The sequence below is a fragment of the Melozone crissalis genome, unplaced genomic scaffold, assembly GCF_028551555.1.
Source record: "Melozone crissalis strain CALT ecotype California unplaced genomic scaffold, PUWL_Pcris_2 ptg000014l_1, whole genome shotgun sequence".
Taxonomy (NCBI): domain Eukaryota; kingdom Metazoa; phylum Chordata; class Aves; order Passeriformes; family Passerellidae; genus Melozone; species Melozone crissalis.
The window spans coordinates 17182674-17245172 of record NW_026535792.1 but is presented as its reverse complement, the minus strand read 5'-3'; the positions used below and the strand labels follow the sequence as shown (position 1 = coordinate 17245172).

General features: G+C 55.4%; 3 protein-coding genes across 3 annotated transcripts; 2 read left to right on the top strand and 1 right to left on the bottom strand.

The window, feature by feature from the left end:
- The first annotated feature begins 2777 nt into the window (after window positions 1-2777).
- On the top strand, window positions 2778-5763 carry LOC128934647 (immunoglobulin superfamily containing leucine-rich repeat protein 2-like). Its single transcript, XM_054272384.1, has 2 exons — window positions 2778-2897; window positions 3574-5763. Exon 2 carries the CDS (start codon window positions 3580-3582, stop codon window positions 5674-5676), a length of 2097 nt encoding a protein of 698 aa, XP_054128359.1. The 5' UTR covers window positions 2778-2897; window positions 3574-3579; the 3' UTR covers window positions 5677-5763.
- A 6149-nt stretch (window positions 5764-11912) lies between these two features.
- ISLR (immunoglobulin superfamily containing leucine rich repeat) lies at window positions 11913-14790 on the top strand. Its single transcript, XM_054272386.1, has one exon. The coding sequence runs from the start codon at window positions 12361-12363 to the stop codon at window positions 13879-13881; it is 1521 nt and encodes a 506-aa protein (XP_054128361.1). The 5' UTR covers window positions 11913-12360; the 3' UTR covers window positions 13882-14790.
- A 2123-nt stretch (window positions 14791-16913) lies between these two features.
- On the bottom strand, window positions 16914-31153 carry STRA6 (signaling receptor and transporter of retinol STRA6). The gene is made up of 17 exons (XM_054272385.1): window positions 31032-31153; window positions 30315-30393; window positions 29668-29753; window positions 28647-28774; window positions 27315-27493; window positions 26401-26523; window positions 25545-25612; window positions 25376-25452; window positions 24632-24693; window positions 23799-23979; window positions 22031-22106; window positions 21309-21442; window positions 20195-20312; window positions 19472-19573; window positions 18548-18711; window positions 17693-17830; window positions 16914-17092 (listed from the first exon to the last, which is right to left on the bottom strand). The coding sequence occupies exons 1-17, from the start codon at window positions 31151-31153 to the stop codon at window positions 16914-16916; spliced, it is 2016 nt and encodes a 671-aa protein (XP_054128360.1).
- Between the last annotated feature and the right edge of the window lie 31346 nt (window positions 31154-62499).

The following is a 62499-nucleotide window of genomic DNA, read 5'->3' as shown; positions in this document are numbered from 1 at the left end:
ACTGACATGGTGACACTGGGGACGCTGACCAGTGACACTGACCCTGACCCTGTGACACTGACACTTGACACTGGTGACACTGACGTGGTGATACTGGTGACACTGACATGTGTGACACTGGCCCTGTGACACTCACACATGTGACGTTGGTGACACTGGGGACACTGACAACTGTGACACTGACACTGAAACGCGTTACATTGGCGATGCTGACCCTGTGACACTGGGGACACCGACATGGGGACACTGACACTGTGACACTGACATGGTGACCCTGTGACACTGATATGGTGATCCTGTAACACTGATATGTGTGACACTGACCCTGTGACTCTGTGAAACTGACACGTGTGGCACTGACACGGTGACACTGACACTGACCCTGTGATGCTGTGACACTGATATGGTGACACTGGTGACACCAACATGGTGATACTGCTGACACTGCCATGTGTGGCACTGGCCCTGTGACACTCACACATGTGACATTGGTGACACTGGAGACACTGACAACGGTGACACTGTGACACTGACACACGTGACACTGGTGACACTGACCCTGTGAGACTGGGGACACTGACACATGTGACACTGACACATCTGACACTGACATGGTGACACTGGTGACACTGACAAGGGGACACAAACACTGTGACACTGACACAGTGACCCTGTGACAGAGATATGCGTGACACTGACATGGTGACACTGGCCCTGTGACACTCACACATGTTGACATTGGTGATACTGGTGACACTGACAACTATGACACTGTAACACTGAAATGCGTGACATTGGCAACACTGACCGTGTGACACTGGGGACACCGACACGGGAACACCAACACTGTGACACTGACACGGTGACCCTGTGACACAGATATGGTGACCCTGTGACACTGATAAGTGTGACACTGACCCTGTGACGCTGACACTGTGACACTGTGACCCTGTGGCACTGTGACACATTGACACTGGGGACACGGACACGGTGTCACTGCCATTGTCACACCGCCATTGGTCACGTGCCCACCCGGCCCCTCTGCGTGTCCCCCAAATGTCCCTCAGCCACCCGCGGGTGGTGGCACTGCAGGGCCGGGGGGAGGGGAGGGAGGGGACGGGAGAGGGGACGGAAAAGAGGGAGAAGGGTGGGAGGGGGAGCGATCCCAAAGGATCCGGGACATGGCTCCCAATCCCACAGCAGTGATCCCAAAGGATCCACGACATGATTCCAAATCCCACAGCAGCAATCCCAAAGGATCCAGGGCGTTATTCCCAATCCCACAGTAGCGATCCTAAGGGATCAGGACCTTATTCCCAATCCCATAGCAGTGATCCCAAAGGACCAGGACGTTATTCCCAATCCCACAGCAGCAATCCCAAAGGATTCAGGGCACGATTCCCAGTCCCAAAGCAGCAATCCCAAAGGATCAGGACATTATTCCCAATCCAGCAGTGATCCCAAAGGATCCAGGATGTTATTCCCACACTCCCAGGCTGTGGGATCAGGATGAGCTTTTCCCTGCCCCGATCCTGCCCCAAAGCTCATCCATCCCAAAAAACGGGGCTGGTGCTTCCAGGAGGGCAGAACAGCTCCCAAAAACCCCAACTCCTGGAAAAATGTGTCTAAAAATACCACAAAAATCCCACTGTCCCAAATTTCCCTTCCATACCAGGAAAATCCCATTTTCCAGGTATTTTTAGGGCTGTGAATGGCTCTGCTGGAATGACATTGATGATCCTGATGGGATGTGATCAATAATTCCTGGACCCATCAATAAATTCCCAAATGAACACTGGGAAAAGGGAGTGAGGAGAGTTGGAAAGGGGATAGGAAAATAATGGGATAAATCTGGTGTGGGGATGGGAACGGATCTGTGCCCTGCATGGATCCATGGATCCATGAATTCATGAATCCATCCATGGATCCATCCATGGATCCATCCATCCATCCATCCATCCATCCATCCATCCATCCGTCCATCATCCATCCATCCATCCCTGGGAATGGGAGCTGTTGCCGGCAGACACAGCCCGTGGCGGGGCCGCTCTCTGTCGCGACTCAGCCGTGTCGGCGACACCGGGAGGAGCCGCTCGCTCCCCCAGCCCCCCGGCCCTGCCCTGGTCTCTCTCCGCGGGGCGGGCACGGCGGGCTCGGGCTCGGCGGGATCGATCCCTGCCCGATCGATGTTTCCCGCCCGGGGCTCGGGGCACCCCGCGCTCCCCGATCCCGCTTTCCCGCGGAGGGGAACACTCCGGGGCCGGGATGAGGGAGCAGCGTCCCCCCCGCTCCCGTCCCCGTCCTCCCTGCGGGCTCCAGGCGCTCTGAGCGCCCGCACGGGCCGGCACCGCCGCTGGAATTCCCGCATGGATCGGGAATAGCGGCACGGCAGGCTCCCACCTGCTTTTCCTCCATCCTCCCAGGGATGCGCGGGCGGGACGGAGGGAGCCGCGCCCCGACGGCATCGCCGCCGCTCCGGGAGAACCGCTAAACAGCGGCCGAGCGGCGGAGAAGGCCCGCGGGCCGAGCAGCACCGGCGCCCCCGCTTTTTTGGGGGATATTTCTGTGATTTCGGGGCTACCGGCGGTGCGGGAGCGGCCGCGGGCGGCGCCGGCCGGGTGGGTGGGTGGGTGAGTGGGTGGTGGGCTGGGAGAAGGAAGGGGGTGGCGGGCGGGCGGGCGGAGGGGGAGGCTGGCAGAAATGCAAATCGCTGCCTCTCGCTGTGCCTCGGCAGCTCAGAGCCCGCTCGGCCCCGGCGCCGCTCGCAGCTCAGCCCCGGCAGGCGCGGGGGCAGCGGGCGGGGTCCCCCCGGTCCCCCCGCCCCTCGGCCGGCTGGCAGCGGGAGGATGAGGAGCGCCGGGAAGGGCTGAGGGTGGCGGAGAGGCTCCTAGGAGAGGGTGAGTGGCGGGGGACAGGCGGACAGGAGAGGGGGAATAGGGCGGGGATGAAGTAGGGAGAGACGGCGGAGAGAGGGAGGGGAGAGGGGAGCGAAAGGAATAATTGGGGATGGAGAGATGAAAGCAGAGGATAAAGAAAATGGAGGTTAATTAGTTGGTTATTGCGGGGGCGTGTGAGTGGGGGGAGGAAAAGCCTGAGAGAGCCGGGAAAAAAGAAAGTGAGAAGGGTGGGAAGGGACGGCTGGGAAAGGGAGAAGGAAAAACCGGATCGAGCCGAGAAATAGAGAGTGAGAAGGGTGGGAAGAACCGGCCAGGGGAGAGAGAAGGAAAACCTGACTGAGCCGGGAAATAGAGAGTGAGAAGGGTGGGAAGGGAGAAGGAAAAACCTGATTGAGCCTGGAAACAGAGAGTGAGAAGGGTGGGAAGAGCCGGCCAGGGAAGGGGAGAAGGAAAAACCTGACTGAGCCGAGAAAAAGAGAGCGAGGAGGGTGGGAAGAGCCGACGGGAAGGGGAGGAAAGCGGGGGCGAGGGCGCGGAGGGGATGCGCGGGAGGCAGCGGGCGGCAGCCGGGGGGAGCCGGGCACAGACAATGGGGCGCGGCCCCGCCGCCTCCACCTCCCGCCGGCGGGCGGGGCCGGGGCGCGCTGGCGCTGAGCCCCGCGCTGTGCCCTGCCAGGGGGACATGGCCCCGCTGCTGGCGCTGCTGCTGGCGGCCCTGCTGGGCTCGGGCCGGGCGTGCCCGGAGCCCTGCGCTTGCGTGGACAAGTACGCGCACCAGTTCGCCGACTGCGCCTACAAGGAGCTGCAGGCCGTGCCCGCGGGGCTGCCCTCCAACGTGACCACGCTGAGCCTGTCGGCCAACAAGATCAGCTCGCTGCCCCGCGGCGCCTTCGCCGAGGTGACCCAGGTGAGCTCGCTGTGGCTGGCTCACAACGAGATCGCCACCATCGAGCCCGGCGCGCTGGCCGTGCTGGCGCAGCTCAAGAACCTGGACATCAGCCACAACCAGATCGTGGAGTTCCCCTGGCGGGACCTGCGCAACCTGAGCGCGCTGCAGCTGCTCAAGATGAACAACAACCGCATGGCGCTGGTGCCGCCCGACGCCTTCCGCACGCTCAAGGACCTGCGCTCGCTGCGCATCAACAACAACCGCTTCGCCACGCTGGCCGAGGGCATCTTCGACTCGCTGGGCTCGCTGTCGCACCTGCAGATCTACAACAACCCCTTCGAGTGCTCCTGCGCGCTGCAGTGGCTGAAGCGCTGGATGGAGAGCACGCTCATCTCCATCCCCGAGAAGGACTCCATCGCCTGCGCGCTGCCCGAGCGCCTCCGCGGCGTGCCGCTGGCCAAGCTGCCCGAGCTGCGCTGCGCCGCGCCCGCCGTCACCATCGGCTCCTCGCCCGAGCTGGACGCGGCCGGGCTGCCCGACGGGCTCACGCTGAGCCTGCACTGCGCCGCCAGCGGCTCGCCGCCGCCCGAGCTGCGCTGGAAGATCCGCACGGCCGGCCAGAGCCTGGAGCTGGGCGGGAGCGGCCCGGAGAGCGCGGCCAAGGAGGAGCCGCGGCCCGAGCCCGAGCGCTTCGTGGCCTTCAAGAACGGCACCTTGGTGATCCCGCAGCTGAGCAAGCGCGAGGAGGGCACCTACACCTGCGTGGCCACCAACGAGGTGGGCAGCAACCACTCCTCGGTCAGCGTGGCAGTGGCGGGCCCGCAGAAATACCCGCCGGTGCCCGGCGCGGACCCGCTGGGCGGAAAGGGGCAGGCGGGCGACAAGAAACCCGGCACCGAGGCGGCCAAGAACAGCGTGCTGACCCCGGAGGAGAGGGGCAAAGCGCTGGGCCCCACCCGGCAGAGCCGGCCCGGCTCGGCGGCGGGGCCGGAGCCTGAGGGCCGGGGCCGGGTCCCCTTGGAGCCGCCGGGGCTGGAGAAGAAGTGCGGGGCCTCGGCGGGCGGCTCCAAGTACATCTCCAACCACGCCTTCAACCAGAGCGGCGACTTCAAGCGGCACAGCTTCGAGCTGGGCGTCATCGCCCTGGACGTGGCCGAGCGCGACGCCCGAGTGCAGCTGACGCCCACCCAACCCGGCGGGGGCCACCTGGGCGTGCTGTACCTGTGCCAGCAGGGCCGCCAGGGCCACGCCCTGCTGCAGTGGTCGCAGATCGAGGCCGGCGTGAACTCGTACTGGTTCCAGGGCCTGAGCCCCGGCACCAACTACTCGGTGTGCCTGAGCTCGCCGGGCGAGGAGTGCCGCGTGCAGGTGGTGTTCACCACCAAGAAGGAGATCCCGTCGCTCATCATCATCGTGGTGGTCAGCATCTTCCTGCTGCTGCTGGCCACGCTGCCGCTGCTGGGCGCCACGTGGTGCCACCTGCTCGCCAAGCTGCAGGCCAAGCCCTACAAGCTCATCATGAAGGCGCAGAACCCCGACCAGATGGAGAAGCGCATGGCCGCCGACTTCGATCCCCGCGCCTCCTACCTGGAGTCCGAGAAGAACTTCGGTGCCGGCGAGGCCGAGGCCGAGGAGGAGGAGGAAGAGGAGGAGGAGGAGGCGGGGGATGAGGAAGGAGCGCGGTGGCGGCGCGGGAGGGAGGGGGAAGGCGCGGCCGAGCTGGAGCGGGAGGAGAGCGTGGCCGCCAGCTCCATGGCGGAGTCGCAGTCCAAGGGCGGCGCCGAGGAGTTCGAGGTGCGCTCCGAGTACAGCGACAAGCTGCCGCTGGGCGCCGAGGCCGTCACCATCTCCCCGGAGATCAACGGCAACTACCGGCAGCGGCCCCGCTGAGCCCCCCAAATCCCCTTGTCCCCGCTCCCACCCCCCGCTCCGCCTGGGGAAAATCCTCCGGGAACGAGCGGAGCCATCCCCGCCTCTCCTTCCCCTCCTCCTTCTCCTCTTCCCCTTCTTCTCCTTCTCGCCCGGTGCCCCCGGGATGAGCCTCCCACGATTTCGTTTCCATTTCGGGCACCGGCTGTGCTCGCTGCCGGCTCGGCGGCAACAACGATTCCCTCTCCCCCCTCTCCCTCCGCCGCCCGCCAGCCCCGCGTTCGCTTTCCCCTCCGAGGAAAAAAACGAAAAAACCCCGAGAAAACGGCTAAAAGCAAAAAGGCCGATAGCCCCAAATTCTCTTTGCTGGAATCGGTTCAGTCCCCGCCGCTCCTCGGTGCCCGGTGAGTCCCCTCTGCTCTCCGGTTCTCTCCTGTCGAGCCCGGAGCTGTCCCCCCCGCTCCCCGGTGTGTCCCGATTTTCCCCGGCAGTGCCGACATTCCCGGTCCCCGCCACTCCTGGGCGGTTTTCCCGCTTCCCGACGGATCCCGGGGCTCCTCAGTCCCCGGTACTCCCGGGCGATGCTCCCCGCGCCCCGCTGGGTGCCGGCATTCCCGGTCCCCGCCGCTCCCGGGCGGTTCTCTCCAGCCCCCGATGGATATTGGTGCTCTCCGGTCCCACCATTCCCGTTCCCGGTGGGTCCCGGTTCTCCCCAGTCCCCTCCACTCCCGGGAGCTGATCCCCGGTCCCCGCTGTTCCCGTTCTTGGTGGGTCCCGATGCTCCCCAGTCCTCGCCATACCCGTTCCCGGTGGGTCCCGGTTCTCCCCGGTCCCCGCCACTCCCAGGAGCTGATTCCCGGTCCCCACCACTCCCGTTCCCGGTGGGTCCCGGTTCTCCCCAGTCCCCGCCCTCCCATTCCCGGCAGCTGATTCCCGGTCCCCAGCATTCCCATTCCCGGTGGGTCCCGGTTCTCCCCGGTCCCGCCATTCCCGGCAGCTGATTCCCGGTCCCCGCCACTCTCGTTCCCGGTGGGTCCCAGTTCTCCCCGGTCCCCACCATTCCCGTTGCCGCTGGGTCTCGGTGATCCCCGCTCCCACCACTCCCATTCCCGGTGGGTCCCGGTTCTCCCCGGTCCCCGCCCTTCCATTCCCGGTGGGTCCCGCTCTCCCCAATTCAGCACCGGGCTCTCCGGGACAGCTCCGCGCCCCGAGGCTCCGGGGGCTCCCCGATCCCCCATCTCCAATCCCCGATCCCCAATCCCCAGTCCCCGGTCCCCAATCCCCGGTTCCCGGCCCCGTCCCCTCCCCTCGGTGTGTTTTGGGTAGAGTAGCCTTGTAGCCAAGTGTGTGAGCCGCAGACGCGCCCGGAGCCTGCGGCCGAGGTCGCCGCGGTGGCCGCGGTGTCCGCCAGCCCCGGTGCCGGCCCCGGTGCCGCGGAGAGCCGCGGGCGCCTTCTCTGCGCGCTTCTGTCCGTGACGAGTCAATAAAAGGGATTGAAAGTGGAGCCGCCTCCGTGCTTGGGGGAAAAAACCGGGATTCTGTCCCCAGGGCGGGGAGGGGACAGCCAGGAGGTGGCACCGCCACGGCCGCCTCCTTTTATGTGTTTGACACGTTTTTTAATATCGTAAAAACATCAATTCATTTTTTTCCGGCCATAAAATCGCGTTTGCGTGCGAACGGAATCGCCAAAATCCATTAAATCTTCCCTATAAATTCACCCCGGAGAGGAAAAAAAAAGGAATTCCATTTTCCCCCGGTGAGCATCGGAATCCGCTGGAGCAAGGAAACATCCCACGGATGTGTTTTCCATCGTTTTATGGATCATTTTCTGTCGTTTTCTAGATCATTCTCTACCATCTTAATCATAATTTCTATCATTTTTACATCATTTTAGATACGCTTTCTATTATTTTAGATATGTTTTTGTCATTTTAGATATGATTTCTGTCATTTTAGATATCTTTTATTTATCATTTTATCTGTAGTGTATTTAATTTTTGATGGAATTTCTACAATTCCTATCTCTCTTTTTTTTTTTTTTGTTAAAAATCACACCCCAAACCTCGCTTTTTTTGCCTTTTTTTCTCCCCAAACTCCTCTCCCAGATGGCGTCACCTTGATCCCCAAGTGCTCCCAGCACTCATCCCAAAATTCCCGCTGGATTTCTGCTCCCAATCCCATCCCACCAATGAAATCCCCCCGGCAATCCAACATTCCTTTCTCCAGGGCAAAAATCCCCCAAATCCCCCCACAAATTCCCCCAAAATCCCCCAAATCCCGAGAGTCTGAGGCTGCTCCAGGTGTTCGGATCTGCCTGGCAGAGCCTGGATATTCCCATCTTTGTTGACATTCCCATAATTGTTGCTATTCCCATAATTATTTGTGGATATTGCCACAATTGTTGCCGTTCCCATAATTAGTTATGGATATTTCCATAATTGTGGACATTTCCATAATTGTGAATACTTCCATAATTGCGAATATTCCCATAATTGTTGATATTCCCATAATTGAGCGTGGTGCTTGGGAGTCACGGCGGGAATGGAAAAGAACAATCATTCCAGCTGCCTTTAATTAGGGAACTGTGGATTCCCGGGAATCCGGGATGAGGCCAGGATTTGCTGCTCTCCAGGAGGCCACGGATAAATGGCGGTGGGGATTTGCCTTTTTCTTGGAAAAAATTCTTGCTGGGAATGGTTAAAGCATCCATGGAGTGCTCAGAATTCCCCAAAATCCTCAATCCCCACAGAGAATTCCAGCCCTGCAGCGGGAATTTCCCAGTTTGACCAGTTGGGAATGTCCCAGTTTGTCAAGTTGGAATGTCCCAGTTTGACCAGGTGAGAATTTGCCAGTTTGAGCAGTCAGGAATTCCCAGTTTGACCAGTTAGGAATGTCCCAATTTAACCAGTTGGGAATTCTCAGTTTGGCCAGTCAGGAATTCCCAGTTTGACCAGTCGGGAATGTCCCAGTTGGAGCAGTCAGGAATTCCCAGTTTGACCAGTAGGGAATTCTTAGTTTGAGCTGTTGGAATGTGCCAGTTTCACCAGTAGGGAATTTCCAGTTTGACCAGTCAGGAATTCCCAATTTAACCAGCTGGGAATTCTGAGTTTGACCAGTCAGGAATTCCCAGTTTGACCAGTTGGGAATGTCTCAGTTTGACCAGTCAGGAATTCCCAGTTTGACCACTTGGGAATGTCCCAGTTTGACCAGTAGGGAATTTCCAGTTTCACCAGTAGGGAATTCCCCGTTTGACCAGTCAGAACTTCTTGGTTTGACCAGTTGGGAATGTCCTAGTTGGAGCAGTTGGGAATGTCCCAGTTTCACCAGGCAGGAATTCCCAGTTTGAGCAGTCAGGAATTCCCAGTTTGACCAGTAGGGAATTCTTAGTTTGAGCAGTTGGGAATGTCTCAGTTTGAGCAGTTGGGAATGTCCCAGTTTGACCAGTTGGGAATTTCCAGTTTCACCAGTAGGGAATTCCCCGTTTGACCAGTCAGAACTTCTTGGTTTGACCAGTTGGGAATGTCCTAGTTGGAGCAGTTGGGAATGTCCCAGTTTCACCAGGCAGGAATTCCCAGTTTGAGCAGTCAGGAATTCCCAGTTTGACCAGTAGGGAATTCTTAGTTTGAGCAGTTGGGAATGTCCCAGTTTGAGCAGTCAGGAATTCCCAGTTTGACCAGTAGGGAATTCTTAGTTTGAGCAGTTGGGAATGTCCCAGTTTGAGCAGTCAGGAATTCCCCGTTTGACCAGTCAGAACTTCTTGGTTTGACCAGTTGGGAATGTCCTAGTTGGAGCAGTTGGGAATGTCCCAGTTTCACCAGGCAGGAATTCCCAGTTTGAGCAGTCAGGAATTCCCAGTTTGACCAGTAGGGAATTCTTAGTTTGAGCAGTTGGGAATGTCCCAGTTTGAGCAGTCAGGAATTCCCAGTTTGACCAGTAGGGAATTCTTAGTTTGAGCAGTTGGGAATGTCCCAGTTTGAGCAGTCAGGAATTCCCCGTTTGACCAGTTGGAATGTCCCAGTTTCACCAGCAGGGAATTCCCAGTTTGACCAGTCGAGAATTCACAGTTTGACCAGTTTGGGGTGGACAGGAACCTTTCCCATTCCCTTGTGGGATCTGGGGGATGAAATCCCCACAATCCCAATTTTCCAACCTTTTCTTGGGAATTCTCCACAGGGACACGAGGAGATGGTGCTGGGGACATCCCCTGGTGCCATCCCTGGTGCCATCCCTGGGTGCCATCCTGCTGCCATCCCTGAATTTGGGAATTTTCTCCTCCCTCCTGACCCAGCCCTGGCCCCACAACCCCTCTGTGGGGTCACCCTGCCACCCTGTGTCCCCAAATCCTGTCCCCAAACCCTGTGCCCAATCCCTATCCCAAACCCCTGTCCCCAAACCCTGTCCACAAGCCTTGTCCCCAAACACTGTCCCCAATTCCTGTTCTCACCTCCTATTCCCAAAGCCTGTCCCCAAAGCCTGACCCCAAACCCTATCCCCACCCCTGTCCCCATCCCCTGACCCCAAAGCCTGTCCCCAATCCCTGTCCCCAAACTCTGTCCCCAAACATTGTCCCCACTCCTTGTCCCAAACTCTGTCCCCACTCCCTGTCCCCAAAGCCCGTCCAAAACCCGGTCCCCAAAGCCTGACCCCAAACCTTGTCCCTAACCCCTGTCCCCAAATCCTGTCCCCACTCCCTGTCCCCGAAGCCTGTCCCCAAATCCTGTCCTCACCCTGTGTCCCCAAAGCCTGTCCCCATATGGGGTTTTGGGCAATTTCGGGGGCCCAGGGTTTGGAGGGGATGAGATTTTGGGGGTTTTGGGGGGCAGAGGTGTGGGGTGATGGGGTTTGGGGGGATTTTGGGGGACTGGGGTGTGGGGTGATGGGGTTTGGGGGATTTTGGGGGACAGGGAATTGTGGTGTTGGGTTTTGTGGGATTTTAGGGGCAGGGAATTGGGGTGGTGGGGTTTTAGGGGCTCTTGGGGGACAGGGATTTGGGGTGATGGGGTTTTAGGAGATTTTGGAGGCAGGGATGGGGGTGATGGGGTTTGGGGGGATTTTGGGGGGCAGGGAATTGTGGTGACAGGTTATTTTGGGGTGATAGGTTATTTTGGGGTACAGGGAATTGGGGTAATGGGTTTTAGAGGATTTGGGGTGACAGGTTTTAGGAGATTTTGTGGGAACAAGAAATTGGGCTGATGGGGTTTTAGGGGATTTTGGGGTCAGAGGTGTGGGAGGACGGGGTTTGGAGAGATTTTGGGGTATAGGAAATTGGAATAATGGGTTTTAGGTGATTTTGGGGTACAGGGAATGGGGTAATGGATTTTCAGGGGTTTTTGAGGGGCAGGCGTGTGGGCTGACAGTTTTAGGGGATTTGGGGGGCAGAGAATTGAGGTAATGGGTTTTTAGGGGATTTTAGGGGGCAGGGATATGGGGTGACAAGGTTTTAGGGGATTTTGGGGGACAGGGATTTGGGATAATGGTTTTTCAGAGGATTTTGGGGCTCACGGGTGTGGGGTAATGGGTTTTAGGGGACTTTGGGGGCAGGGAATTGGGGTCACTGTTTTTTAAGGGATTTTGGGCTCAGGGGTGTGTGCTAACAGGTTTTAGGGTACTTTTGGGGTCCGGGGTGTGAGTTGATGGGGTTTGTCAGGATTTTGGGGGGCAGGGATTTGGGGTCACTGTTTTTTAGGGGTTTTTGGGCTCAGAGGTGTGTGCTAATGGGTTTTAGGGGATTTTGGGGGGCAGGGAATTGGGGTGATGATTTTTTAGGGGTTTTTGGGCTCAGAGGTGTGTACTAATGGGTTTTAGGAGATTTTGCGGGGCAGGGATTTGGGGTGATGGTTTTTTAGGGGATTTGGGCTCAGGGGTGTGTGCTAACGCGTTTTAGGGGACTTTGGCGGAGCCGAGGACGGGCCCCGCTGGTCGGTGCCATGGAAAACAATCCGGGCCCGGGGGACGGGGAGGGGACGGGCCGGGAGGAGCAGCAGGAGGAGGAGGAGGAGGAGGAGAAGCCGAGGAGGGCCCGGGAGCGGCGGGACCGAGTCCAGCGGAGCGGGGACACCGGGGCTCCACCGGCGGTGACGGGGCGGGGGCGCGGGCCCCGGGAGCGGGGCTGGAGCGGGGGAAAAGCGGGAAAAAATCGGGAACAAACTCCGGGAGAGGAGGGAAGGAAGGAGGCAGGGCGGTTATTCACGGCTCTGGAATGCGCCGGGAGGCGGCGGGGGATCCCCGGGGGGCTCTGGAAAAGGGGTGGGATGACACCCGCAGCTCCAGGAGGGACAAAATCCCGGGATTGCCCTCCCAAATCCCCGGGAGATGGGGTCTGTCCCTCCCTGGGCACCCCAAAATGTCACCTGGAGCTCCCCCAGAGCCAGTGGGGCGCCTTTGGCACCCCTCAGCTCCCGATGGTGTTTATTCCCGAGAAATTCCCGCCGGGAATGGCAGGGCTGGGAATGGAGGGCAGGGGAATTGGCCTGCGAGACTCAGACAAAGGGGTCTGGCTGCCAGATGCTGGGAATTCCGAGCGGGAACGAACCTCTGGAGCGCCCTGGAAAAGTCACCGAGAGGGGAATGAGGAGTTAAGTCGGGAAAAATTCCCTTCCCAAGAATTCCGGCGGCCGCGGGGACCCCACAGCCCCTGGCTGAGAGAAGGCGGCGGGTTTTTTCCATGACACAGTCTGCGAACCCGCTGGAAATCCCGAAAATTCCATGATTTATGGGAAGGCTGGTTGGGAAAGAGCTGCGGTGGCTCTGTTCCTCCTCAGCTCAGCGGGAGGAACCCGGAACCTCCCGGCTCCCACTCCTCATCCCAAACAGCGTTTCATCCCAAACCCGGAAAAGATTTTCCAGAGGGGGAAGGACGAGCTCGAGGGGGAGAGGGGCCAGGATTTTGGGAATCTCCCAAACCGCTTTTGCCAGCTGGAATCGTTTCCCATCCCGGCTGTTTGGCCGGGCTCATTCCCGTCTCTGTCCCGGCAGGACGCGAGGATGAGGCCTCTGCTGGGCGTCCTGGCGCTGGTGACACTCCTGTCCCCAGGCCTGGCCTGTCCCACGCCGTGCTCCTGCTCCACCAAGAAGAACGGGCGGTTGCTGGCCGAGTGCGCCTACCGCGAGCTGCGGGACGTCCCGCGGGGTCTGTCCCCGAATGTCACCATCCTCACGCTCTCCGCCAACCGCCTGGGCCGCCTGGGCCGCGCCTCGCTGGCCGAGGTGCCCGAGCTGCAGTCGCTGTGGCTGGGCTACAACCACATCTCCTCGGTGGAGCCCGGAACCTTCGCGGCCCTGCCGCACCTCAAGAACCTGGACCTGAGCCACAACCGGCTGACGGATTTCCCCTGGCAGGACCTGCGCAACCTCAGCGCGCTGCAGATCCTCAAGCTCAGCAACAACCGGCTGGTCACCGTGCCCCAGGGCGCGCTGGCCGGGCTGCGGGAGCTGCGCTCGCTCTGGCTCAACGACAACGAGCTGGCCACGCTGGCCCGCGGCACCTTCGAGGGGCTGCCGGCGCTGGCGCAGCTGCAGCTCTTCCACAACCCCTTCAACTGCTCCTGCAAGCTCTTCTGGCTCAAGGAGTGGGCGCACGACACCTCGGTGGTGCTCTCCAGGGCTGGCTCCACGCTGTGTGCGGCACCAGCGCGGCTGCGGGGCCGGCCGGTCACCGACATCCCCGGCGCGCTCTGCGTGCCGCCCTCGGCCCAGCTCACCTACCTGTCCGGCCCGGCCGCGGCCGGTCCCCGGGACGGGCTGACGCTGACCCTGCACTGCAGCGTGGCCGGCAGCCCCCCGCCGGAGATCCGCTGGCAGATCCGCACGGCCAAGCGCCGCGTGGACATCCACGGGCCCACAGTGGCGCGGGACGGTGGCGCCAAGGCAGGCCGGCAGCGCTTCCTGGCCTTCAAGAACGGCACCATGGCCATCCCCGACTTCGGCAAGGAGGATGAGGGCACCTACACCTGCGTGGCGGTCAACGACGTGGGGACAAGGGACGTGTCCGTCAACGTGGCACTGGCCGGCTCGGCCAACCCGGCCGAGGAGCTGCCCCGCGATGACCCCCAGGCCGGGCACCACGGCGGGCACAACTGCGCCAAGGGCGATGAGCTGGACCCATCCGGCATGGGCGAGAAGTTGGTCATCGTCTACCGCGTGGCCGGCCAGGCCCGGAGCGGCGCGGGAGCCCAGGAATTCCACCTGGGAATTCTGCTGCTGGCTCTGGGACTGCTGCTCTGGTGAAGGGCGAGCAGCACCTCAGGATTCCTGATTTTCCGTAGTTTTTCCTCTCGTAGTGCCTTTGCTGAGCTTCTGACATCCGGGAGCGCTCCGGAGCCCCACGTCGCCACCACAGGGGTGGGTGGTCCAGCCCTTGCCATTCACGTTCCTGGGGGAACTCAGGGAACGTGGAGAGGATCCAGCCCGCATCCAGCCGGGATCTGCAACCAATTCCCGGCTGTCCCCACTTCCCGCTTTTCTCCCTGCCCAGATCTGAGGTGACCACAGGAGGTGACAGTGGTGACAATGTCACCCCAGAGCCACCATGGCTGCCACTGGGGAGGGATCCAAGGATAAAATCCCTGGAAATTGGTCCTGGGGGACACAGATGGGACAGAGGATTGGGTTGGACCCACGGCCTTGGATTGGGAAGAAATTCACCGGTTTTATCCCTGTAGGAGCATTCCGAGCCCTTCCAAGGCCTTGGAATTCTGCAGGAATCCCCAAAACCCCTTGATCCCCATCTCAAAAACCCGTCTGGGCTGGACCCACCAGGCTTGAGCCAAAGATTCCCAAAGTGTTCCCAGTGGGAATGGGGGAAAGATTGGGAACAACAGAGAAGCTGAGCTGCCTTGAAGCCATAAACATTCCCCGAGTGCTCCAGAATTCCCGGCGGGACAAATATTCCTTCTCCAGGTGTCCCGGGAGGGAAACCCTCGGGGGATTTTGGGAATGTCCATGGCCCTTGGACTTGGAAACAGCACCGGAATTCCCAGTGGGATCTGGGCACACCCTGCAGCCCCCTGGCCTTGTAACGCCCTGTAGGGACAGCAATAAATGCCTTTAATTAATGCCTTTAATTAAGAAATACCCATCATAAACACCTGTAATAAAGAAACAATTTTAATAAATACCTTGAATTAATAATTACTTTTTTATAAACACCTTGAATAAACTCCCTTTTTTTTTTATCTAAACCAGCTGGGCTTCGCTTGGTCTGTGCATCCCAAAATCCCAAAATTCCCTGAGACGGCGGCTCCTGGGCTCCCCCAGATTGTCCCCAACCCTCCTGGATCAGAGGACACTTCTGTCATTCCCAGCTATCCCAAATCCCTCCCAGTGCTTGAGAATCCCCAAATCCTTCCCAATTCTGGAGCATCCCAAGATCCCCTAAATTTCCCTGTTCCCCCCCATCCCAAACCTGGAAGGAGCCCCCAAAATCCTGGGATACCCCAAAATCCCCCCCTGCAGCTGCCCGGGAATGGAATTGACCCCAAAAGCAGAGCCTGGAGCTCTCCAGCACCAAAATTCCTTATCCAGAGGGATTTTAGGGACAGGGCAGCCGAGGTCTCTGTGGGCAGCTCCTGGATTCCCACAAATTTTCCCCACTGCAGGATAAAAACTGTGATCCCAATGGAAGGTTTGGGTTCATTTCACAGCATTCAACTTTTAAACTCCATTTTATCCCTGGGAATAGCGGGATCCAGGATTATTCCTGAAATTCAAGCTGGGATGAGAGGGGTGAGGATGCGGATTTGGAGTTTCCAGACGAGCTGGGAAGCAACAGGAAGCGGAAGAAATTCCCAAATCCCCCCCAGGGTGCTGCTGCTATCCCAAAAACCACACAAATTCCATGGATCTCCAGGGAGCCTTGGGTGGGGATGTGGAAACTGATCCCAAAATTCAGCCCCGCCCGTAACACAGAGCTGCCACAGATTTTACGGATTTTAAAATGGATTTTAGAGATTTTTGGGATTTTTGAAAAAGATATTTTGGAGATATTTAGGATTTTTAAAGGGATTTTTAAAGGAATTGTTAAAGGGATTTTGTAAAGGGGTTTTAGGCTGCCTTTGCAGCTGCAGGTGTTGGGATGGGCTGGGAGGGAATCCTGGGAAAAGGGAGGAAACCCCAAAGCATGGGAATCAATCCTAGTGCCCCCAAACCGTCCTGAGGGTGCTGGGAACATTCCAGAGGGAGGGAACGGGGTCCCTGGGATCCTTCAGAGAGCAGCTCTGGCCACTTCCAAGGAAATCCCAGCATGATCCAGCATCTCCATGCAGGCTGGGCTGAGAATTCCCAAGGGAATCTTGGGGTGCTTGGGATCCACCAGGGGCCTGCTCATTCCAGCCCAAAAAGTTGGGAATTCTCGGATTTAAGAGCAGGAAGAGGTGATCTAGCACCATCTCATTGCCATCCCTATGGGGTTTTATCTCCAAAATTCCCCATTCCCATTCCCACCCTTCCCAAAGTTTTGGGAATGTGAGGAGAGCGGTTTTCCCATAAAACTGCCCTAAAGTTGGATCATGGATCAGATCCCTGAAATCTCTGCTGGGCGAGGTCATCCCAACCATTCCCTGGATTCGGGGCTGGGGTGGTCCCAAATCCTGCTGGACGGGGGAATATCCAAGGAAAACTGCACATCCCAGGAGTAGGAACGAGGTACCCATTTATTCTCCTTCCCCCGCGCTTCCCAGCGAGGTTTTCCATGGATCCCAGCCCTGGAAAACCCCGGATCACCACAAAACTGGGAGTGGAAGAGGGCGGGGAGCAGGGTGGGATTTGATCCTTCAAAAATCAGGGAAAAAAACGTCCCGGGAGTGAATGTGGAGCCCAAATGGAGCCAGAATCGGGAAGGGAGATGCTGGGAATGGGAATTTTCTCCCTCGTGGAGTTCCCGGGGTAATTCCTGGTGGTTGAGAATTCCTTTGGCCGGCTGGGGATCCCTCCAAGTTCCTCTTCCAGTTCTCTGGAAGAGGATGGGAATTGTCCCATGCTGGAATTGTCCCATGAGAATTGTCCTGTGCTGGAAAAGCTGCTGAGAACCGGGCTGGCTGCAGGAGTGAATTCCAAAATATTTTTGGGATGCTGGGAGCATTTTCCTTGGCTCATCTCCATCCAGGCTGGGCTCAGAGATGTCACCTCCAGACCTTGGCAGTGGCTCGGCACAGATTTAGGGATAAACCCTCGGAGAGAGTCCGGAGGCTGGGAAAGGGCGCATGAGAAGCGCCAGAAATTCAGGGATGGGAGATGGAAGATGCGATGGGATTCCCGGGAATTCAGGGCCTGGGAATGCCGAGCTGGGCGCCGTTGGCGGCGGGATCGGCCAGTGCGGTTTTTCGGGAAGCGGTCAGCGAGGGGTTGTGCAGGAGCGTGTAGGCCACCCACCAGCGCGCCCGGATCCGCCGGCTCCGCACCCTTCCCGGAGCCGGGGGCTTGGGATGCATCAGCTGGAGGCCTGGAAGGAGACGGGAGCAGCAGGGAGAGGATTCAGGGCCTGGAAAAGCACCAGGAGAGCGAGAGAGGGGTTGGGATGAGGCGCAGAGGGATAGATTTCTGCTGGGAAAGGGGAGATTGTGATGGAATTCCTGGCTGGGATGGAATTCCCAGAAGAACTGTGGTTGCCCCTGGATGCGCAAAGTGCCCAAGGAAAGGTTGGATGGGGTTTGGAGCAGCCTGGGATAGTGGGAGGTGTCCCTGGATGGGCTTTAAGGGCCCTTCCAACCCAAAGTGTTCCAAGATTCCCAGATTCCAGTCCCAACCCCATTTTCCTGGAGCCACCAAGATCCCACCACACCCCAAAGAGCCCCATCCATATCCTGGAGAGGATGGATGGATGGATGGATGGATGGATGGATGGATGGTTGACAGATGGATAGATGGATGGATGGATGATGGATGATGGATGGATGGATGGATGATGGATGGATGGATGGATGGATGGATGGATGGATGGATGGATGGATGGATGGAGGTGTCTCCACACCAACCAGAGGTGCCACCCACAGGTCACCATCCTGTCCCTTCCCCCTGATCCCCCAGTGTCCCCAGGTCCCACCTTCCTCCAGCTGGGTGTCCCGGGGCGGTGCCGGCGGCTCGGGCCGGCCGGACTGGAGCAGCAGGAAGCAGAAGGCCTTCAGCAGCGGGTGGCACTGGCTGACCTCCACCCGCAGGTAGTGGCAGTAGGTGCGGTACCCTGCGGGGACACCACGCCCTCACTGGGGACAGCACTACCCATTCCCACCCGGGGCCCAGGGATGGATCCAGCTCTGGTCTCCATGCTCCACAATCCCAGCAGGAAAAGCAGGGGCCAGCCTGAGCTCCCCTGAGCTCCCCTGAGGTCTCCTCTCCTTTATCCCAGGAGATGAGGGGAAACCCCACAGCTCATCCCATTTTTTGGGACACAAATAGCAGGACCCAGCTGGCACCACCTGCTCCAGGTGTTCCATTCCCAATGCTCTGAAGCCACCGTCAATCCCAGTAGGAAAATCAGAGGAAGGCCCGAGGTCCCCTGAGGTCCCCCCTCCTTTATCCCAAGACATGAGGTAACCACTGGTGGAACCCCAAAGGTCATCTCCCATTTCTTGGGATCAAAGAGCAGGACCAAGCAGGAATCAGGAGAAGCCACCTGCTGCTATCATCCCATTTCCAAGCCACCCTCAATCCCACAGGAAAAATGTGGAGGTCTCTTCTTCTTTTTCCCAGGACACGAGGTGACCACTGGTGAAGCTCCAAGGTCACCACTCATTTTTTTGGGATAAAAAACAGGAATCAGGAGAAGCCACCTGCTCCAGGTGTCCCACTCCCAACGTTTGGGGCCACCCTCAATCCCAGCAGCTCCGGGCCCCCATCCCAACCCCCTGTGGTGGGACAAGGACCGTGCTGGTGGCACGGTGACGTCTTGCTGCCCCACCTGGGTCGAAGGTCTCCACACCACGATGCAGCAGGCTGATGTCCAGCCGGCAGAAGTGGACGGCGTTGTAGAGGCCGGAGATGACCACGCGCCACACCGCGGCCATGGAGCCCACCATAATGTTGGTGGGGAAGAGCAGGAAGGTGACGATGTACAGCGCGCGCCTGCAGGACACACAGAGCCCCGGGATGGCCCTTCCAGGAGAACTCCGGCCACCCCAAACCTCCCAGCCCCACTCACATCCAGCCCATCCCACTGGGAGAAGCCAACGCCCTCCCAGGCTCCTGGGGAACCGTCAGGAGCTCCTTGTCTCCTTGGAGAGTGAGGAACCGGCCAAAATGCAGGGATGGGATTTTGGGATGGAGGCCACCAGCTCCAGAAGAGCCTCGCTGACCTGCCAAGAGGACACCTGGGTCCCCCTGTCACCCCAGTCTCTGATGGTGACACCACATGGGAGTGAGGGACATCTGCTGGTGGCCTGGGATGGACTCCAGGAGAGCCTCACTGACCTGCCAGGAGGACACCTGGGTCCCTCTGCCACCCCGGTCTTGGGTGGTGACAACATGTAGGAGTGAGGGACAACACCTGCTGGTTTGGGATGGACACCAGGAGGACATCTCTGCCCTGTCAGGGGGTGGCATGGGACACTTGTGTCCCTCTGTCACCTTGGTCACCGGTGGTGATGCCATCCCTGAGTGGAGGACACCTGCCAGTGGTGACCAACCCCACTCGGCCAATCCTCAGTGATCTGGGCTTGGAAACGGGGCCCGTGGAGCAGGGCCACCCTCACTGGTGTCACCCCACCAAAATCCAGGCCGGAACACCTGGAAAAACCTCAGTGGGGACCTGGAATTCCTGCCAACCTCCCTAGGGACAATCAGGGACAACTGGGGACGATGGGGGACGATGGCAGTGTCCCTGTACCTGTTGGTGATCTCCTTCTGCAGGGAATGCTGCTCCAAGAACTGGAAATGGGCCAGGAGATGCTGCACAAGCACGGCCACCACCAGGGTCAGCCAGAAGGGCCTGGAAGGGCGGGATGGACACTGGGAATGTCCCAAAACACCAGGAATGCCCCAAAACACTGGGAATGTCCCAAAACACCGCCACGGGCAGGAACCCCCAGTGGTGTTGGAAAAACCCCACATGGAGCATCCCAAACCTATCCAGGACCATTCCTTGGGGTTTTCCACCCTTCCCAAGGGATCACCACATGTTTTGGATCATCCTGAAGAGAAGGATGGACACCGGGAATGTCCCAAAACACCGGGAATGCCCCAAATCAACAGGAAAGTCCCAAAATACCAGGAATGTCCCAAAACACCGTCACGGGCAGAAGCTTCCAGTGGTGTTGGGAAAACCCTACATGGAGCATCCCAAACCCATCCAGGACCATTCCTTGGGGTTTCCGGCCCTTCCCAGCTCACCACATGTTCTGGATCATCCCAAAGTGCAGGATGGACACCAGGAGTGTCCCAAAACACTGGGAATGTCCTAAGGCACCGGGAATGTCCCAAGGTACTGGGAATGTCCCAAGGCACCACCCCAGGCAGCAGAAACCCCCAGTGGGGTTGGAAAAACCCCACATGGAGCATCCCAAACCCATCCTGGGCCATTCCTTGGGGTTTCCAACCCTTCCCAGCTCACCACATGTTCCGGATGATCCCAAAGAGCGGGGAGCTGATGCCAAGCTGGAGTGGGATCACCACCAGGAAGGTGAAGGCCACGAAGCAGAGGAAGAAAATCACCTGCTGGATCAGGAGACCTGGAATGGGAACATGGAGCAGGAATCCAGGATGGAAAACCAGCTCTCATTCCCCAGATCCCTGCACGGGGCTTTCCCGACAATCCAATAAAAACCCCACCAGTCCCCAAAATCAGGTCTGCATTCCCAAGGGGTTGTCCCCATAATTCCTGGGGGTGGAATGAAGATTTTCCCTCTTTTTGGGATCCCACTCCCCATTCCCAGGATGATCCAGGCTGGGATGGGGACGGGGAGCCCCCAGAATGCACCGAGGACAAGAGGCTTCCACAGCTTTTCCCACCCAAATATTTGGGATTGAGCCAAACCCAGGCATCTTCCAGCCTCTTCCTCCTCTTTGAATTCCCAACTTAATTTTTCCAAGTATTTTTCTAGTTTTTCCTGATTCCCAACCATCTGGTGTTCCCAAAACCCACCAGATTCTGTTTGACGAAAGGGAGCTAAAAACCCTTCTGGGAACTGCTGCTTAATCCTTAAGAAAATTGGGATCCCCATGTTGTGATCCCAAAATCCCATTACCCAGATATCATCCCTCCCCTTCCTTCTCTTTGAATTCTCACCCCAATTTTTCTGATGTTTTTTTGCAGTTTTCCCAATTATTTTTCCAGTTTTTCCCAATTCCCAACCATCTGATGCTCCCAAAACCCTCCACATTCCATTTAAGGAAAGGGGGTTAAAAACCCTCTTGGAAAAGGGGCAAAAACAGGGAATTGCTGCTTAATCCTTAATAAAATTGGGATCTCCATGCTGTGATCCCAAAATCCCATTACCTAGACATCATTTCACTCCTTCCTCCTCTTTGAATTCCCAACCCAATTATTCCCATTATTTTTCCAGTTTTTCCCAATTCTCAATCATCCCATGCTCCCAAAACCCGCCAGATTCTATTTAAGGAAAGGGGGCTAAAAACCCTCTTGGAAAAGGGGCAAAAATGGGGAATTGCTGCTTAATCTTTAGGAAAATCAGGATCTCCATGCCATGATCCCAAAAGCCCATTACCCAGGCAGGCGAAGGCCGCCTGGAAGCTGGAGAAGGCCATCCAGCAGACGAGGGATTCTCGGGAAGGCCTCAGGATGTGGGCCTTGGAAAACACGTCCAGCACAGCGCCCTGGTACAGCGCCCGCAGATTGGACCTGGAGGGAAAATGATCCCGATTGATCCCGGCCCGGGAATGGGGACAGGGATATCGGGAATGGGGGCAGGGACATCAGGAATGGGGGTGGGGACATTGCGAATGGGGATATCGGATATAGGAACATTGGGAATGGGGTTGGGAACACAGAATGGGGCCAGGGACATTGGGAATGAGGATGGGGGTATCAGGAATGGGGACAGGGACATCAGGAATGGCAGCATTAGGAATGGAGGTGGGGACATCGGGAATGGGGATATCAGGAATAGGAACATAGGGAAAGGGGTTGGGAACACTGGGAATGGGGCCAGGGATGTTGGGAATGGGGATGGGGGTATCAGGAATGGGAACATTGGGAATGATGATGGGAATATTTGGAACAGGGTCAGGGACTTTGGGAATGGGCGTGGGGACATCGGGAATGGGCATGGGAACATCAGGAAAGGGAATATTGAGAATGGGAGTGGGGGTATCAGGAATGGGACTGGGGATATCAGGAATAGAAATACTGGGAATGGAATATCAGGAATGGGGATATTGGGAATGGGAATATTGGGAAAGGGAATGCCAGGAGCGGGGCCAGCCCCACCTGTGCATGCCCAGGCTCCGGAGCAGCATGGCGCAGGTGAGCAGGCAGCACAGCACCAGTGAGCAGATGTAGCACACTGCGGAAAAACGGGAAAAAATCCTGCATTTGGGATTGGGAATAATTCCGGGAGCAGGATTTTGCTGGGAATTGCGCCATGGGGATGGGAACAGAAACATTGGGATTCACATTGTGCCTCAGTTTCCCCCATTGTCACTCCCACCTTCAGCTCCCAAGGGGGGATGGACAGGACAGAGCGAGGGAAAAGGGGAAGGGAAATCCAGGAAAATCCCTGGAGCGAGCTGGGATGGGGGTCTTGGGAAAGAGGATCTGTGGGAAAGAGGGGAGAGGGAAAAAATGGGATGAGAGAGGTTTGGGGATCCAGGAAAAACCCCAAAAATCCTGCCTGGAGCTGGTGGGATCCCAAGGAAGGAGCAGGGTATCCCTGCTCTTTCTTTATCCCTGAAATTCCCTGATTCCCAAAATTCCTTTATCCTGGGAATTCTATCATCCTTGGAATTCCCTCAGCTCTGCTATCCCTTCATCCCTATTCCCTCATCCCTGAAATTCCCTGATCACTGAAATTCCCTGATCACTGAAATTCCCTCATCCCTGCTACTCTCTGATCCCTAGAATTCCTTGATCCCTGAAATTCCCCGATCCCTGGAATTCCCTGATCCCTTTTCTTCCTTCTTCCCTGCTCTTCCCTCATCCCCCATCCAAGGATTTCCACTCTCCAGGGATCCAGGCCCATCTGTTAACTTCCAGCACATTTCCAAGCCTGGAGCATCTGCCGCCAGCTCTTCCCTCTGGCTCTTCCCAACGGCTTTTCCCAGAGTCTCTTCCCGCCTTGGCACGCGCCAGCCTGGCACAGTCCCATCCCTGCCAGCTGCTCCCGAAATCCCGCTGGAATCCGCCCAATCCCTGCCATCCACTCCCCAAATCCCCCTGGATTTGGCCCAATCCCATCCCCTGGGCCAGGAATCTTCCCCACACCCCCCCGGGAATCCTCCACATCCCATCCTCCCAAAATCCCCCTGGAATCCACCTCATCCCATCCTACAGGTGAGGAATCCTCCCAAAATCCCCTGGAATTTGCCCCATCCCATACTCCAGGCAGGGAATCCTCCGCAATCCCTCTGGACTCCTCCCTGTCCCATCCTCTGGGCAGGGAATCTTCTGGAAATCCTTCTGGAATCTGCCCCATCCCATTCTCTGGGCCAGGAATCCTCTGGAAATGCCCCTGGAATCCTCCCAGTCCCATCCTCCAGGCAAGGAATCTTCTGGAAATCCCTCTGGAATCCACTCAATCTCATCCTCCAGGCGAGGAATCCTCCCCAAATCCCCCTGGAATTCACCCCCTGGAATCCACCCCATCCCATCCTCCAGGGGAGGAACCCTCAGGAAATCCCTCTGGAATCCCCTCTGGAGCATTGATTCAGCTGGGATCGGGATCAGGGTCGGGATTGGGATCGGAATCCAGATTGGGATTGGGATTGGGCCTGGGATTGGGATCGGGACTGGGATCGTGATTGTGATCATGATTGGGATTGGGATCTGGATCGGGATCTGCATTGGGATCAGGATTGAGATCCGGATTGGGATAGGAATCCGGATCGGGATCTGGATTGGGACTGAGATCAGGATTGGGATTGGGATCGTGATCTGGATTGGGACTGGGATTGTGATCATGATCCTGATCCTGATCAGGATTGGGGTCGGGACCAGGATTAGGATCTGGATCGGGGTTAGGGTCGGGATGCGGCTCCACCTTCCAGCGCCCACAGGAAGTGCCGTGCCGTGCGCAGCTCCTGCTCCAGGTCCCCGGGCACGGCCGCGCCCTGCGAGGGCACCAGCCCGAACTGCACCAGCAGCACCACCACGTCCTTGGTCATTCCCGCCCGGACAATGCGCAGCGCGGGCACCACGGCCACCAGCAGCAGCACGGCCATCTGCGGGACACGGGGACACCTCAGCTCCGGCCCGGATCCCGCGGGATTTCTGGCTCAAATCCCGTTAAATTTCAGGATTTATGACTCAGATCCCGCGGGATTTCAGGATTTACGGCTCAGATCCCACGGGATCTAAGGCTCAGATCCCACAGGATTTTGGTATTTATGGCTCGGATTCTGTGGGATTTACAGGTCAATTCCCATGGGATTTTGGGATTTAAGGCTCGGACCTCACAGGATTTCAGGATTTATGGCTCAGATCCCATGGGATTTAAGGCTTGGATCCCAAAGAATTTTGGAATTTACGGCTTGGATCCTGTGGGATATATGGCTCAAATCATGTGGGATTTTGGGATTTACAGCTTGCATCCTGTGGGATTTTGGGATTTAATGCTCAGATCCCACAGGATTTCAGGATTTACAGCTGGGATCTCACAGGATTTACAGCTCAAATCACATGGGATTTTGGGATTTACAGCTGGGATCCCATGGGATTTAGGGATTTATGGCTGGGATCCCACAGAATTCTGGGATTTAGGGATTTACAGCTGGGATTCTACAGGATTTTTGGATTTACGTGAGTGCGGAATTCCAGAAGGAATTTTAATGCCATTCCTGGGTGGGATCCCCCAGGATCCTCTGGGAATGTCACCTGGTAGACGGCGATGACGGCCACAGTGACGGATACCACCAACTTCAGCGGGATCCGGAATCCTGGAGGGAAAATTGGGAATTTGGGGTGGTGGAGCAGGATGAGGGTGCAAAGGGAACACCTTTTGGAATGGGATTTCCACAGGGAATTCCTGCTGGGATGGAGAGTCGGGAATGGATGGATGGGTCCATCCTGCTTTTCCATGGAAACTTGGGATATTTCCTGCCCCCTTCATGGATGGGAATGGCTCTGCATTCCCAGGATTTCACCCCCTCTGTGCAGGACAATTCCCTTCCGTGGATTTATGGGGCTTCCATGAGGATTCCATCACTCCCAGGACCACTTTTCCATGGATTTATGGGTTCTCCATGAGAATCCCATCACTACCATGGATTTATGGGGCCTCCATGAAGAACCCATCTTTCCCAGGAACCCTTTTCCATGGAGATGGGGCCTACATGGGGTTCCCATCATTCCAGTCTCTTTTCCATGGATTTATGGGGCCTCCCTGGGTTTCCCATAATTCCATGAATTTATGGGGCCTCCTTGGGATTCCCATCACTCCCAGGACCCCTTTTCCATGGATTTGTGGATCCCTACCCCAAGCACAGCTGGATTCAGGCTCCAAGCCAGGCCAGGTTGGACAGGGCTTGGAGCAACCCAGGATTTTGGGAATGGCCTGACTGATCCATAAATCCCAACCCCAACCATTCCCAGATTCCATGGAATTTTCCAGGTGCTCACCTTCCTCGGGAATGTAGATGTAGGAGAGCAGGTAGGAGCGGATCCGGGAGCCGAGGCTCTCATCAATCTTGACGGAGCTGCAGAAGGTGGGAGAGGGTGACATTCCCCGCCTTGGGAATGGGAATTGCTGGCAATGGGATTTGTCGGCAATGGGAATTTCCATCCTTACCTCCCTTTCCGGTCCCGCTTGGACAGCAGGGCCTTGAGGTACTTCCTGTAATAGCTTTTCCCGGAAATCTGGGGATAACGGATGGATTTGGGGTGGCAGAGCTGCCCTGGCCACACCCTCATCCCGGGCATATCCCTACAGGAATTCCCGAGCCCGGGCCAGCATACAGGATGTGCGGTGTTGGTACAGAAAAGTGGGAATAAAGTGGGATTTTGTTCCCAAACCCCTGTGGGATCCCTCATTCCCCCATGAGGGGTCACCTCAGGCCTTTCCTGCTTTTCCCTCCTCTCTCCCCAACAAAGCTCCGAGCTCTGAGCTCCGGGGATTATCCGGGAAAAAGAGAGAGCCCGGAGCCGGCCTGAACGGAGCCATTGATGGCGGGAGCCTCTTGTGTAAGGGATTTATCCCGAGGAATTTCCCGACCCCGCTGCCGGTGCTGGGACAGCAATGGAGAACCCCCAGCAGGGCAAGGGAACATGTGGAGATCCCAATCCCAATTCCAATCCCAAAACCAATCCCAGGAGAGCAACGGAGAACCCCCAGCAGCAGAGCTGGGAGGGCAATACATGGAGATCCCAGTCCTGATCCCAATCCCGATCCAATTCCAATCAGGTTCAATACCAATCGTGATCCTGATCCCGACCACGATCCCAATCAGGCTCTCAATCCTGATCCTGATCCCAATCCCGATCCTGGTCCCAGTTCTGGTCCTGATCCCAATCCTGATCCTGATCCTGGTCCCAGTTCTGGTCCTGATCCCAATCTTGATCCCGATCCCAATCTCAATCCCAGTCTTGATCCCGATCCCAATCCTGATCCCGATCTCGATCCCGATCCCGAGTTCCCGTGTCCGTACCCATGGCTCAGGGCTGTCCCTGTTCCGGAGGCTGCGCAGGAGCTGTGCCGGGTACCAGAGGCTGAGCAGGGACAGGGACAGCAGCGCAGGGACGTGGGACAGCAGCGAGTACAGCCGGTGGATCTGCGCGGGGACACGGGGTCACTGCCACCACCCTGGGGACGCTGGGTCACTGCCACCATCCCCCGGGGTCACTGCCACCACCCTGGGGACACTGCCACCACCCTGGGGACGCTGGGTCACTGCCACCATCCCCCGGGGTCACTGCCACCACCCCTGGGGACATGGGGTCACTGTCAACGCCCGGGGTCACTGCCACTGCCTGGGAACGCCACCACTGCCCCAGGGACACTGCCACCACTCTGGGGACACTGACACAGAGGACACTGCCACCACCTTGGGGACACCGCAGCATGGCCACCACCCCAGGAACACTGCCACCACCCTGGGGACACTGACACAGGGGACACCGCCACCACCCCCAGGGACACCACATCACTGCCACCACCCTGGGGACACGGACGGAGGGTCACTGCCAGCAGCCAGGGGACACTGCAGGGACACACTGGGGGCTGGCCAGGGAGCCACAGCACCTCAGGGACACTCCAGGGAGCCACCTCCACCTTGGGCCACCTCCCTGTCCTTTTCCCGGCCTTGGGGCCACTCAGGGTGGTGACAAGGGAGCCACAACTCCTCAGTGCCACCACAGCAAGCTGTGCCACCTCAGGGCCACTCAAGGAGGTGACAAGGGAGCCACAACCCCTCGGGGCCACCCCAGGAGGTGACAAGGAAGCCATAGCACTTCAGGGCCACTCCAGCAAGCCATGCCACCTCAGGTCACTCAAGGAGGTGACAAGGGAGCCAAGACCCCTCAGAGCCACCCCAGGAAGCCACGCCACCTCGATGCCACCCACCTTGGGTGCCAGGGGACACTGCGCGCGGTGCCAGGCCTGCGCCCCGCAGTGTCCCCAGGCCAGCAGGGTCCCCGCGGCGTAGCCCAGGCGGTGCCGGGGGCCGGCGCAGGCCAGCAGGGGCAGGTACAGCGCCGGGAAATAGAGCAGGGCCAGAACCTTCCAGAACTCTGCACGGTGACACCGCGGTGTCAGCGGGGACACCCACGGTACCGGGGGGTGACACACTGCCCTGGGGCACTGCCACTGCCCTGGGGTCAATGCCACCACCCCAGGGATACCAAGTCACTGCCACCACCCTGGGGACACGGATACCCCCCGACAGATACTGCATCACTGCTACCACTCTGGGGACACTGCCACCCTCCCAGGGGACACTGCCACCACCCGAGGGACACAGGGTCACTGCCACCACCCCAGGGACACTGCCACAACCCCAGAGGTCATTGCCACCACCCCGGGGTCAATGCCACCCCCCCAGGGGACACTGCCACCACCCTGGGGACATTGAATCACTGCCACCACCCTGGGGACATGTCCACCGACCTGGGGACACTGCCACCACCCTGTGGTCAATGCCACCGCCCTGGGGTCACTGCCACTACTCCAGAGGTCACTGCCACCACCCTGGGACACTGCCACTACCCTGGAGTCAGTGCCACTGCCCCAGGGACACAAGGTCACTGGCACCACCCTGGGGTCAATGCCACCACCCTGGGGACAAGGGGTCACTGCCACCAGCCCAGCCAGCCCTTCCCAGGGATGGGGATTTGGGAACTCTGAGCCCTTTCCATGGAGAGATTTGGGGTGTTCCAGGGGTGCCATTTTGGAATTCTGAGCCCTTCCCAGAATGGGATTTGGGAAGTCCAAGCCCTTCCCAGAGTGGAGATTTTGGGAACTCCGAGCCCTTTGTGGGGTGGGGATTTGGGAATTCTGAGCCCTTTCCAGATGGGGATCTGGGAACTCTGAGCCCTTTGTGGGGTGGGGATTTGGGCACTCCAAGCCCTTCCCAGAGTGGGGATTTTGGGAACTCTGAGCACTTTGTGGGGTGGGGATTTGGGAACTCTGAGCCCTTCCCAGAGTGGGGATTTGGGAACTCCGAGCCCTTCCCAGGATGGAATTTGGGAACTCCGAGCCCTCCTCAGGTGGGGATTTTGGGCATTCCGAGCCCTTCCCAGAGATGGGATTGGGTATTCCAAACCCTTTCTGGGTGGGGATTTGGGGACTCCGAGCCCTCCCCAGGCTGGGATGTGGCGCTCCGTGCCTCACCGCGTGTGGCGGGTGACGCCGTCGGTGTCCCCGTGGGTGTCCCCGTGGGTGTCCCCGTGGGTGTCCCCGCCGTCGGTGGCAGCAGTGGCAGCGGGTCGGGGTCCAGCAGCAGCCGGCAGAGCTCGGAGCAGAGCAGCGCCAGCACCGCCGCGGCCACGGCGCGATGCCCGTCCTGCTCCAGCAGATTCCCGGGGCTGCAACGGTCGGGAATGACCAGGGACGGACTGCGGGAATTCCTGCTCCTTCCAGGGAGGGGCTGCAGGAATTCCAAGCCCTTCCCAGGGAGGGACTCTGGGAATTTCCGCTCGTTCCCAGGGAGAGACTGCGGGAATTCTGAGCCCTTCCCAGGGAGGAACTTTGTGAATTCTGAGCCCTTCCCAGGGAGGGATTTTGGGAATTCAGGGTCCTCCCCAAGGATGGGATTTTCAGATTTCTTAGGTCTTTCCAGGGAGGGACTGCAGGAATTCTGAGGTCTTTCCAGGGAGGGGACTTTGGGAATTCCTGCTCCTTCCCAGGGAGGGACTGTGGGAATTCTGAGCCCTTCCCAGGGGGAGACTGCGGGAATTCCACTCCTTCCCAGGAAGAGACTTTGGGAATTCCCGCTCCTTGCCAGGGAGGGATTTTGGGAATTCCCAGGGAGGGGATTTTGGGAATTACTAGTCCTTTCCAGGAAGGGCATTTTGGAAATTCTGAGCCCTTTGCAGGAACGGGATTTTGGGGATTCCCGCCCTGTTCCAGGGAGGGATTTTGGGAATTCTCACTCCTTCCCGGGGAGGGACTTTGGGAATTCCAGGTCTTCTCTAGGGAAGGGATCAACTGGGTTTGGGAATTCTGATCCCTTTCCATGGAGGGCATTTTGGGAATTCTGAGCCCTTTCTAAGGAAGGATCAGCAGGGTTTGGGAATTCCAAGTCCTTTTCAGGAAGGAATTTTGGTAATTCCAAGTCCTCTACAGTAAGGGATTTCGGGAATTCTGAGCCCTTTGCAGGGATGGGATTCTGGAATTCTGAGTCATTTCCATGGAGGGGATTTTGGGAATTCCGAGCCCTTCCCAGGGAAGGATCAGCGGGATTTTGGGAATTCCATACCTGAGCAATCCCGGGACGCCATTCCAGCAGCTCAGGTGGAGCCGGCGGCGCTTGACCAGGAAGGACAAGGCCAGGAGCACGGCCAGCTGCAACGGGAGGGAAATCCATGGAAAAGGGTCCTGGAGTGCTGGGAACCCCATGGAGACCCCATAAATCCATGGAAAAGAGTCCTGGCAATGATGGGAATGATGGGAACCCCATAGAAACCCCATAAATCTATGGAAAAGAGACCTGGGAATGATGGGAATGATGGGATCCTCATGGAGACCTCATAGATCCATGGAAAAGGGTTCTGGGAATGATGGGAATCCCATGGAGACCCCATTTCCATGGGAAAGAGACCCGGGAATGATGGGAACCCCATGGAAATCCCATAAATCCATGGAAAAGTGTCCAGGGAATGGTGGGAATGATGGGAATCCCATTGAGATCCTATAAATCCATGGAAAAGGGTTCTGGGAATGATTTGGGAGGAATTTTGGAGTTCTTGTCCCACAGGGAAGTGAAATCCCCCAAATCCAGGAATTCCGGAATGGTTTAGGTGGGAAAATCCATACAAGATGAATGGGAATGGAACATGGGGATGTGGGATTGGGGTTTTTCGGGAATTTTGGGGCGGGGATGGGGATTTTGGGGCGGATACTCACGGAAATGGGAGCCATGACGGTGTGGTACAGCTGGGGGGAGATTGTGGGGTGGCATTCCGGGATGGCGTCGGGAAAAAGGCTGGAAAAATGGAAAAATCCCAGATTTGGTGAGTTTGACCCTAAAAGGGCTGGGAAAAATGGGAAAAATCCCAGATTTTTATTCCCGATGGGAATAAATCTGGGAGTGACAGGGACGGCCCCACAAATTTCTGGGCCAAAAATCCAGGAATAAATCTGGGAATGACCAAAAGTTCCAGGATTTTTAGAGGGTCCAAAACTCAGGGATTTGCTCCATGGGAAGGGGACACTCCAGGACACTTTTGGGGATATTTTGGGGACATTTTGGGGACAATTTTGGGAATATTTTAGGGACATTTTGGGGATATTTTAGGGACATTTTGGGGCCAATTTTGGGGATGGTTTGAGGACATTTTTGGGAAAATTTTGGGGACATTTTTGAGGATATTTTGGGAATATTTTTGGGACATTTTGGGGATATTTTAGGGATATTCTGGGAACACTTTGGGGCCAATTTTGGGAACATTTTGGGATCACTTTTAGGGCCATTTTGAGGCCATTTAGGGTAATTTTTGGGAATTTTTTGGGGCCACTTTTGGGGACATTTTGGGGAACATTTTGGAGACCTTTTGAGGACATTTTGGGGACATTATTTGGGACATTTTTGGGGAAACTTAGGGACATTTTAGGGGCACTCACTCATCGTGGGGTGCAGACTCCGTGGATTCATAAATGTACCAGTCGGATCCCAAATCCTCATCCAGGAAAATTCCCGGCTCCAGCGGGGAATCCCGAAATCCCACAGAGCCGTTGGGGGCCATGGCCACCCCTCCCCCACAGGGATCCCCACAGCTGGAAAAGCAGGAAAAACCCCGAGAAAGTGGGAAAAACCCTGGGAAAGTGGGAAAAACCCCGGGAAAGTGGGAAAAATAACGGGAAAGTGAGGAAAACCCTGGGAAAGTGGGAAAAATAACAGGAAAGTGGGAAAAATAATGGAAAAGTGGGAAAAATAAAGGGAATATGGGAAAAACCCCAGTAAAGTGGGAAAAAACCCGGGAAAGTGGGGAAAAAAAAGCTGAGAAAAACACTGGGAAACTGGGAAAAATATGGGAAAGTGGGAAAACGCCAGGAAAGTGGGAAAATGCCAGGAAAGTGGAAAAAATGACAGGAAAAGAAGAATGGGGGCTGGAAAAGCAGGATGAGGACTGGAAAGGTGGGAGGAGACTGGAAAAATGGGGGAAACACCAGGAAAAGTGGGGGGAAAGCCAGGAAAAGAGGGGAAAAATGCTGGGAAAAGAGGGGGCGGGAAAAGTGGGAAAGACGCTGCAAAAATGGGGAAAAATGCTGGGGAAAGAGGGGAAAACGTGGTGAAAAGAGGGGAAAACTCCTGGAAAATTATGAGAGAAGTGGGAAAAACGCCAGGAAAAGTGGGAAAAAGTGGGATAGGGAGCGGAGAAGTGGGAAAAACGCTGGGACAAGAGGAAGAGTGCTGTGAAAAGTGGTGAAAACGCCTGGAAAATTGGGATGAGGGCTGGAAAAGTGGGGAAGAGACGGGGAAAATTCTGGAAAAAGTGGGAAGAAAGCCGGGAAAAGCGGCTCTGATCACAATTCCCAGCTGATCCTGCAGCCGGAGCCGCTCCCAGGGCCGATGCCGAGGCTCCGGAGCCGATCCCGCCTTTGTTTGGGTTTTTTGGGAATTCTCGGAGCTGGAAAAGCGGCGCGAAGGTCGCGGGGGGGAGGGGCCGCGGCGCTGTCCCCAAAGTGCCACCAGCGGCGACATCGCGAGCCCCGGGACTGTCCCCAGCGCCATCCCGGGAATTCCGGATCAGTTTGGCGCCGGGACAACCCCAAAAATGTCCCCAAATGACCCCTGAGGGCTTGGGGACATCCCAGGTCTTGGGGACACCGCGGGAGCAGCTCTGGGATGGCCCCGATGTCCCCAAGGGACAGCGAGAGCCGCCCCAGGGACAGCCCTGGGGACACTGCGCACATTCCAGAACTTGGGGACATGCCGGGAGCATCTCGGGGATGTCCCTCCCCAGTGTCCCCAAGGGACAGAGGGAGCAGCCCCGGGGACAGCCCTGGGGACACCCCGAGACACCCAGGGATAGGCCAGGGTGTCCCCAGTGTCCCCATGGGAGAGCGGCAGGGACACCCCGGGGCTTGGGGACACCCCGGGAGCAGTTCCTGATGTCCCCAGGGCTGTGAGGGGTCAGTGGGAGCAGCCTTGGGGACATTCCAGGATTTGGGGACACTGCTCGGGGATGTCCCCAGTGTCCCCAAGGGAGAGTGGCAGCAGCTCCAGGATGTCTCCGATGTCCCCAGGGCTGGGAGGAGACAGCCGGGGCTGGCTCTGCTCCAGTGCTGGAATTCCCTCAGGATCGGGATTGAGATTGGGATGAGGATTGGGATTGGGACAGATCCAAGAGATCCCCACAGCTGCCCCCGAGCAGTGGCACTGTCACCGACTGTCACCGACTGTCACTGACTGTCACCCCCTGTCCCCAGCAGCTTTTCCTGGAATTTCCCCCATGCCAGGATGGAAAATTTGGGATTTGTGCCTCCTTTCCCAAAAATTCCACCAGGAATCAGAAACTGCCCCTCCATAGTCCTTGTCAGGGTGATCCCAAATCCCAGTTTGGGATCCCAGCAATCCCAAATCCCATCCCAAACTCCATTCCCAAAATCCCAAACTCCATTCCCAAATTCCATATCCCAAACCCCAAACCCCATCCCAAGGCCCATCCTCAAACCCATCCCAAATCCCAATTTGGGATCCCACAAATCCCCAATCCCAGTTTGGGATTGCAGCAATCCCAGATCCCATCCTGGGTTTGGGAGCTGGGAATGGGCTTTGGGAATTGGGAATGGAGTTTGGGATTTGGGAATGGGTTTGGGAATTGGGATTTGGGTTTGGGATTTGGGATTTGGGAACGGGGTTTGGAAATAGGATTTGGGAATGGGGTTTGAGATTTTGGGAATGGGGTTTGGGATTTGGGATTTGGGAATGGAGTTTGGGATTTGGGGAATGGGCTTTAGGATTTGAGATTTGGGAATGGGGTTTGAGAGTTCCCGATTTTTTCAGCCTCCCAGGACACAAGGAACAGCTCATTCCCGATTTTTCAGACAGGCTCATTCCTGTTTTTTAGGGAAGGGCTCATTCCCGATTTTCTGGAAGGGCTCATTCCAAAATTTCCCTGATTTTCCACCTCTGGCGCACCCTGGGAATTGTCCTCCCATAGAATTGGATCCCTCAGCTCCTTCTTAACTCCCTAAATCCCAAAAAAATAGGTGGGAATGCCGAAACCCCAGCGGGATCCGCATTCTCGGCCGGGCCCTTCCCAGCTCCCGCGTTTTCCTTGGAATCCGCTCCCGTTTTCCTTGGAATCCGATCCCGCCGCTCCTCCCGCGACCTTGGAGCGCTCCATGAAACTCCGGCCCATCCCCCACCTCCGGCTCCCGGGAACTTCGGGATCCGGGAGAAAACCGGGAATGGGATCCGGGAGGGAATGTCCAGAATGAAACGGGGAAGGGGAAAAGGATCCAGGAGGGAAATCCCAGATCCCAGAATGGAAGTGGGAGTGGGAAAAGGGGATCCAGAATAAAACCAGGAATGGGAGAGGGGTCCAGGAGAGAATTCCCAGAATAAAACCGGGAAGGGAAAAAGGATTCAGGAGGGAATTCCCAGATCCTGGAATTAAACCAGAGGGGGAAAAGGGGATCCAGAATAAAACTGGGAATGGGAGAGGGGTCCTGGAAGGAATTCCCAGATTCTGGAATAAAACTGGGAACGAGACAATGATCCAGGAGGGAATTCCCAGATCCCAAAGTAAAACCAGGAATGGGATCCAGGAGGGAAATCCCATAATAAAAGTGGGAATGGAAAATGGACCCTTGAGGGAATTCCTAGATTCCTGAAATAAAACTGGGAAGGGAAAAGGGGATCCAGGAGGGAATTCCTAGATTCCTGGAATTAAACCAGGAAGGCAAAAGGGGGTCCAGAATAAAACTGGGAATGGGAAAAGAGGATCCAGGAGAAAATTCCCAACTCCTGGAATAAAACTGGGAAGAGGAGAACGATTCAGGTGGGAATTTCCAGAATAAAACCAGGAATGGAAAAGGATCCAGGAGGGAATTCCCTGAACCCAATCCAGTTTTTAATCAAAATTATCCAAATTTCATTCCAGGGTTTTCTGGGGAATTCTTGGGCCAGGGGTTGGGATCATCAGGATTGCCCTGAATTCCCATTCCCAATCCCTGCAAATCTCAAAAGTGGATTTAGGATCAGATCCCACCCCAGCACCCTCCAGGAGACCCCGAACTCAGCGATCCAACCCCAAAATGATCCCAAAAACGCGATGGGAACACAGGGAAGGAGCTCCTCAACCGCCAAAGCCTCTCCCAGGTTTTTTTTTTGGGAAAAGCCTCTGGAAAAGCAGTCCCAGAGCTCTCCAAACCCCACAAACATCCCAGAGACTCCCAAGAGATTCCAGGACCATCCCAAGGGATTGAGGAGCTTTTTCCCAACCCTATTCCTGAGCCCACCCCAAAATCTCCGTGGTTCCCCCATTCCCAAAATCCCAGGAGAGCTGGGAACTGCTCCAGCTCTTCCCAACCCCATTCCTGACCCCATTCCCATTCCCAGCTCCATTCCCAATCCTGTTCCTGTTGTCCTCGATCCCACCCCAAAATTCCCCCAAAATTCTTCTGGTTCCCCCATTCCCAGAATCCTGGGAGCTGCTCCAGCTTTTCCCAACCCCATTTCCAACCCCATCCCCAATCCTATTCCCAACCCCATTTCCAACCCTATTCCCAATCCTATTCCCGACCTCATTCCAAATCGCACCCCAAAATCCCCACAAGTTCCCCCATTCCCAAAATCCTGGGAGCTGCTCCAGCTCTTCCCAACCCCATTCCCAGCCCCACTTCCAACCCCATTTGGATTCCCAACCCCATTTCTGACCCCATTCCCAATCCCATTCCCAACCCCATTCCTGTTCTCCTTGATCCCACCCCAAAATTCCCCCCAAAATCCCCTGTGTTCCCCCATCCCCAGGATCCTTGGAGCTGCTCCAGCTTTTCCTGACTCCATTCCCAACCCCATTCCTGACCCCATTCCCAGTCCCATCCTCCCATTTTCCCCTGATCCCATCGCAGAATTCCCCCAAAATTCCTCCAGTTCCCCCATTCCCAGAATCGCAGGAGCTGCTCCAACTTTTCCCAACCCCATTCCTGACCCCATTCCTGACCCCATTCCTGACCCTATTCCTGGTTCTCCTTGATCCCACCCCAAAATTCCCCCCAAATCCCTGCAGTTCCCCCATTCCCAGAATCCCAAATCCTGATCCTGGGATTCTGCAGCCCGCAGGGAAAGGAAAGCTCGGGGGGTGAAATCCCTGCTGGGGGGTGGAATTTCGGAATTTTTTTGGATTTCTCTGATCCTGGAATGCCAGAACCCCCAGGGAAGAGAAAACTGGGATGAAAGCGCTGCTGGGGGGCGGAAATTTGGGAATTTTCTTGGATTTTTTGGGGATTTCTCTGATCCTGGGATTCTGCAGCACCCGGGTAAAGGGAAATGGGGGTTTAAACCCCTGCTAGGGGGCGGAATTTGGGATTTTTGGGAATTCCTGCACCCTCAGGGCAGGATTTGGGTCGCTAGGGGTGAAATCCCTGCTGGGGGCCTGGAATTTTTGGGATTTTCCTGATCCTGGGATTCTGCAGCCCCCAGGGAAGAGAAAACCGGGATGAAAGCATTTCTGGGGGGGGGGGGGGGGGGGGCAGAATTTGGGATTTTTGGGGGGATTTTTTGGCAAGTCTCGCACCCCCAGGGCAGAATTTGGGATTTTTGGGAATTCCCGCACCCCTAGGGCAGGATTTGGGTCCGCTGGGGGTGAAATCCCTGCTGGGGGGCGGAATTAGGGATTTTGGGATTTTTGGGATTTCCCGCATCCCCAGGGTGGGATTTGGGTCCGCTGGGGGTTAAATCTCTGCTGGGGGGCAGAATTTGGGATTTTTTGAGTTTTTTAGGCAATTCCCGCACCTCCCAGGCAGGATTTGATCCCAAAATTCCCACCCTGGAATTCTCAGCCGAGCCGGGAGACGAAACAACTCCAAAAGCACAAAAAAGGGGGAGGGGAAAAGAGGGAAAACCCCGAAATCCCGGTTTACCTTTTCCTCCTTTCCTTCTTTCCCCTCCTTCCCGCCGCGGCCGCGACTCCCCCGGCGAGCCGAGCCGAGCCGAGCCGAGCCGAGCCGAGCCGGGCTTTGCTAAGCTCGGTCTAAAGGCCGGCCCGGCCCGGCCATGCAGCTCGGGACGCTCCGGAGGCTGCGGGAACTGCGGGAACTTTGGGATTTAGGGAAAACTTTGGGATCTTTATCCCCTCCATGGAGCCTTGGCCGGGGGCCACGCGCGGGGCTTTAGGGATTTAAACCCGGCCCAGCGGGGCTTGGGGCTGAGCTCTGGGGGAGGAGGCGGCTCCGAGCTTTTCCCGGGATTTGGGAGTTGCTGGGATGGACGGGGAATGTCGGGAATGGGATGGGAAACTTCGGGATGAGGAGCGGCGGGAGCGCAGAGCGGTCCTTGCCCCAAATCCCACAAATTTCTTGGGGTTTTTTCGGGAATTTGGGGCTAAACACCCTTAGGATGGTGGGGGAGGGGGGAGCACAGGGATTGGGATGATCTCAGAGGGATTGGGATGGGAACATCCCTCGTTCCTACCGGGATCAAATCCAGCGGAAGCTGATCTTGATCCTTTCCCCAAAATCCCACAAATTTCTTGGGGTTTTTCTGGAATTTGGGGCCAAACCCCCCTGAGATGGAGGGGGGAGCACGGGATTTGGGATTGGGATTGGGATGATCCCACAGGGAATCAAAACTGAGCCTGATTCTTTCCCCAGATCCTGAGGTTTTATTGGGATTTGATGGGAATTTTGGGGAAAACCTCCTTGGGATAGAGGGGGAAGGGCAGGGGGAGCTGAGCCTGATCCTTTCCCCTAAATCCCAAAATCCCAAGGTTTTATTGGGGTTTCTTGGGAATTCGGGGATTCTTTCCCCAAATTCCCCAAACCCTACCCTTTTTTGGGGGGATTTTGCCTCTCCTGGCATATCAGGGAAGGGAATTTGGGGAAAAACATCCCTGGGATGGAGGGAGGAATGCAGGGATTGGGAGGATCCCACAAGGATTGGGATGAGCCCATATGGGTCAAGATGATGCCACAAGGATTGGGATGATCCTGCAGGGATCGGGATGATCCTACAATGATTGAGATGATCCCACAAGGATCGGGATGCACAAAGCCAAGCCTGCTCTTTTCCCGAAACCCCAAATCCCAAATCCCGCCATTTTCTCGGGATTTCTTGCGATTTTGGGAACACCAAACCCTGGGATCACCCCCAGGGATCCCACAGAGAATGTGGGAAAGGGACAGAAAAGATTTTGGGATGCCAAGAGGGTGGGAGCAGCCCCAAGCCCATCCTCCATCCCACAAATCCCAGAGCTCTGGGAAAAACCTCGGGAATGCGGACAAATCCCCACGTGACCCCAAATCCCAGCAAAATTCATCCGGGCAGAAAATCCTGTTGAATTTTTAGCCCAAGCCTCGTGACCCCGAGGGATCTTTGGGATTTGTTTTGCTTTTCCCACTTTTCCCAGGGTTGTTTTTAAAGGGAAAACACCGCTGGAGGATCCCGAAGGAGATTCCTGGGAAATGGGCAGAATTCCGAGTCCTCAGGGGTTTTCCTTTATCCCAAATAAAAATATTCCTGGGGAAATCCATCCTGATTCCTGCTGGGATCACCAAACCCCTCCAGATATCCTGGAAATGTTGGAATTCCAGGAATTCCAGGAATTCAGGTTTTTTTTCCTGGGAAAGGGTCTTGGCTTTGGGGCTGCCAGGACGTTGAGGGTGGGCCTGGAAAAGCAGGAATGGGAAAAGCTGGGAAAGCATCCTGGATTATCCAGGGACAGTTCCAGGGATGGGAATTCCAGGGAATTCCCTTGGGAGCTTCCAGCAATGGAGAATTCCTGTTTTTCCAGTTTATCCCAGAGCGCTGGACAAGGATCCAGGGAATTCCAGCATCATCCACCTCACCCTCATCCCAATTCCATGGGATCCTCATCCTGAATTCCATTGAATCCTTGTCCCAATTCTGCGCAATTCCATGGGATCTTCATCTCAATTCCCGCTTCATCTTCATCCCAATATCCAAGGAATCGTCATCCCGAATTCCATGGAATCCTCATCCCAATCTCCATGGAGTACTCATCCCGATTTCTGTGGGATCCTCATCCCAAATTCCACCTCATCCCAATTTTTACCTCATCCTAATTTCCATAGCATCCTCATCCTTATCCCCATTTCCATGGGATCCTCATCCCAAATTCTGCCTTATCCCGATTCCCACCTCATGCTGATTTGTGTCATCCCAAATTCCATGTAATTGTCATCCCAATTTCAATAGGATCCTCATCCCAAATTTCACCTCATCCCAAATTCTGTTTTATCCCAATTTCCAACTAATCCCAATTCCCTCCTCATCCCAAATTCCATGGAATCCTCATTCTGATTCCCACCTTGTCCCCATTTCTGTGGCATTTTCATCCTATATTCTGCCTCATCCAAATTTCCATGGAATCTCCATCCCAAATTTTGCCTCACCCTCATCCCAATTCCATGGAATCCTCATCCCTATTTCCGTGGGATCTGAATTCCACCTCACCCTTATCCCAATTTCCGTGGGATCCTCATCCTAAATTCTGCTTTATCTCAATTCTCACTTCATCCCAATTCCCACCTCATCCTCATCCTGAAGGACCAGGATATCCCAAGAGGCTTCCAGGGAAATGTGGGATTTATTTGGGAATTCCAGCCCAGGGATCTTGGGGGCCAAGAATTGGGGTTGGAATTCTGGGGCTGGAATTTTGGGGTTAGGAATTTTGGGGTCAGAAACTTTGGAGCTGGGATTTTGGGGTCAGAAATTGGGGCTGGAATTTTGGGGTCAGGGATTTTGGGGCTGGGATTCTGGCTCCTTGCAGGTGCCTGGGAATCCCCAAAAAATCCCAAAACTTCCCCTCCCCGGGGCCTCTGGCGCCGTTTGATCCCAACCCTTTTTCCCCAGGATAATCCTGTTGTTTCAGGCCTGGAATGTGGGATTTTCATGGAATGTGGAGCTGTCTGGGACAGGAGCCACCTGTGGCCTGGCTCGCCTTTCATCCCGAAAAATGTGGGAACTTCATCCCAAAAAATATGGGAACAGGCCCTGGAGGAAGCTTCAGCATTCCTGAGAAACTCTGGAATTCCCGGGAATGGGATGGATCAGGGATGGATCCTGAATCCAGATGTGGCTGATCCAGAATTTGGGAATCTCTCCCCAAATCCAGGCAGGGCTTAGAGGATCCAGAATTTGGGAATTCTCATTTTCAGCCTCAGGAATTCTGGTGGCTCCAAGGTCCTGGAGCCTCTAAATCCTGGGAATTCTGAATTCCAGTGCCACATCCATTGGTTCTGTGCTCCCGGTGGGAATTCCGCTCTGGCTGATGGATGGGGAAGGCCTCAGCACTGGAATAATGATTTTTCTTCATTTCTTCAGAGCCTTTCTTCAGGAATTGGAGCCTTTGGATAACAAATTTCCAGGAACTGGAGCCTTTGGATGACAAATTCCCAGGCACGGAGCAGCTGCTGCCACGGATGTGGGATTATCCCATGGAGCATTCCCAGTGGCAGGGAGGGGAAAAGAGGAAAAAAGGGGAAAGGCAGGGAAAAGAAGGAGGGAAAAAAGAGGGAATAAAATGGGAAAATGGAGGGGAAATGAGGGGGAAAAGTAGGGAAAGGAAAAAAAAGGGGGGGAAGAAGGAGGGGGAAAAGAGGGGAAATGGAGCAGAAAATGGAGGGGAAATGGTGAGGAAAAAAGTGGGAAAAAATGGAAAAAAAGCAGGGAAAAAGAGGGCAAAAAAGAAGGAAAATGAGGGAATAAAAAGATGGAGAAAGGTGGAGAAAAGGAGGGGAAAATCAGGGGGAAAAGAGAGAAAGGAGGGAGAAAGAGGAAAAAAAGGAAAAAATAAGGGAAAATTGGGGGAAAAGTAGGGGAAAAGGAGAGATAAAAGAGGGAAAATGGTGGGGAAAAAGAGGGGGGAAACAAAGGGAAAAGGAGGAGGAAAAGTTGTGGATGTGGGATTTGTGGAGTTTCCAGGGTTTGGAAAATGGGATCAAAGCCGCTCCCAGCTCCGTTCATGTTGAGGTTTGCCCCTCTGGATTTTCCATGGAAAAATTCCGACTCCTGGAGATTCTGGGGTTTTGGAAAATGAGATTGAACCTCTCCTGGTTCATTGGGATTTTCCATGGAGCTCTTGGGATTTGTGGAGCTTCTGGGGTCAAAAATCCCAGGGAAGAAGAAGAAAAAATGCCCTGGGAGCAAGATGGGAATGGGATGACACAAAGCAGGAATCCTGGTTTTTTTTCCATTAAAAATGAGGGGGGGAAAAAAGCTTTTCCATCCAGCTTTTGGATGGAAAAGCTGGAAAATCTCCAGGTTTTCCGTCGGCTTGCCTAGAAAAGCTCAAATTCCCAGACTTAATTCCCACAATTTTTTGGCATCTCGGCCCTGGAAGTGTCACGAGAGCAAAGGAAAAGTGGGACAGGAGGGGGAGGGAAAGGGAGAATTCTGGGAAGAGAATTCCGGGTGGGAACGGCAGCGAATTCCATTATGGAACAGGTGGATTGGGAATCAACCTCGGAATTGGGAAGGAAAATGAATTTGGAGATTTGGAATCCTGAGGCCATTCCTGATGGATCTCCAGGGAAATTCTGGGAGTTGGGATGGGATGGAAGAGGAGGGAACTGCTTGAAAAATGCTGGAACTGTTAACGAGCTCTGCTCCGGGGGGAAATTCCCTAAAAATCATAAAGATGAGGAAAATAAACGCAATTTATCCAGCTCAGCCTGGATCCAAGGAAAAATCCTGGCTGGATCCAGAGAAAAATCCTGTCTGGATCCAAGGAAAATCCTGGCTGGATCCAAGGAGAAATCCTACCTGGTTTCAAGGGCAAATCCTGGCTGGATCCAAGAAAAATCCTGGCTGGATCCAAGTAAAAATCAAGAAAAAATCCCGGCTAAATCCGAGGAAAAGTCCCAGCTGGATCCCAGGAAAAATCCAGAATTTCCATCCTTGGATGTTTGTGTTGTTGGGCCAGTCCTGGCTATGCTGAGGGCGTTTTCCAAGGATTTTTGGAATTTTCCAGCAGACCCAGAACATTCCAGCATCTTCCTCCCATCCCACACCTGGCAGCTCTGAGGAATCTGAGATGGGAAACCTTGGAGACAATGGGAAAAGCATCCATGGAAAAGGGATGGATCTGGTTGGATTTTTCCCTTTTCCCAGGATCCAGCCGGATCCGGGAGCAGCGTTTTTTCCATCTGGATGCTGTTCCCAGTTTTCCACCCCTGGAGCCAGGCTGGGGCTATTCCTGGAATTAATGGGGGTGAAAATGGGAATTCCAGGATCTGATCCAATTAATGGAGATGGGGAATGGAGATGGGATCGGGAATGGGGCAGATCCAGAGGGATGGGATGGGATGGGATGGGATGGGATGGGATGGAGCAGATCCATAGGGACGGAACGGAGCAGATCCATTGGGATGGGAACAGATCCATAGGGATGGAATTGAACAGATCCATAGGGATGGGTTGGGAGCAGATCCATAGGGATGGGATGGAGAAGATCCATAGGGGTGGGAACAGATCCATAGGGAAGGGATGGAGCTGATCCATAGGGATGGGATGGAGAAGATCCATAGGGATGGGATGGAGCTGATCCATAGGGATGGGATGGGAACAGATCCATAGGAATGGGAAGAGATCCATTGGTTTGGGATGGGGAAGGTCCATAGGGATGGGATGGAAAAGATCCATAGGAATGGCAACAGATCCATAGGGATAGGATGGAGCAGATCCATAGGGATGGGGCTGTCACAGGATTTGCTGGGATGTCCCAAGGATCCATTAGAATTCAGCATCCCAGGCTCTGGGATATCCTTACAATTCTTTGGGATGTCCTGGCCATATTCCAGGGTACCCTTGCCCAATCCCAGGACATCCTGACTGTAATTGGGGATGCTCTGGCCATAGTCCAGGATATCCTGGACAAATCCCTGGATATCCTGACCATAATTTGGGATGTCCTGGCTGTATTCCAGGATATCCCAGCCCAACTCTGGGATGCTCCAGCCTTTCCCCCTCCCATCCATGTCCCCGTGCCGCCTGTTTAATCCGTTATTCCCGTTATTCCGCCCCGAGCATTTAGCGCCATGAACGGAGCCTGGGGAGCCATCAGGCAGGAAAAGCTTTCCCAGCCTCTCCATCTTCCTCCGGAATTTATGGAGTCTCGGGAGTGGGATAAAGCTGCCACGTTCCCAACAGCCGCTCGTAAATCACCGGCAGCAGGGAGGGCACGGAGCAGAGGCTGCTCCCGGATCACTCCTGGATTTATCCCAAATCACTCCTGGATTTATCCTGGATTCCTCCTGGATTTATCCCAAATCTCAGTCCTGGATTTATCCCAGATCGCTCCTGGATTTATCCCAAATCACTCCAGGGTTTATCCCAAACTGCTGCAGGATTTATCCCAAATCACTCATTAATTTATCCAGGATTGCTCCTGAATTTATCTGGAATCTCTCCCAGATTTATCCTGGACTGTTCCTGGATTTATCCTGGATCATTCCCAGATTTATCCAGAATCACTCCTGGATTTATCCTGGATCACTCTTGGGTTTATCCCAAATTGCTGCAGGATTTATCCCTAATTGCTCCTGGATCATTCCCAGCTTTATGCAGAATCACTCCTGGATTTATCCCTGATAGTTCCCAGATTTATCCCAGATCGCTCCTGGATTTATCCTGGATCACTCCCGGCTTTATCTGTGGTCTGTGGGTCCCCTCCAAAGGGTCCTGGGGTGGTTCAGGAGCCGGCAGCTCCTCCTGGAGCTTCCCAGCTGGAATTGGAGCCATGGGGGGAATGCTGATCCCAAAAATTCCAGGACAACTCGAAAAGCAGTGGGGAAAACACAGCCAGGAGTGGGCAGGGAGCCATTCCCAGATATCCCAGGGATGTGGGGCTGCCCTTCCTGGATATCCCAAAGCCATTCCTGGATATCTCAGGGCCATTCCCAAATATCTCAGAGCCATTCCTGGATATCCCAGGAATTCCAGGCTGCCATTCCTGGATATCCCAAGGATGTGGAGCTGCCATTCCTGGATATCCCAGGGCTATTCCTTTATATCCCAGAGATGTGGGGCTGCCATTCCCAGATATCCAGGAATTCCAGGCTGCCATTCCTGGATATCCCAGCAATTCTGGGCTGCCATTCCCAGATATTCCAGAGCCATTCCTGGACATCCCAGGAATTCCAGGCTGCCATTCCCAGGTATCCCAAAGCCATTCCCAGATATCCCAGGAATTCTGGGCTGCCATTCCTGAATATCCCACCAATTCCAAGCTGCCATTCCCGGATATTCCAGGAATTTCATGCTGCCATTCCTGGATATCCCACCAATTCCAGGCTGCCATTCCCAAATATCTCAGGGCTATTCCCAGATGTCCCAAGAATTCCAGGCTGCCATTCCTGGATATCCTAGAGATTCCAGGCCGACATTCCCAGATATCCCAGGGATGTGGAGCTGCCATTCTCAGATATCCCACCAATTCCAAGTTGCCATTCCCAAATATCTCAGAGCCATTCCCGGATATCCCAACAATTCCGGGCTGCCATTCCCGATCCAGCCGCGGCCGCTCCCAGCCGGCAGCGATTCCTTCCCGCGGCTCCGCTGGGGACCGGGAAGTGTTGATGGAAAAACAAATTATTCCGGCTGCAGGCGCCGCTAATCAACGCGCGCCGTGAATAATTAATGACCCTCGTTAATGAGGTGCTCAGGGCGGCCGGGAATGAAGGCTCTGGGAATGCTTGCCGGGATCCAGGGATGCTCCAAACAATCCCGGATTTTGGAGCCACCGCCTCGGGGACACCGGGAATGTTTTTTCCCTCCACCCCCAAACCAGGAACGAGCATCGAATTCCTGGTTTGGGAGGAGTTTTCCAAAGCAGGAAACAAATTCCAGGAGGGAATTCTGGGGTCCTGTTGGAGTTGGGGTTTTTTAGGAGTGGAGGTTTTTGGGATATTTTGTTTTCCCAATGAGAGCAGCTGCCAGGGTAAACGGCTCAGGTTTTTTGGGAAATGAGAGCTGGAAAACCAGGAATGTGAAAGAAAATTGGGAAAAATCCACACCCAAATGTCCCAACGTTGAGTCTGGAGCCGGGAATGTTCCGAGGTGTTGGAACAATGAGAGAAGGGCTGGAATTCCCAGCTGGAATTCATAGGAAGAGTTTGGCTGAGCTTGGTTCAGCCGAGCTGAGCTTGTCTGGGGCCCGGAGCAGTCTGGGGTACTTGGGAAGCATCCATGGAATGGGATCAGAGCCATCTGGAATATTTGGGAAGTGCCCATGGAATGGGATTGGAGCAGTCTGGGATAGTGGGAAGCATCCATAGAGTAGGATTGGAGCAGTCTGGGGTATTTGGGAAATGCCCATGGAATGAGATCAGAGCAGTTTGGGATATTTGGGAAGCATCCATGGAATGGGATTGGAGCCATCTGGGATATTTGGGAAGTGCCCATGGAATGGGATTGGAGCCGTCTGGGATATTTGGGAAGTGCCCATGGATATGAGATTAGAGCAGTTTGGGATATCTGGGAGGTGGCCATGGAATGGGATCAGCTCTGGATTCCCCTCCCACCCAAATCCTTGCAGGATTTTTGGGATCGGAGCACGCAGTGACGGGGGGATCCAGGCAGAGCAGCCTTGGTCTGATTCCTGTCCGGAATTCCGGCTCCCTTTGCTGGAATCCCTCAGGATGGATTGGGATCATCCCGCTCGGGGAAGCTTTGTCTCTCTCCGTGTCACCTCCTGTCACAGCGCCTGTCCCCAGCGAGGAAAACCCCGGGAAAGAATCCCGGGAAAAGCGCTGATTCCCGCCTTTCTCCGGCTGTTGCCGGGCAGATTCCCAGATTTCCATCCCCGGGGGCTCCGGAGCTTCGGGCTCGTCGTTCCGAAGGCTGGCAGGTCACGGAAGGGAACAGCCACCCCTGCGTGCCGGGGACACCGGAGGGACACGAGAGTGACACCATGGGGACATGGGAGCGACACGGGAAGGGTTCAGGACAGAGCCACCCCTGCAGTGCGGGGAGGAACATGGAAGGGACACGAGAGTGACATGGGAATGACATGGAGCGACACAGGAGTGACACGAGAGGGACATGGGAATGACATGGGGTTCAGGACAAAGCCACCCCTGGGAGGGACACCAAAGTGACACGCAAGGGATGCAGGAGGGACACAGGAGCAACACAAGAGGGAAATGAGTGACATGGGAGTGACATGGGAATGACACGGGAGTGACACAAGAGGGACATGGGAATGACATGGGAGTGACACAGGAGGGACACAGATCTGGGGTTCAGGACAAAGCCACCCCTGGGAGGGACACCAAAGTGACACGGAAAGGACACAGGAGGGACATGAGAGTGACACGAGAGCCACACGGGAATGCCACGGGCGCGGGTTCAGGACAAAGCCCCCCTGCGGTGCCGGGGGTGGCACCGGGTGGCACACAGTGACACAGAGTGGCACAGAGTGGCACAGAGTGACAGCGGGGTCGGGCCGGGGCCGCCGCTCGGCGCTGTCGGGCGGGATTGGCGGCCGCGGCTCTGAGGAGCCCGCGGGGCTGCGCCGGGGCTGGGGCCGCACGCACAGAGCTCCGATCCCGGATCTATCCAGGAATTCCAGATTTTTATCCAGGAATTCCGATTTTTTTATCCCTGAATCCCAGCTATTTATCCCTGAATTCCAACTTTTTATCAGGGAACTCCAGGGTTTATCCCCCAATCCCTGTTTTTTATCCCCGAATCCCAGATTTTATCCCTCAATTTCAGTTTTTATCCCAGGATTCCAACATTTTATCTGGGAATTCTAGGGTTATATCCCAAAATTCTAGGTTTTTATCCGGGAATTCTGGCTTTTTATCCCTGAATCCCATTTTTTTATCCCCAAATTCCAGCTCTTTATCCCCGAATTCCAACCTTTTATCTGGAAATTCCAGGGTTATATCCCCGAATCCCAGCTTTGTATCCAGGATTTCCAGCTTTTCATCCCCGAATCCCAGTTTTTATCCCCCAATCCCGGTTTCTCATCCTCGAATCCAAGACTTTCAAGGCCCCAATCCTGGTTTTTCATCCCTGAATTCCTGCTTTTTATCTGGGAATTCTAGTTTTTATCCCCAGATTCCAATTTTTTATCCCCTCAAATTCCAGCTTTTCAACCCCCCAGTCCCAGTTTTTTATTCTCCAATCCCTGCTTTATATCCCTGAATCCCAGGTTTTTATACCCCAAATTCCAGCTTTTTACCCCCAAATTCCAATATTTCATCTGGGAATTTCAGGGTCATATCCCCGAAATCCAGCTTTTCATCCCTGAATCCCAGTTTTTTTATCCCCCAGTCCCGGTTTTTTATCCTTGAATCCCATTTTGTTATCCCCCCAACTCCAGCTTTGTATCCAGGAATTCCAGCTTTTCCTCCCCGAATCCCAGTTTTTTGTCCCCAATCCCGGTTTTTATCCAGGAATCCCAGTTTTTCAAGCCTCCAATCCCGGTTTTTCCGTGCCGAATCCCGGTTTTTAACCCGTGCCGTGCCGTGCCGTGCCGGTGTCGCTGCCGTGCCAGACGCGCTGTCTCGCACCCGCCGGGCCGTGAGCGGAGCGCGGGGGGGGGGGGGGGCGGCAGCTGCCGGCAATTAACGAGTTCATTAATTAATGCCGGTGGCTCTGGGCCCAGTCCCTGTCCCCGAGGGTGGCAGGGAGGGGACAGGAGGTGGCCAAGGGGTGGTGGCAGTCACAGATCCCCCAACGGGCTCTGATCCCACCCTGAGGGTGGCAGGGAAGGGACATGAGGTGGCCGAGGGGGTGGTGGCAGTGGCCAGATTCCCCTGAAGGGCTCTAATCCCAATCCTTGTCCCCGAGGGTGGCAGAGAAGGGACAGGAGGTGGCCAAAGGGTGGTGGCAGCTCAGAGGTGGGCCAAGGATGGCGGCAGTCACCACATTCCCCTGAAGGGCTCTGATCGCAGTCCCTGTCCCCAAAGATGGCAGGGAGGGGACAGGAGGTGGCCCAGGGGTGGTGGCAGCCGCCAGATCCCTCAACAGGCTCTCACCCCAGTCCCTGTCCTCATGGATGGGGGGATGGCAGGGAGGGGACACAAGGTGACCAAGGGGTGGTGGCAGTCACCAGATCCCTCTGAAGGGCTCTGACCCCAATCCCTGCCCCCAAGGGTGGCAGAGAAGGCACACGAGGTGGCCCAGGGGTGGTGGCAGTCACAGATCCCCCATCAGGCTCTGATCCCAGTTCCTGTCCCCAAAGATGGTGGGGAGGGGACAGGAGGTGGCCCAGGGGTGGTGGCAGCTCAGAGGGACACTGGGTGGCGTGCTGGGCTGGGCTGGGCATGTTGTTGTGTCCTCCCAGAGGGGGTGGCACCGTGGTGACATTGTCACATCCATTGGGGTCACAGGGCTCAGGGAGAGGCTATGGTGACCAGGACACACTGGGGACACTGTCCCTGGCCTGGTCCCCAAGCCACACTCTTGGGGGACCATGCAGGCGTCCCTGAGACATTGTCCCTGCTCTGTCCCCTCCCTGCAGGCCCTCACCGTAAACCAAGGGACAAGTTTGGAATGTGACAATCTGTTGGGGACACCATTCCTGATCTGTCTCTTCCCTCCAGGCCCTCACCATCAAACAGGGGACAAGTCTGGGACATGGGGACGTGCTGGGGACATTTTCTCTGGCTTGGTCATGCTCTTGGGGACCCTCTTGGGGACTATGCTGGTGTCCCTGAGACATTGTCCCCGCTCTGTCCCCTCCCTCCAGGCCCTCACCATCAAACAGGGGACAAATTTGGGATGTGACAATGTGTTGAAGACACATTGTCCCCAACTTGTCCCCTCTCTGCCAGCTGTCACCACCAACCAGGGGACACAAGGGACAGGGAGGCATTCCGGAATTCCCAATGTTGGAAATGCAAAATGGAGCTCGAGGATCCACGGAGCTGAGAGATGAAAGCGGTTGGTAAAATAAAATAAAATAAAATAAAATAAAATAAAATAAAATAAAATAAAATAAAATAAAATAAAATGGTTGATAAAAAAGGGCTTGATAAATAAAAGGGGGTTGATAAATAAAAGAGGGATTGATAAATGGAAAGGGGATTTGATAAATAAAATAAAAGAGGAGCAGATAAATAAAAGGAGTTGATGAATTCAATAAAAGGGTTGATAAATTAAAGAAAAGTGGAGTTGATAAATCAATAAAAGCGCTTGATAAATTAAATAAAATGAGTTGATAAATTAAATAAAAGGGGCTGATAAATTAAATAAAAGAGGCTGATAAATTAAATAAAAAGAGTTGATAAATTAAATAAAAAGAGTTGATAAATTCAATAAAAGGGGATGGTAAATTCAATAAAGGGCCAAAAAATATAAAATAAAATAAAATAAAATAAAATAAAATAAAATAAAATAAGCTTGATAAATAAAAGGGAGTTGATAAATAAGATAAAAAAGGGTTGATAAAAAAGGGGTTGATAAATAAAAAAGGGGTTGATAGACAGAAGGGGATTTGATAAATGAAAGAGGGGCTGATAAATTAAATAAAAGGAGTTGATGAATTCAATAAAAGAGAAGTTGATAAATTAAATAAAAGGGGCTGATAAATAAAATAAAATAAAATAAAATAAAATAAAATAAAATAAAATAAAACAAAATAAAATGAGGCAGGGGTGCAGAGGAGCAGCTCGTGCATTATGCAGGAGCCGGGGGAGGCAATTAATGGTGAGGGCTTCGATCTCCAGTCCCAGTTCCGGCCTGGGGCTGCTTTCCATGGAAAATGGCAAAAGCTGCTCCTTTTCCATGGAAAACCAGGGCAAAACAGCTCCTTTTCCATGGAAAATGGGAAATCCAGCTCCTTTTCTGTGGAAAAATGGGGAGAAAACAACTCCTTTTCCATGGAAAAGCGAGGTCAGGGCCTTCTTTTCCATGGAAAAATGGGAAAAGTGGCTCCTTTTCCATTGAAAAATGGGGAAAGCAACTCCTTTCCCATGGAAAAGTCGGGAAATCCAGCTCCTTTTCCATGGAAAAACGGGGAAAGCAGCTCCTTTTCCATGCAAAAATGAGAAGAGCTACTCCCTTTCCATGGAAAAACAGGGCAAAACAGCTCCTTTTCCATGGGAAAATGGGGAGGAAGCAGCTCTTGGGGGCTCCTTTTCCCTGGAAAAGCAAGGTCAGGGGCTTCGTTTCCATGGAAAAGTGGGAGAAGCAGCTCCTTTTCCATGGAAAAATAGGAAATCCAGCCCCTTTATCATGGAAAAGTTGGGAAAGCAGCTCCAGGGTCAACAGCTGCCCTCAGGATGGCAATTTCCAGGACATTTCCCCAGCCAGCATTTTCCTTTTTTCCAGGGAAAAGGAGTCCCCTGTGCTGCTTTCCCCGCACTGTGCCAAGGAAGATTCTGGAACAGCTCCAGCCATGGCAGGGACAGGGACACAGGGCTGGGAAAAGTGGGAAAGTCGTGGATGGATGGATGGATGGATGGATGATGGATGGATGATGGATGGATGATGGATCCATGGATGGATCCATGGATGGATCCATGGATGGATGTGGGATCCCCAGGGAAGTTCCAGCTGCTGGATTTTGGCCACACTCCATGCCCTCAGTGCCCCCTCATGCCCAGGCCGTGCTCCATCGCTGGCACCATTCCTGTTCCCTGTCCCGACCCTGCCAGGTCTCTCCAGCCATTCCATATCCATCCATATCCCGAGCCATGGGATCGTTGTCACTCCATCACCATGTTGCCATGGCAACTGAGTGCTTTTTTTTTTTTTTTTTCAGGATGAGGACAGGAGAGGGGCCTGTCTGTCACCACAGCAAGGGAGCCGGGCACTTTGGGAGCGCGCTCCAGGGAAAAACGGGATTTTATGGAAGTGGCAGCCACAGATCCCCCCAAAACGTTCCCATCCCAAAAAGATGTGATCCCAGCCTCCCAGGGAATTCCAGGGATTTGGGGAGGGAAAGGGAGCTTGGAAAAGCAGTGGGAGAACCCTGGGAGGACAGGACATGGATTGGGATCTTCCTTTTGGGATGCTCCAGGGTCCTGGAAGCTCCTCAGCACCGCTCCTCACCCTGGATATCCCAAACATCCCCTATTCCTGCTCCCAGGGGTTCCTGGATCTTCCCAAATCCCCCATTTCTGCTTCCAGAGGCACCTGTGTCCCACAAATCCCACATTCCCACCTCCAGGGTCTTGAGGGATTCCTGGGCCTTCCCAAATCTCCCATTCCCACCTCCAGGGAGTTTCTGGATATTCCAAAATCCCCCACTCCCATTTCCAGGGGTTCCAGGACATTCCAAAGACCCCCATTCCCATTTGGACATTCCCACTTCCCCATTCCCATTTCCAGGGGTTCCAGGACATTCCCAATTCCCCCGTTCCCATTTTCAGGGTTTCCATGACATTCCCAAGTCCCCCATTCCCATTTCCATGGGTTCCTGGATTCTCCCAAATTCCCCATTCCCAAATTCCCCACTCTCATTTCTGGGTGGTTTCTGAATATTCCCAAATCCCCCATTCCCACCTCCAGGGGTTCCAGGACATTCCAAATCCACCATTCCCAAATCCCCCATTCCCATTTTCAGGGGGTTCCAGGACATTCCCACTCCCCCATTCCCAACCCCCCATTCCCGTTTCCAGGGGGTTTGGAGCCCCTCCCTCCCCCTCTGCCAAGGACTCAGGGATGACCTTGGAGCGGGACCGAGGCCCCAATTAAGGTAATTAGCGCAATTAGAGGCTCGGGGCCCTCCCCGCTCCTTTCAGCGCCCACAAAGCTCCTCAAGGCCGCGGCACCGCAGCTGCTCCGGGGGTGGGGCGGGGCAGCCCTGGCCCCTTGTCCCCAGCTGCAATGTCCCCTGTCCCCAGCTGTGGTGTCCCCTGTCCCCATGGCTGCCCTGTACCCATGGCTGCCCTGTCCCCCCCCATGGCTGCCCTGGCCCCTGTCCCCACCTGCCCTGTCCCCCCATGGCTGCCCTGTCCCCCTGTCCCCAACTGTGGGGTCCTCTTGTCCCCATCTGCACTGTCCTCTTTTCCCCATGGCTGCCGTGTCCCTTGTCCCCAGCTATGGAGTCCCCTGTCCCCATGGCTGCCCTGTCCCCCCATGGCTGCTGTGTTCCCTGTCCTCCATGGCTCTTGTGTCCCCCTGTCCTCACCTGCAGTGTCCCACCATGAGTGCCCTGTTCCCTTGTCCCCAACTGCCACGTCCCCTCTGCCCATGTCTGCCCTGTCTCCTGTCCTCAACTGCAATGTCCCTCTGTCCCCACCTGCCCTGTCCTCCTGTCCCCCTGGCTGCTGTGTCCCCCCATGGCTGCTGTGTCCCCTGTCCCCACATGGCTGCCCTGTCCCCCTGTCCCCATCACTGCCCTGTCCCCACCTGCAGTGTCCCCTTGTCCTTATGGCTGCCATGTCTCCCTGTCCCCATCTGCCCCACGGCTGCCATGTCCCCTTGTCCCCGAGCTGCAGGAGAATTGAATAGAATAAAATATAGAATAGAAAATAGAAAACATAATAGACTAAAAAAATATAAAATGTAAAATATAAAACATTAAAAATAAAGTAAAATGTAAAATGTAAAATGTAAAATATAAAATATAACACAGAACACATAACACATATCATATGAAATACAATAGAATACAACAAAATGAAATGAAATAAAAATTAAATGAAAATAATATAAAATATAAAATATAAAATATAAAATATAAAATATAAAATATAAAATATAAAATATAAAATATAAAATATGAAATATAAAATATGAAATATAAAATATAAAATATAAATATAAAATATAAAATATAACACAACTCAGGGCTCCCCAGTGCCTCCTGAGCTGTACCCCCCCAGCCTCCTGCTGGGATGAGGATGGAGCAGCGCAGGGCTGGAATATCGGGAGCGCTGGGAAAAGTGTGATAAGGGCCCAGGAAATGGATCTGCCTGCAGGGATAATAGATCAGGATGGGATAAATTCTTATCTTTTATCTCTTATCACCCTTTATCAGCCCTTATCATGTTTTATAATCCCTTACCATCAGCTATCATCTTTTACAATCCCTTATCACCCCTTATCACCCCTTATCAACCCTTATCATCCTTTATCACCCCTTATCATTACTTATCTTCCTTTATCATGCCTTATAACATTTTATCATTTCTTATCATCCCTTATCACCCATTATAAAATCTTACTATCCCTTATAATTTCTTATCCTTCCTTATTGTCCCTTATCACCCCTTATCATCCCATAACACCCCTTATCAACCCTAATCATGTCTTATAGTCCCTTATCACCCATTATCAACCCTTATCATCAACTATCGTTTCTTATCATCCCTTATCATCCCATAATGATAATGATGGAGAATCCATCCTGGAACATCAATGGGAATGGGATGGAGAATCCATCCTGGAACATCCCAACAGGAATGGGATGGAGAATCCATCCTGGAACATCAATAGAATGGATGTTCTCCATCCCAGAGAATCCCAGGAAAAAACCCAGAATATTTCCATTCCTTGGACACTAGATCCTGTGCATCCCCATTGCTTGGACCCTAAACCTGGGTGTTCCCTTTTCTTGGACACAAATCCAGAGTGTTCCCATTCCTTAAACCCTAAATCCACAGTGCTACCATTCTGTGGATCCTAAATCCTGAGAGTTCCCATTCCTCGGACCCTAGATCCAGAACATTCCTTGTACCCCAAATCCAGAGCGTTCCCATTCCTTGGACCCTAAATCCAGAGATTCCTTGGACCCTAAATCCAGAGATTCCTTGGACCCTAAATCCAGAGCGTTCCCATTCCTTGGACCCTAAATCCAGAGATTCCTTGGACCCTAAATCCAGAGTGTTCCCATTCCTTGGACCCTAAATCCAGAGATCCCTTGGGCCCTAAATCCAGAGCGTTTCCATTCCTTGGACCCTAAATCCAGAGATTCATTGACCCTAAATCCAGAGCGTTCCCATTCCTTGGACCCTAAATCCAGAGCGTTCCCATTCCAGGCCTGTGTCCCCATGGATGTCCCCACCCCATTGGTGACCGGACTTGGGGCTCCCCCAGGGGTTTTGGGCTTCCCAGGACGACCCCAAGCAGACAACGGAGACCCCTAAACATCCCACGGGCCCCATTAAACTGTGGGGGAGCCGTTTAATGAACCGAGCCAATTAACGAGGGACTAATTGATCCAGATGGCCAGGACAGCACAGATAAAGGGTCCCCAAACACCCCCTAATTAATGAGCCCCAAACTCCCCATAATTAATTAATGAGCCCCAAGCACCCCATAATTAACCCTGCCAATCCTAATGAGGCCCTCATTAGCATTCCAAGATCTGGGCCTTTCCCTGTCCCCTCATCAATTCTGGGCTAATTAACCCCCAGAGCCTGGAACGGGATTTGGGATCAAGGGGATCGAAAATCCGGGAACAAATCCTGATTCCCCTGCAGCAGGGGCTGCCCCATTCCCAAAAGTCTACCATGAAAGACCTGCTTTGACCCCAAAGAAAAACCCTGGAAAGGCTGGGGAGGAGCTGGGGTTGGGATTTGGGGTTGTCTGGGATTTGAGGTTTGGGATTTGGGGTTTGGGGTTATTTGAGATTTGGGGTTTGGGATTTGGGGTTGTTTGGGATTTGAGATTTGGGGTTTGGGGTTGTTTGAGATTTGAGATTTGAGGTTTGGGGTTGTTTGGGGTTTGGGGTTGTTTGGGATTTGAGATTTGGGATTTGGGGTTTGGGGTTGTTTGGGGTTTGCGATTTGAGGTTTGGGATTTGGGGTTGTTTGAGATTTGGGATCTGGGGTTTGGGATTTCATATTTGGGGTTTGGGATCTGGGGTTTGGTGTTTAGAATTTGGGGCAGGTGGGGACAGGGATGGCCAAGATTGGGATGTGGGATTCCTGGCCATCCCTGGCACCTCGTTCAGGGAATAAATGGGAATTTTGAGGTTTTCCCTTCCCGGGGGTGTTATTCCTGGCGATATTTGGGATTTTGCAGTCCCCAGGCAGCGGGGACCAGGAGAGACGATGATCCCACAACATCCCACAGCAATCCCCCAAAAAACCTCACAGCCACATCCTGCCGCTTTTCCTGGAACTGGGACAAACCCCACGGAATTAGGGCCGGGATTTGGTTACAAAAGCGGCTCCTTACAAAACAAACCCTCCCCTGATCCCTGATCCCAACAAAAATGAGGCCATTTGGGGTGGATTTTGACCCGCTGGGGGCTCCAGCTGTACCCAGATGTTCCCACCAGGTGCAAAACCCCATTCCCGCCCTCGCCATCCCATAAACCCCGCCGGGACGCCGCAGGACCCCAAGACAAATCCTTTTCCCGGCTAATAGGGGAATTTCCACATCCATGGGGCAGCACGCGAGCCCAGTCCCGGCTTTGGCCAGGCAGGAGTTAAGCCGCGCCTAGCTAGGCTGGGGGAAGGGAAGGCCGAGCGCAGCATAAAGAGAGAGGGCGGTTTTCCCTCCCGTCAGCTCTTTAGGGTTTTTTATTTATTTTTTTGTCCCCGTTTCCATGAAAAGCTCCCACTCCCGCCTGTCACATCAATCGCGGCCCCGCGCTAATTGCAGGGGGGTGGCGATGTCACCGCGCCAGGGGACACGCGCGACAGCCGGGGCGGGCACGGAGCAGCGGGGAGCAGTGGGAGTTTTAATGGGAATTTTTGGGGTTTTGCCTTCCCTGGGGGTGGCCGGGATGGGCTGGGATGGAGCGGTGGGGATAAACGGGAATTTAAATGGGAATTTTGGGGTTTTCCCTTCCCTGGGATGTGCTGGCTGTGGGTATTTGGGATGTGCGGGGGTTTTGTCCTAGTTTGGGGCTGGAGAGGGGAAGGAGATGCTGGAATTGGATCCATCCTCCATTCTCTGCCCTAGTCCCAGACCCATCCCCCATTCCCTGCCCCAATTCCAGATCCATCCCCCATTCCCTGCCCCAAATCCCGAATCCATCCCCCATTCCCTACCCCAGTGCTCATCTCCCATTCTGTGCCCCAAACCCCAAATCCATCCCTCATTCCCTGCCACTTCCCAATCCTCTCCTGCCCCTTCACAATCCCATTCCCTGCCCCAAGTCCCAAATCCATCCCCCCATTCCTTGTCCCAAGTCCCAAATCCATCCCCCATTCCCTGCCCCAATCCCAGATCTATTCCCCATTCTGTGCCCCAGATCCCAAATCCATCCCTCATTCCCTGTCCCAAATCCTGAACCCACCCCCCATTCGCTGCCCCAATCCTCTCCTGGCCCCAAACCCCAAACCCATCCTTATTCCCTGCCCCAAACCCCAAACCCATCCCCCATTCCCTGCCCCAAATCCTGAATCCATCCCCCATTCCCCGCCCCAAATCCCTGCCCCAATCCCAGCTCCTGCTGTCCCTCCCTGCCCCCCAAGCTGTGGGACAAAGCCACCAAGGGGTTCTGGGGACATTCCTGCTGCCACACCAGCTCCGAGCAATCCCGATCCCAATCCCGATCCCGGTTTTAATTTGATTTTTCCCAGATTTTAGCAGGGCTGAGGGAGCCTTGTGTGACCCCTGATCCCGGGCTTTGGGAACAAGGCTGGCCTTGTGCTGGCCGGGATTTTGGGATTTGGAGCTTTTGGGATTTCAGGACAGGCTGTTCCCCCTCCTGCTCATTAAGCGGCTGGGTGTTAATTAACCCCAGGGAGGAGCGGCTTCCCGGGCTCTTCCATTTGGTTTTTCTCCGTCCCAGGGAGCTCTGTGCGCTGCTGAGGCCTGGCAAAGTCGCTCTGTTCCCATAAAATCCACCTGGTGGGGAAGGGATCCCCCAAATCCACCTGGTGGGAACGGGATCCCCCAAATCCACCTGGTGGGAACGGGATCCTCCTAAATCCACCTGGTGGGAACAGGGCTGGGTGTGACCCCATTGTAGGGTTGAGTGTGACCATACATGGACTGGGTGGGACCCAATTGTAGGGCTGGGTGTGACCCTACAGAGGGACTGGGTGTGACCATACAAGGATTGTGTGTGACCCTACAGGGGTTGGGTGTCACCCCATTGTAGGGCTGGGTGTGACCCCACTGGAGTGGTGTGAGCCCGCTGTGGGGCTGGGAGTGACCCCTTTGTGGGGCTGGGTGTGACCCCACTGAGGAACAGAGTGTGACCCCACTGTAGGGCTGTACACTCCACCCTGCAGGGACTGGATGCGACCCCACTGTGGGGCTGGGTGTGACCCCATTGTAAGGCTGGGTGTGACCCCACTGTAGGGCTGTACACTCCACCCTGCAAGGGCTGGATGTGACTCCACTGTGGGGCTGGGTGTGACCCCATTATGGGGCTGGGTGTGACCCCGCTGTGGGGCTGGGTGTGACCCCACAGCAGGCCTGTACACCCCACCCTACAGGGGCTGGGTGTGACCCCGCTGTGCGGCTGGGTGTGGCCCCACAAGCAGGAGGCGATCCCTCGGGATTTAGGGATCTGGCCCGCCTCCCGCCGGCTGTGACCCTGCAGGGAACATTTTAGGGGCTCTGAGCATCGCCCCCATCCCGAACCCGCGGTCTGAGCCTTCCTCCCGCCTCTTCCCCCTCCCGAGGCCCGGAGCTGCCGGAGGGAGGGAGGGAAGCAGAGGAGGAGAAGGAGGGAAGGAGCAGCGACCTTCTCCTCCCCGCTCCTCAAGTGCCTCCGCGGCACCTTCAAACTCGCCGTTGCCGCGGCAACCGGAGCTCGGGGCTTCGCTTTTGTTCCCAAAACCGCGGAGGAGGGAGCGGGGCAGGGCCGGAGCAGCGGGAGCTCCGCTGGGGCCGATCTTTCCCGGGGAGGGGCAGCGGGGATGGGGCAGAGCTCGGGGGGGCAGAGCTCCATTCCCTGGAAGGGGGCAGAGCTCTTGGGGTCAGAGCTCCATCCCCGGGAAGGGCAGAGATCGAGGGGGGCAGAGATCGGGCTGGGGCCGCTCCATCCCCGGGAAGGGCAGCAGGACTGGGGGGGCAGAACTCCGTCCTCGGGAGGGCAGCGACAGGGCTGGGGCCTTTCCATCTCCGGGAAGGGCAGAGCTCCATCCCCAAGAAGAGAAGAGCTCCATGGCAGGGAAGGGTAGAGCTCGGGGGGCTAGAGCTCCATCCCCAGCAAGAGCAGCCCGGGGGCAGAGCTCCATCCCCGGGAGAGGCAGAGCTCCGGGGGCAGAAATCAGGCTGGGGCGGCTCCATCCCCGGGAAGGGCAGCGGGACCAGGGGGGCAGAGCTCCATCCCCGGGAGAGGCAGAGCTCGGAGGGACAGAGCTCCATCCCCGGGAGGGGCAGCAGGACTGGGGGGCAGAGCTCCATCCCCGGGAGAGGCAGAGCTCTGGGGGCAGATCTCCATCCCTGGAAGGACAGAGCTCCATTCCCGGGAGAGGCAGAGCTCAGGCCGGGGCCGGGGTCAGAGCTCGGGCCGGCCCCGGAGCACGGATCCAGCTGGTGGAGCACAGGTTGCTCCGTGCGCTGAATTTTGATGGCGCTCCGCAGCAGAATTCCCTGGATCAACAGGGCCCCGGGAGGCCATAAATAAAATATCGTGGAAAAGAGGCCGGCAGGATTCCGGGTGGGCCGTGAGGCGCTGGATTGTCACCAAAATCAGCGCGGTTTTCCAGGAATTCTGGGCTGTTCCTGCACGGGAGGGACCCCCGGGTTTGGGTCGGCACCGGCACGGATTTGGGATTTGAGGTTTCGGGAAGGAAACCCCTGCCCCGGCACAGATTTGGGATTTGAGGTCTCGGGAAGGAAAGCTCTACCGGCTCCCCAGTCCCCGCCGTTTCCCGGGGATATTTCCTTAATTTAAACCTTTCTGGGGGCTTTGGAGGGATGAACACAAACACAGCCGCCGGGAATCTGTGGGATTGGCGGATCCCGCATCCCTGGCACTGCCGGGAGCCCGAGGAATGATTAATCCCGGCCATCTGGCCTGGCCGCCAGCCTCCTCCTCCTCCTCCTGCTCCTGCTTTTCCTCCTCCTCCTCCTCCGCATCCCTCAGGGCTCTCCCCCACACGCCCTGCCTCAGTTTCCCCACCTGTAGGCCGCGCTTTGTTCCCGGCGGGATGGATTCCTCCTGCCTGGAGAGGGGGGAAATGTTGGGAAAGGCCGAGAGGAGGAGGAGGAGGAGGGGCAAGAGGGGGAGGGGGGAGCGCGGCCTCTCCGCTTCCAGAGGTTAATGGCTTTCCCTGGGCTCGGGATAATGGGATTCCAGGATCCCGCGCGTCCTCTCGCCTGTCGCTTCCCATCAGGTCCGCGCTTGGCTTCACCTTCACAGGACACCCCCTCTGCCCGCCTTTGGTGGGTTTATTTTGGGATCCCAGCGGTTTAACCCTTCCCTGGCATCGCGGAGAGCTGGAATTCCTGGCCTGGGAGTTGGGGATTCTGCAGGGATCCACCTGTGGCAGCGCTGGGTGCTCTGGGGTGTTCCCGTGGCGCCCAGAGCCACTTTTCCACCAAAAAGGATGGATTTGGGCGCGCTGGGCACGGAGCAAACCCGCGGGGATGCAGAGAGCCGCAGCCCAGCCAAGCTCCGGGAATTAGGGATGCATTTATTTCTGGGGTAAATTCATTTCTGGGGTCTTCCCCTTGAGGATTCTCAACCTTTGGGATTGCCCCCTCCAGCCCCGCCCGTGCCGAGGATCCCGGCGGGATGAAGGCGGCTCCTTCCCCCTCCTTCCTCCTCCTCCTCCTCCTCCCCGGTCCCTTTGTTGCGCCGCTCCAGGTGGCCGCGGGTGGCGGTGCCAAAACGTCCTGGCGGATCAGAGCACGGGCGGTGACATCGCCCGCGGAGCCGCCATCTGTCCCCAGGCCCGGCGCTCCGCCAGGCCCCGGGGCACGCGGGCGATGTCGCCGCCGGTGACAGGAGCCGGGCGGGCGGCAAGCGGGGTCAAACCCGCGCCGAGCGTGTCCCCGAGCGTGGCTTTGTGTCCCCGAGCGTGGCTTTGTGTCCCCTGCTGCGGCTGGAGCGGGGCCACCTCCAGGGCCGTCTCCATGGGGCCGGGAAAAGCCGCCGGAATTCGGGGGATTCAGGGAGGTTTCACCCCCAAAATTTGACTTCCCAAAGGCTGGGAAAGGACGGAGCAGCCAGAGTGTTTTCCCAAGGATTCCCAGTGCCCAACCCAGGTTGTGTCCCTGCCAAAAATCCCTCGGGAAGTGCTGGCAAATTCCCGGTGCTGAGCCCACACCGCCCATCCTGGGGCGTGGAGCATCCCAAGCCTCATTCCCAAGGCCGGACACAGCGCGGCCGTGGATCTCTGTGACCCCATGCCCATCCCGCAGCCGGAGCAGAGGGAGGCCCCGGCGCTTTTCCAGCCTTCCTGGGAAGCGGGAATGTGCTGCTGTGGAAAGGGATGTGATTCCCAGAGAAGCAGCGTCAGGAAGGAGCTGCTGTCGATAAATTCCCGGCGCTGGGATGGCGGTGGCAGGGCTGACCTTTTGAAAGCTCTCCCGAGGTGAGGCCCTGCTGGAGACAGGCCCATGGCATTCCTGATGAGCCGATGTCATTCCCGATAATGGATGGTGGATCTGGGGGTGGACGCAATTCCTGCTGTTCTGTGTCAGCTGGAATTCCAGCTTGGGAAGGGGTTTGAGGTTGGCAGAAGGACAACGAGTCCCTACAGATCCCAAATTCCCTCACAATTCCCAAATTCCCTGTTTTATTCTGAGAAATGGATGGATGGATGGATGGATGGATGGATGGATGGATCTGTGGATGGATGGATCTGTGGATGGATGGATCCATGGATGGATGGAAGACGGATGATGGATGGATCCATGAATGGAGGGATGGATCCATTGATGGATGGATCCATGGATGTATGGATGGATGTATGCATCCATGGATCCATGGATGGATGGATCAGGGTTTCTGGGATGCCTCCAGGCCTGGATGACCATCCTGGCACAGAATTCCCAAACAGTCCCACAGGAACCTCTGATCCCCACTCCAACCCCAGCCCTGCCCCTCTGGCTGACACCGGGACAATCCCAAACTGAGAACTCCATGGAAAACCCCATCCCACCCTTCCTCTGCCTCCCATGGGCACCGAGATCCCAACTGGGACATCCCAGGTGCAATCCCGGGAATGCGAATCCCACAGCTGGGAGCGACAGGGACAAGGACAAGGCTGGGGCTCTTTGGAGCTGCCACCCCTCCCCAGCCAGGTCAGTGGGGTCGGATCCCCGAAATTTTGTCCCGAGACTCTGCAAAAGCAGCACCACAAATCCTTGGCTTTTCAGGGAATTTCCGCACGTGCCGGTATTCCCAGGAAACCGCGTCGGGAGCCGGGAGCAGGGGAAAGGCCAGGCTGCTTAACCCCGGTGACAAATGTCCATCTGTCCCCGTCCCCGGGGGCAGCCGCGCTTTTCCCGGGAATCACGGCCTGGGGAAGGGTGGGATGCGCCGCCAGCCCCGATCGATCTCATTTCCACATCCCCAAATCCCCTCCGCCGGCAGAATTTGGGGATGGAGCGGCTCTGGAATGAGGAGGGAAAAAGGGGGATTCGCGCGATGAATTATTCACGGCGCAGGGATTAATCCCGCCGCTTCCAGCTGGCGCTAAATTATCGCTCCTGGTCATGCGGGAAAACGCCTTTGGAATTCATTTCCCTGATTATTGTTTGGATCTGAGAGCTGCCAGGGGCTGTTTTTTTAAGGATCTTTTTCTCTCTCTCTCTTTTTCCTCAACCTCTCCAATTCCCCGCTCCGACTTCCCGTAAGGGATGGAAGAGCCGGGAGCGGAGACGAAAACCAGGGAAGCAGATCCGGATAATTTATCCGGAGCGATGGAAATGAGGGACGCAATTCCTGCTGAGCGGGGCCAGGGCTCCCCACGCTCTGCCTGGGAATCGGGATTGTCCAAGGGAAGTCGGGATTTTCCAAGGAAAGTCACGGTTTTCCAATGAAAATTCTGATTTTCCAAGGAAAGTCATGATTTTTCAAATGAACATCACAATTTTCCAGGGAAGGTCAGGATTTTCCCTGGATCTGGGGATCCCACATCCCTGTCCATTCTCGGATCTGAAGAATCCCACAATCCCAGAATTGAAGATCCTACAATCTCTCTATTTGAGGAATCACACAACCCCTGCATGTGGGGATCCCACAATCCCTGGATTTGGGGATTCCACAATCCTTGGATCTGAGGAATCCCACAATCCTAGAACTGGTGAACCCCACAATTTCTGGATCTGGGGATCCCACAGTCTCAGAATTGATGAATCCCACAATCCCTGAATCTGGGGATCCCACAATCCCTGGATTTGAGGATCCAACAACTCCTGGATTTGAGGATCCCACAATCCCAGAATTGAGGAACCCCACAATCCCTGCCCATCCTTGGATCTGGGGACCCCACAATCCCTGGATCTGGAGATCCCACAGTCCCAGAATTGATGAATCCCACAATCCCAGAATTGAGGAATCTCACAATCCCTGGATTTGAGGATCCCACAATCCCTGGATTTGAGGATCTCACAATTCCAGCACTAAGGAGTCCCACGATCCCTGCTCATCCCTGCCCATCGCTGGATCGGGGGACCTCACAATTCCTGGATCTCAGGATCCCACAACTCCTGCCCATCCCTGGATTTGAGGAACCCCACAACCCCAAATTTATGAACCCCACAATCCCTGTTGAAGTTTGTGAAAATCCCAGATCCCCCACACCAGGACGAGCAAATCCCAGGAACGTTATCCCAGGCACACCCCTTGGAAAAAGCACCGAGACCCCAAATTTTTCCCTTTTCCATCCTTCTTCCCCCTTTTTCCTCATCCCCCGCGCTCTCCCTCCGGAGAACAAAAGCCTTTGACATCTGCGGGAGACAAAGAAATCAAAGACTTGAGCAAATCGCTGCTGTTCGAGCGAATTAACGTCGGGAAACTCCACCTTTCCCAGGTTTTTTTCCAGGTTTTTATTCCTAGGGGAAACAGCTCAATTCCTCCTCCCTCTCCCGCCTCATCTTTTCCCTTTATTTTTCTTTTTTCACCCCAAATCC

Coding starts and splice junctions, on each gene's coding strand:
- LOC128934647 (XM_054272384.1), top strand. CDS start 3,580: ATGGCCCCGCTGCTGGCGCTGCTGCTGGCGGCCCTGCTGGGCTCGGGC.
- ISLR (XM_054272386.1), top strand. CDS start 12,361: ATGATTTATGGGAAGGCTGGTTGGGAAAGAGCTGCGGTGGCTCTGTTC.
- STRA6 (XM_054272385.1), bottom strand. CDS start 31,153: ATGGCCCCCAACGGCTCTGTGGGATTTCGGGATTCCCCGCTGGAGCCG. Junction 24,694..25,375: donor CATCTACATTCCCGAGGAAG/GTGAGCACCTGG, acceptor TTTTCCCTCCAG/GATTCCGGATCCCGCTGAAG. Junction 17,831..18,547: donor TGTGGAGACCTTCGACCCAG/GTGGGGCAGCAA, acceptor GTGTCCCCGCAG/GGTACCGCACCTACTGCCAC.